We start from the raw sequence: 68,791 nt of genomic DNA, 5'->3' as shown, positions 1-68,791 counted from the left end.
TTAGTGGTTTCTAAACCTCATGATATGCATGAGTTATTGGATTTGAAACCTCTAATCATTATTTTGGAACTACCCTTAAGAGATTTTTCACCACAATAATTTAGTATGTGTAAGATGAGAAACTACATAATACATATACTAATGAGAATATATATAGTCAAGTGCTTAGAAAGTTTTGAATACTTTTGATTTTCAAAATAAATTAATAAAGTGATTGGTAGGCAAACAAAACCTAAATTATTTTTATTTGAGAAGTTGATTCTTGTCTCAAACCCACCACATGCAGTGTATTATATATTGGACAGTTTTTTCAACAAACGATTTAGAGGAGTCTTCTCCTATTAATTATGTGCTGGCTCATGCTCATGAAATTATCTACGTGTATTATTTAAATTAGTTGCTAACTTATGCGATGCACATGAAAACTTTGTATAAATATATAATATATATGCTAAGAAATCGTAAATGTCATTAAATATTTAATAATTCTATTTATATGATAAGCACAATACAATTAAACATTGACAAAATTAAAGAAAAAATTTCAAAAATGATCCATTAAAAAAAATCAACATTAGAATGTTTAATTGATGGAGGAAAATTTTATTTCTCATGAGCATAATGTTCTGATTTAGATACTCTTTATAGTGTAAAAAACAAACACATACACATTCTTCCCCCCCCCCCAAGGATATGGGTAATATATTTCTCTGCTTTTGAGAATTTCAAATGGAATGAGATGACATGGGACTTTAATGAGCATTATATATGAAGCTTATTGTATTTGATATATCCACTCTCCCTCAAATTGAGTGATATATATATATCCCATTTATTTGTAATCAAATTCTCTATTACTAAATTATTTTTAATTTTATTTTTAGTAATTTTTCAAGGTTCCAAATATGAAATATGTATAAATTGATGGGTATTGTTGATCTCTACAATGCCTCCTCTACATGCTTGGTCAAACTCAAATAATGTTGTTAAAATTGGGATCCTACGCAATATTGTTGGAAGATCTAATTGGATTAGATTGTAAGATTGGGTTGTTGATTATCATATTCTCCTTTAAATTTTTTAATTATTTTGTACGCTAATTAATCACTAAAATTATGAATTTATCCATAAATAAAAAAGTTTTACATTAATATATATACACGTAATTTTCAACACATTTTGCTCCAAAACTTTTAGTTAGCAAAATCATTAATAAGGTGAAATTTACTAATAATGATAAATTTTGACCTAATATACATCTCTTAGAACTAAAAAGTTTTTTTTTTTTTTTAAATCTCTTTATCCTAGCAAATTTGTTTGATGAATGTTTAACCTAGATTTACGTAATTTACATAAGTAACAACTTGACTTTTACTATGTGTAAGTGCACAATTGCACCTGGACCCAAAGAAGATTATGGGCTCAGGCCCAATGAGCCTTAAACAACAAAATTTGTAGAGTGTGGGCTTGAAACCTAGGTTAGAAGTGCTGGGAGCTTGATAACAGGCTTTTATAAACGAATACAGGTAAATAACGAACGATAATTGCAAATGGATCTCCTCGGACTCGAGCCGAGGACTACTTCTTTATTATTTTTCTTTCTTTCTTACAGGTTACAATCCTTAATTTCTTTTCTTTTTCTTTAGAGAGAGAGAGTAAGCGAGAGAGAAAAAGATCAAGATCCCCTTTCCTTTTGCATTTCTCCCCCCTTAAATACCCCTTTTTTAGATGCCCTTTGGGACCCTGACTAGAAGTTTCTGCCCTACTGTTCAGGGGTCACTTCCCCATTAATGCGACCAGAGAGGTAGGTGCAGAGTCTTTAATGCGGAGGTGGCAGCCTTTACTCTAGATATTTTCCTTAACACTAGGGTATCGAGAAGGTTCAGGGTTTCCCCCTTTAACCATTAGTCTTTCTAGAGTTGAGTTTTGACCTTCATAATGAAGCTTTGAATTCTCTAGGGCTTGTCCGAGGAGAAGCTCGTCCTCGGCTGCACCTTTGGACCCTCGGCGTATTGGCCAATTCGTAGAGTTCAATTCTGAAACAGGTCGGCCCTTCATGCTACAGTCCAAAGGCCCATATGCCCATTTGGATCCTTTTACTCCCCACACTATGTTTCAGGGGTCTACTAACAAAACCCATTAAATTACCCACTCTACCCCCACTTCCTCATCTTGTTATTTTCGCCGATGAGTGGGTTCCTTCTTACTTCTTTCGAGTTTTAAATAATTTTTTTTTGTCCTCGAGCTTTTCTCTCAAACTTTTAGATCTGCATCTACTCCTCTTTTTTGTTAAAATCTTTCACTTTATGTAGCTAATTCAAGATGAAAGAAAAGCAGAAAACATCGAATTCTTTACCCCTCTCTTCTCTGTACTAATATGTGACCGCCGATGTGTAATTAGACATCAGAGAATGTCATTCTTTGATCTTATCTATCTTTCACTCTCTTGCATAAACATAGTTTTCATTATTTTGGGTTTGATTTTAGGTTTACAAACTCTATGAAATCTGTCAAAATCACAATTTTGGGTTACCTAACAAAAATTACAACAAATAGCAGTGTAGACACTGATTTGCAATTGGGTGGAGGGTCAGTGATGATCGTTTGAGAAAATTGCAAATGGATGTGTTCAAAATTGAGGCTTTGGTTGATTATGGTGAGAGTTAGAGATCTGAGGGTGGGGTTTACAATGAAAACACAAATTGCAAATGGGTTTGTAGCCATGAGAGACTAAAAAACCCAATAGAGAGAGAGAGAGAGAGAGAGAGAGAGAGAGAGAGAGAGAGAGAGAGAGAGAGAGAGAGAGAGAGAGAGAGAGAGATTTGTGCATAAGCAAGGAGAGACAGAGTGGGAAGTTGTGATATTATAAAACATTATAAAATTAAATTGTTGGGTTCTTTTTCTTTTTTAAATTTAAACTTAAATTAAATAAATATATTAGTGATGTGAAAATTTGTGGAGACTGCAAAGCTTATGTGTCACAATCTAAAGAAGTCAATTACTAGTCAAATATCTTCGATTTTATAATATATACATAGATAAGTCACATGACTCATTAATTATGTTATGTGACAACAAGTATATGTGCATAGTTCTATCAATCGCCATGTAGTGGATTCAAGAAATTTGTTTGTAAATTAGTTTGGAAATAAATTCTTTCTTATTCAAATTTCTTTCTTTCTTTCTTTTATTATTATTATTATTATTGTTATTGGGTGGTTGGGCTGAATGAATGAGATTATAAAAGCATAAAAAAAAACCCAAAATGACTAGAAAGACTAGCCCATCTCTCTCAACAGGAAACACCCATGCACATAGGGATGGAGGAGATGGAGTGAGCCTCCAAGCCTAAGGAGAAGCTAGCAGCCCATGCTAAATGGTTATGGGCCAACATATTAGTTCCTCCAGGAATAAAACCTACATCCCATATATAAAACAAAAAATTACAAGAGTATCTTTACCAGGGATCAAAATTTTCGAATTAAAAATAAATAAAAAATTTCTAGATTTTTTATAATTACTGGGAGTACTTTAATACTATACATCCATTTTGGAAAGAGTCGATATATTTTACCATATCATTAATATAAAAAAAATGTTAAATATCATTTTTTTTTTTGTCTCTATTTTGATATATGGCATGGTAAATAGATAGGATTTTAGATATAACACAGTGGATTTACCTAAAAAAATCTTAGCAAATATTCTAATCCCTTGTTGAACCATGCAGTACTGGTATAGCTTATAGGTTCTGAACAAATTATTAGCTAGCTGCAAAATAAGATAACCATGATACATGTGTAGATTAGGCTCATTTTTCACTGTTCTTTTTCAAAATATACTTTCAAATTCCATCTTCACATCTCTAGTCCTTTTTGCTAATATATCTTTAGTCCCGTCTCAGCTGCCTGCATACATCCACTTTCAAGTTCCTTCTTGTTGGGGGTGGGGCTGATATTGAACTATAAAATAATTTCAGCTTCTCCTTGTCTCTCTCTGTATTAATTATTTTTTGGGTATGTGATATTTTCCCTTATTTTTCAGTTTTCCCTGTCTACAGAGGAAAAGATTTTCTTCCGACCAGAAATTGATCATGGAACCTGACTATATGTCCATATACCTGCTGATTTTGTCAATAAATTTTAAATGTCTTAATTTCAAATCCATTAATTTTAGATATTATTTTTAAACCATAGATTTTAAAGGTTTATAATCTTTAGCGGATCTTGACAAATTCAAATCTTTGATTTTTTAAAACTATCCAAACAATGGAAGGATTTTAATCGCCCAAATCCAATCCACATACCCAAATACTGCTATCCAAACACACAACAAATTCATTTTCTCGATCATTATCTTTTCTTCTATTTTAATCAACATGAAAGAAAGGTGGACTTCTTCCTTCACTCCTTCCTAAGTTACTTACCTTTCTTTCTTTCACTCTCCATCCCTCCTACCAAACATATTTTTCAGTTGTTATTAATATAGTAGCATTGGTGTCTATATGAAACAACAAATAATTTTATCAATGTTTTTTTTTTTCTTTCCTTTTTTGGGTTCCATCCCCCTCCTCTTTAATCCATTTTTGGCTTATATGGTTGGCTCAGAATATCTTCAACTGAGGTAATTAAACCACCGACTGTATTTATAAGGAAAAGGGGCCTTGTGATATAGACCGGAAAAACTGGGAAATTAAGAAAATAGGAAATAAAACTGAATAATGCTATTCAAAATTACAAAATAGCCGTTGATCTTTTTCGTGGTGCTGGCATTTGCATCTCATTTGGTAGAAGATGGAGCTGTCTCACTCTCACCTCATTAACCATGTGCCAGAAATCTGCAACGATATACAGTACACAAAGGATGTTAGACTAAATCATTAACACACAATAATTCATCTGTTTTTCTTTGCATGCGACACCTAACCATATTACATAGGTTAGGTGCCATATCCTTTCATGAACTCGGAAAATGGGCAATGCAGCAGTATCTGTTTATTGCGTCCGCTGAAAACGCGTTTCAGTTTTTTTTTTTTTTTTTGATAAGGCCTCTTTTACTATTCATTGTTCATGAACAGTGCGTTTCATGCCTTCCTCTTATTTTTTAGCCATGATTTTTTAATTTTTTGCACATCAGTGAATTCCATGCCAGGACTCACAAATTTCACTTTTCAGCAATTTTTTAAGTTTTTTTCATTAAAAATGAGCCTCGCGTACTATTCACACAATTAAAAATTATTTTACCATAATATTTTTAATTTTTAATTTTTAACTGTATCTAAATGGACCCTTAGTGTCAATGTAGCTGGTAAGTTTTGGAGTGTGCCGCTGCTCAATGATTGTTTGTTGTAAGCTGTAACCTAAAAAGTATAGATATGGACATGACATGAGACGGGACTCTGCAATAAGACAATTTTTTGAAAAATAAGGACACATCATAATAAAGATAGAACAATTGAATTAATTAATATATACTTACATAACTTTTATGCTTATTTTAAGTTTTCAAAATAAATAAAAATTATCAAGATCTTTGAAACCATATCTAAAACTTAAAGAAGAAAACATTTTAAATAATAAAAAAAAAAGTTGTATTTTTTTCCCTCCTAATATGTTGAGAGCACACGTGTAGAAGCATCATATCTCACATATTTGTGTTCAACACAGACACAGGCAGAGGATTTGAGAGTGTTTGTATTTCAAAGGTTGTAATGTGTCCACGCTCAATTCAAGGTATTATCATTTTTTTAGCAATAAAATTAAAAAAAAAAAAAGAGGTTAGGTGCCGTATTCATTAGACACATTTTCCACGCTTAAGAAAATGAAAGAGAAATTTAAAGAATATCGGACCATTTTGTTGTAAAATGAATATCTACTTGAAGACTTTTTAGGTATTGTCATATATATATTTTTTTCCATTCATATCTTCTAGTTTTGGACACACTCACACAAGCAATGTTTGCTTGTAACAATATATGGTTACAATTTGAACTTATTAGTGCACGCCTATAGTCGTAATTCGTAAACTATCATTACTGTAATAGTACTTTCATGAGTATTTCAAGTTTCAATCAGTGACAACTACTTATCAAAAAAAAAAAAGTTTCAATTATTGACAACTACTCATCAAAAGAAAAAAAAAAAGTTTCAATTATTGACAACTGATGTCATGACAACAATATTAAAAAGGTTGTTGTTTTGATTGTCATGACTTTGCCATCCAACTTAATAATTCGTATATAACTTTTAGAATAGAAAGTTGAATTAACATTAGCCACCAGTCTTTCTCTCTAATATTAGATGCTTGCTCTCTTTCTTTTTGGTGACAGTAACATATTGGAAATGCAATTCAATTGTGAAACACTTAGGCCTCAATTAATTGGTGGAATCGCAATGAATTATATATAAAGAAAAAGTGCGAAAGGCAAAACAAAAAAAAAACAAAGTTCGAAAGGGGTCCGGTAATTGAAGGTACGTGCATGCATGCATATGATATGAGTGGTATGTACATTTCACGCTGCTTTGAGGAAATGTGAGTGATATGGTACTAGAAAAACTATCATTAATTATCGGACCCCTTCTTAATCTTCTGGAATTGACGTTTTTAACGTATGCTGTCAGTCTATTATTAGCAGCACTTTAGTCTGATTAACGAGCTTTAATTTGTCTTTTGAAGTGACTATAGTGGATGGGTTGCTACTTTAATTGTTTGCACAAAATTTTTAATCATAATCTAAATACTTTAATACAATTGTCACTTTGTTTATCAATTTTTTTTTTTTTTGATAAGCGTTTATCAAATTTTAAACCAAGCAACTTGTCCCTATAATACAGTAATACTATGATTGATGGCTATGTTGTTAGCCTCGGTGATCAGATAGGGTTCAATATTCGGACCCCATGACAACGTAAAATTCATGCCTGCTTTGCTCACGAACAGCTTGCTCTCATGTTCATGTGCCCTTCTTGGAGATTAAAACTTGGATATTCGCTGCTCTTTTCAAGTTGCATCATAATAATTATTAATTCATTAATTATTATTATTTTCCAATGCCTCTTTATCAATTATTATGTCAATGAATTTATGTTGAGATCTGGGCAAGCCTCCAAATCAAATAATTGTTCTTTTACTCTAATTTCTCTAACCTAGATTATATAATAATAAAAGGTGTTTTTGGTTTATGCATGTCGATATGATTTTGGGTATGTCATATACACCTGTGAATGAGATTATTGAATCATATAAATATAATAATCGCCACTAAATTAAAGCATCTCAGAAGCTCAAGTACTGAGTGGATTATGAGTCATGTAGATCAATGATAGTTTTGTCTACTAACATTTCACAAATTTTGATTTTCATCTTTTTAATCAACAGGAATATTGTGGTCTCTTAATGCAGTAATGATCACTTCTATCTTCTTCTCTCTCTTTTTTTTTTTGGGTTTGATGATGGTGCTCAACTGCAACAATCTGGGTCTATCCTTGCTGTTTTTGTGAATCAAAGAGCTAGGGGTCTCTCGACCAGACTATAAAACGATAAATAAGGTCAAAATCCATACGATATGACTTGACCTGATTTCTGTACTAAGGCCCCAGTAGTATTTGACTGTTTTTAAATATTTGCTTCCAGCTCTGCTTTTAATTAAGTTCAATATTCTATGTTTTTTGTTCTCTTGAATTTATGGTTGCAGTGTACATATGCTGACCAAGAGATGCCCCGTTCGGTAACATTGTTAATATTGTTTGTATTTTTTAAAAATATGGGTAGGTAAAAAAATATGTATAAATATGTGTAATGTTGTTTAAAAATTAAATATATATGTTTAAACACGTGTACTAAATAGATTTTACATTGCCAAAAGCCATTTATAATTTATTTATTTTTAATGGGAGGACTTTTTTTTTTTTGGCTAATTTAAATATTGAGACTAGAAAAGTTGTAATTAAAGTTAGGATTTTGTTAATGTGTGCCCTAAGGGCACACAATAATAAATCACTTTTGAAAATATTTTTTCGAAAATTGAAAAAGTATTGACAACATTTTCTATTCTCGAGAAAATATTTCTAAAAATAGAAAGCTTAATGTGTACCCTTAGAGTTATGCATTCTCATTGATGAAAATGTAGTAAGGTTTATATATTAGTCAAGAGTTTTGTACCTCAATTGATATTTCTTAGATTTTTAATGGTGACATCCATGATTCAATCATTGACTGTTGAATTGTAAAAAATTAAAAAAAGATAAAAACAAAAAAGGTTTACATTTTTATAGATACTCCATTAAAAAATTTTAAATACAGTTGTATAAGTGTTATGCCTTAGTTTCCATAATTAAATTTAATCATGAGGATCATTAGCAAATGCAGCACAACTGTGTCACTTATTGCAATGTATTTTCTTGTGTATAGTTACAATTCTAAGACTACATAGTTAAATTTAATTGAAAAACAGTATAATATCAAAAACAATAATACTTAAATATTATCCATGGTCAATAAAATTCATTCGTTCGTCATAAGTTCAACCTCCATAAAAATTCATTTAGCCAAAGAAAAATTGTCCACCTCTTATAGAAGATACGCATGCTCATTGCTCAGTTGAATGGAAGATACGTATGCCCAGTTCTATGCCTCTAAATTTGCCTTTCCTTAGTTTTTATTTTATTTTATGTATCATTTTTTTTTCATAACAAGTGGGTCTCACCCAATTATATAGTTCACATGTTATGAGCGAATTATGGGCCAAAATGGGCTTTTGCCTTTTCTTTTTTTTTTTAATCTAGCAAAATGCCTCATGTCTAAAACTAATTAGGAAAATACCCATGTTTTAAAACTCGATTTTTCTAAAAATGGAATTTCAAATATATAACTCGATTTTTGGAATATCGAGTTATAGTAAACATGGACTTAGAATTTTTTTTTTTTTTTTTTCCCCCTAGAACTCAAGTTTCATGTAAAGTACTTGAGTTCCACATGATTTTTTTCAAGGAACTCGAGTACTTCACATGGTACTCAAGCTCTAGAATTTTTTTTTTTTATTTTTAAATTTTCAATTCGTTATAACTCGATTATCCAAAAATAGAGTTTCAAAACACGGACATTTTCTTAAATAGTTTTAAATATGGGACATTTTGATGAAAAAATTTGGTAAAAGGGGCAAATGTTCATTTTCTCCGGAAATTATATATATGTTAGATGCACTAGTTAACTATAACAGTGCTGAAACTAAAAGGCTAAGATGATAAAATTGCCGTTCAAATATTTGAAAGTTGAAACCCCAAAAAGTAAATACCTAAGGCCTTTTCTTTCTGTTTTAATTTGCTAAAGCAATCAAGAATATGTTAGTAGATGAAACTCATTATGTAAATACTTTAATATCTGATATTTAAATGAACAGATGATCATTTGTTTTGTAAATTCGTAATCTGGAAAGTATCACAAACTTTTTTTTAGATATTTTTTTATACGACTTTTTTTTTAATTAGATATTGATATTGTGGTAATGGTATATTTTGTGTTAACCCAATGATAATTGATTTTTTTTTGGTAATATTTCATGTTTGTGATTCAAATTAATTTAATCTCTCTTTCTCTCATTATTTACTTATAAAAAAAATGTTGATAATATGAAAAAATTTAATTCACCCATTTAAAAATATAAATGGATAGGATTTGACTAAATTATTTTAGAGAATTTTAATCAATATCTATAAAAGCACCTAATACTATATGCTTAACTCAAAAAGGCATTCTTGGCTTCTTTTTGGTTGGTCTTCTATCTAAATAAATTATTTGATGTGTTAATCCCAATCGATGCACAAACTACCATGCATCTTGAGAGAATCATCCTTAACACATGCAAAAGATGCTATCTAGGGAGGGACTATATGGGAGTGTTTTATTTATTTATTATTATTATAGATAATTGACTATGGCAGTATTAATTTGATCAGTTTTTCATTTTGTTATAGGCTTTAGAGCACCTAATTTTGCATCTTTGTGTACAGCATAAGAGAATCTCCAAAAATAACTTGAATTTTCATCCAAAGTTTATTTAATTAAAGTCTTCTTTCTAATTAAGTAAGCTCCAACAACCTCTTTATTTTCTCTCTTTATTTCATTTAAATAATCTTTTTCTTTAAAAAAAAATCATTTATCCTCTCTCCAAAATATTTTTTTATCCACCAAACTTCCTTCTCCAACCTATCTTATCAACTCAAAACCTAGAGAGAGAGAGAGAGAGAGAGAGAGAGAGAGAGAGAGAGCAAAGATTGCAGAGATCTGGACAAAACTAAGGAAATTGAAATTCAAACCCAACCCCCCACAAACTGTTTGCCTCTTCTTTTTCTTTGTTTCCTTTTTCCTTAACTCTTTGTTGTACTAAATTACTAATAGTACAAATCCTTTATTAATGAATTATAATAGGAAAAGGCAAAATTTAAACTTTAATTTCAAACATGCACGATATTATAGTTATACTTGTATGGTCATAGACAGAAGACACTAGATAGCTATTAGTCAATACGCATGATATAAAATAATCAAAGGTTTAATAGTCATGAAACACGATGGCAATTTTATAATCCCTCATGATGAATATTAATACAGTGTAAAATGGATGGCCATTTGTTTGTATTACATGCAAGGTGTCTATAGACTCTATACCCCAACTGTCCCCTCCAAATTAATTGTGTGCATTTTGTTAACTTTTTTATCTTATAAAATAGGATATCCAATTAGAATGGCCAAATAAAGGAATAAATTACTCCAGAATTTGCTTAAATGCTTCTGCTTACCTTTTTCTCAAAAAAAAAGAGAAAAGAAAAAAGAAAAATTGTATTGATTTCATACTGTATATGGTACATACAACTCATGAATATGCTTGGCCAAGATGTCGGTCCTTTGTTATCATTTGCTTAACTCGTGTATCTTCATTATGATGAGCTTAATTTTATTTCAGAAAAGAATATAAAACATTTTAAAATATCTTCTTCTTTTTATACAATAAACAAAATAAAATAAGCTTATAGCTCGGGTTAAACTTAAATGGATTTTACGAACATGTGCCTTAAAGGCGCACAATAGTATACCATTTATAAAAAAAGTTTTATTGGGAATTGAAAAAGTTTTAAAATTTTTTCAATTCCCTATAAAATGTTTCCAAAATTAGATGGCTTAATGTGTATCCTTAAGGCACACGTTAACCAAACCCAACATAAATTTCCAAGTTTAGGTAGCTCAATTTTGTCCTAGAATTTGATTAGCTTGGTAAATAAATGACTTGTTAAGTCACTATCTTGCTTCCATCAACCAAAAAAAAAAAAAAAAGTCACTATCTTGCTTTTTATTTGTGGATTGAGATTTGGTGCACCATGTAATAATTCTTTGAAGAGTTTGGATTTAAAGAACCTCTTAATCATCGGATTTTTTTTTAATTTTTTTTTTTTTACATTTAATTTGTTAACCTTCCTCTCCCACTTTTTTTTTTTTTTTTTTTGGTTAACGAGAATACAAACAGAACTACCTCACTTTATCAGTGAGCACAGAATTAGAGGTCCTACTATACAACATATCAGCAACATCCATATTAACAAAATACAAAATATCAGGGCTAGGGGGCATATCAAACACAACAAAATCCTCAACCATGGTGCTACCCCATCTTGCCAACGCATCAGCGCACCCATTCCCTTCCCTGAACACATGCACCACTCGGGTCTGGAGGAATCTGCTCAGCAAGTATCTGCAATCATTTAGAAGAGGGAGATAAGGTTTGTTAGAACCACCTCTAGATGTGACTAGGCTAGTCACCACTTTAGCATCCAACTCCACAACCAGCCTCTAGACTCCAATGCTTAAAGCCATCTTTAATCCGTCCCTTATGGCCTGTTTGGAAGTTTAGAGAGGGAGGAGAGTAGATGAGAGGAGAGTAGTGGGGAGGAGAGTAGAGTGAAATGATTACCCTCCATCTTGTTTGGATGTTTTTAAAATTAGTAAGGGGGAAGGGAGTAATTAACCCTTCCCCTTGTTTGGATGTTTTTAGAATTGGGATGGAGAGGAGAGGAAATGATTAAATAGACAAATTTACCCATGTCTGAAAATAAATTGCAACATTGGTCTATGATTAATTGGTTTGTAATTTTGTTAATTTAAAAAGGGTAAATTGGAGAATTCATTTGGTCAATAATTTATCTACTCTACTCTCCCTCCAAATCTCTCCAATTTGGGGGAATTAAAAATGAGGGGTTAAAAGTAGTTGAAACCCCCCCAAATTCCTCCAAATCGCTCCCCCTCCTTCCTTAAAAAACTTCCAAACAACGGATTTAAATTACTCTCCCTCCCTCTACTCTACTCTCCCTCTTTTTTTAAACATCCAAACAGGCCATTAAAGCCCAAAATTCCGCAATAAAGCTGGAAGCATGCCCAATGGATCTCGAAAATCCTTTGATCCATCTCCCATTACAATCTCTTATTAGACCACCACCCCCTGCCTTACCTGGATTCCCACTTGAAGCTCCATCTGAGTTTAATTTAAACCACTCGTCAGGCGGCTTGTTCCATTTCACAAGTATAGAAGTTACCTGTTTCTTCCTCCTAGATTTTGCAATACAATAAAAATACTCCCTTGCTTCATCAAGACAGAATCTGTGGAGATTCAGGTTTAGATGAACATTGTCAAACACAACTTTGTTGCAGTGTTTCCAAATACTCCAAACAGCTAGTGGAAAGATAATATTCCACGGGATAAAGCTGTGATAAATTGTCTTGCTTTGGCAATTAACTTGCAACCAATTACTCACATTTTGAAGAGGCAAAGAGGAATATGAGGGGCACGAGTTTCAGTCCAGAATTGTTGCGCAAAAATGCATTCCCTGAGCATATGCTCTATTGACTCATCTTGATTCCTACAAATAGGGCATAATTTGCTGCAATTAATGCCTCTAGCAGCCAAAACCTCCCTGACTGGGATATTGTTATGCATACATAACCATAAAAAGCTAACAATTTTTTGGGAAAGTGTCCATCTTCCAAATCCAATTGCCCCTGAAAGTATTACCATCCCCAACACCACCAATGGTTTGGAGATAAGCCAAATTGACAGTAAATTCCCCATCCTTTGTGTGCTTCCACATTATAACATCCTTCTCATCACCAAATTCTTGGCATGGAATAGCTCTAATTTTTTTTCTTTATTATAGGCGGCAAGACAAAGGATAAGCTCTCCCAATTCCACTCATGATTAACCCTGATATCAGCTATAGCTAAGTTCATATCGTTCCTTATTAATGGCCCCTCAATTAGTTCCCTTAAGGATTGCCCTTTAATCCAATTGTCTATCCACACATTTTTCCTTGAGCCATTTCCAACCCCTCAATAGATACCCTTAGCAAAGGTGGAAAAACCAAGTTTAATGGCAGTTCAATTAAGAGATGAGGGAAAAGCATCTGGATTGGCAGCTCTACTTCTAGAATTAGAGCAATACTTATTCAGCAGAATCCTTGTCCAAACAACTTCCTTTTCTTGGTACATTCTCTGTAAAGTTTTTAGACCCCTTAAAACACAATTGGATTAACCTAGTTATTTAGTCAAGTTATTAACTTAGGTAAATTATACAGATCTAGGTTAACACATATAAATCATATCATGCAAAGCAGTGGAAAATAAAGAACACAATGATATGATGACCCAGGAAAATTAAACCGGTAAAAAACTTGGGGAGGATTTAACCTAGTTATCTTCAAGGTAAAACTGAATCCACTATGAAAGAATCGAAGTTTGTACAATAACAACTTAGACCACTAACATCCTATCGCTACCCACCAGTAGAAAACCTATTGACACGACCACGTGCAAGCTCCGGGACCACGGACTCCTTCTTTCTTGGATTCTCCAACAAGTACAAGCACTCCTGCTTGTATATCTTTAAGCTCTTAATGCAGCAACTGAATGATCATCAAGTTCTTGACATAATCTTGATTCTTAATAACCCTAAGTATATGTGAAGATAAACACCTCTAGATCTCACAAGAGATTCACATACATAGCAACAACAACAACAAAGACTCTAGAGAGCTTTTGGGTACAAACCCTAAATACAAAAAGAGGCACACTCTTCTCTCTCTTAGAAGCCTTTAAAAACGTGCTTAGGGTTTCCTTTATATAGTGGGAGAAGTAAATCTGAAACCCTAATCTTTAATGGGCTTGAACTGAGTTAGAAAATTCTGCAGAAAAACAATCTGCACGACTTTCGATTGGTCGAGTCTAATTCTCGATCGATCAAGCTAGGTAGAATTGCACAGTAAATTTTGCAGCAACTCGATTCCAACTTTACATATAAGACACATACTTTGAGCAGTCTAAACAAGACTAAAAACGTTTTGATCATGGTTTGCCAACATTACAAATTAGAGTTCTAATACATTTAAACCTAAAGGTCTTAGAACCTAACATTCTCCAGTTCAGCTTTGCCAATAGCACAATGTTCTTAGCTTTGGCCGATTGGATCCCCAGGCCACCTTCCTCTTTGGGCCTGATAATTTATTCCCATCCTTCTAAATGCATTCTCCGCTTCTCATTAGATAATCCCCAAAGGAAATATCTATTAATTTTATCCAACTTATCACATAAGTGGACTAGGAGGGCAGTCCCTTGTATGACATAATTAGGAATAGCTGACATCACAGACTTCACCAACACTGCCCTACCTGCAAAAGATAAGAATTTAGCCTTCCATCCAGCTAACTTACCCATCAATCGATCAGCCACAAAGTTGAACTGCCTCCTAGAAGCCCCTTTATGTCTAAGGGGAAACCCCAAATATTTCCCAAAGTTGTTAGTTTCAAGCATCCCCAAGCTCTCACATACTTTTTCTTTTAACTCAGTATCAACATTAGAGGAAAAATAGATTCTTGACTTGTCTAAACTAACCTTCTGTCCAGACTCCAAGCAGAAAGTACGTAAAACATCTAGAATGGCCTCACAAATTCCTTTATTAACTTTGGCAAACAATATAAGATCATCTGCGAAAAAGAGGCGGGAAATCTTTATATTCCCATGAGAGGCCTTAAGGGGGGGTCCAAGTTCCTTTAGAGCACTTCTCTTCAATAAGATATCCCAAATATTTCATGCACAAGATAAACAAACATGGAGACAAAGGGTCGCCTTGTCTTATGCCTCTAAATAGAGAAAAAGCTTCAAGGGCACTCCCATTAACCAAAACGGAGATAGTTGATAAGGAAACACAGCTCATGATCACCTTAATTATACTATAGGGAAAATGGAAAGCTTGGAAGACTCTATGAATGAAACTCCACTCCAATTTGTCATATGCCTTTTCAAGATCCACCTTCACAGCCATATACCCCTCTCTACCTTTCAAATTGTCCATGGTATAGATAAGCTCTTGAGCAATAATCACATTATCCACCATTTTCCTTCCTAGCACAAAAGCAATTTGGATTGGGGAGATAAGATTGTTAAGCAACAATCTAATCCTAGCCACTAAAATATTTGAGATGATTTTGCACGCCGAATTACACAGACTAATAGGTCTGTAGTTGGCTAGAGACTCTGGATATTGGCACTTGGGAATCAAAGTGATCAAGGTTATATTCAAATAATTCGGAATGACACCAAGGGCAAATGCTTTCTTACTTTCATTGCATATATAATCTTTAACATCATGCCAAAAATGCTGGAAAATCTAGCATGTAACCCTTCGGGTCTAGGTGCCTTGAAAGGTTTGAGGGCCCACAAGGCTTCCCTGATTTCCTCATCATCCACCATTCTGTCCAAACAACACCTATCTTCCTCGGAAAGCCAACATCATGAAAATCCAGTAACAGGGGACTTAAGATGGACCATACACAATTTAGAAGAATACAGTTTCTTGAAACTAGATTGGATAAGGTCTTTAATTCCTTCCGAATCTTGAATGCACTCCTTGACCCCATTAACAAGACATCTAATTTTATTTCTCTACCTTCGCACCACAGTTGTGATGTGAAAGAAAGAAGTATTGCGATCTCCAAAAGTAGCAGCATTCGGCCTTGATTTCAGTGCCCAATATTCCTCTTGCAACATAATCAAAGCATGCTCTTCAATCAAATGTTTCTCCAGCCTGAGAAGGGATTTACTTGCATTATTGGCAATAGCTTTTTGAACTCCGCTTAATCCAGCCAAAACTCTTCTTTTTCTTGCAAATAAGTTGTCAAAAACTTCACTATTCCACTCCTGAGATTTGTTGGAAAAATCAATTATAGCAGAAGAGAGGGCCCTTCCCTCAAACCAAGCATCCTCCACCACCTTAGGAAACTGTGGGTGGAGTAGCCACATGGTGTGAAATCGAAATGGTTTATTGGTGCAATTGGGCCTCATTCCCATAAGCTCAATTAAAACAGGACAATGGTCTGAAAAGGATTTGGGAAGATAGGTTACCAATGCTTCAAGGTATAGAAACCTCCAACTCGGGCTGGCAAAACATCTATCCAATCTTTCAAGAATGAGACTAGTGACAAGCTTTTTATTGGTCCAAGTAAACTTTGGGCCAGCAAATCCCAAATCTAGAAAACTACAGTTGTCTAAGCAAGCCTTAAATTCCAAAGCCCTACTTAAATTAATCTGATTCCTTCCAAATTTATCCTCACTACTCAAAACCTAATTAAAATCACCAAGCATCAACTAGGGGTGGTTATGGAGTTTAGTAATTTCTGACAAATTGGCCTAGACAAATCTTCTCTCATCCAATTGTGGACTAGTATAAATAGATGAAATGAACCGGGAAAGGCCAGAAGAGCGTACCTTAACAGTGGCACGGATTTCTTGTTTTGTGGCAGCAAGCAAGTTAACATCAACTTCATCCATCTTCCAAAGCACCCAAAATCCCCCAGCGTAACCAATTGTCTCAATTGTAATGAAACCTTCAAAAGGAAGATTGGCAATAATCCTCTCAGCCCTATCTCCACCCACTCTAGTTTCCGTAATCACCATGATCACTGGATTATGATTCACAACCATCTCAAAAATCATTCTCTTAAAATCAGGGTTTAATGCACCCCTGCAATTCAACATTAGGATATTCATTTTAGCAAATTGACCCAAAGGATATTCAATCGGATTAGGATTCATCAATGCCGCATCCACCATACTCCAACCTAGCCTCCTCAGAAGATCCTTGGATGTTATCCAGTCTGGTTTCCATATCATCATATACTTGAGAATCCCCATTGTGTCATCTCTACAATAAAGCAACAGATCACATCTCTTGATTGAAACTAGGATCTGGATCAGCTTCAACATTGGATGGTTCCCCATGTGTGCTGAGGCCAACCCTTTGAAATCCACAATCCTCCTCTCTTGAATAATCCACCCTGATTCGTCGAAGTGAGGCATAACTGATGGCCTCCTTTGCCTACTCAAAGTCTCTACTTTCTCCCAAGACAGCAAAGGGGTATCGGTGATGAACCTCCACCATGGATTGGGCGTTTGAGCCCAAGTCGGGTGATCCAGGGTAAGGTACCCTGTTCTGATGCTGATAAGAGTAATACGGAATAGGTTGTTCCATGCGTTACTCAAGCCTGGTTCGAACCAACCCGAAGTGTCTGTCGGTGTTGCTCTTATCTGAGCAATCATCTCGTCGGAGATTACCACTACGCTGTTTCTGTACCTGATCGCCCATCCTGATCGAGGGAGAGGCATCAATCCTAGGAAGCTTATTTCCATTGGATTCAGTGTGAAGCTTATTTGAAGGTGAAGAAGCTAGAGTAGTCAAGACCTTGCTCCCAAATGAAACTGCCTGGCCTTTTAAAGCTTTGGAACTTTTGATCCCCAGACTTTTAGCTGTTCGAAATTTGGAGCTTTGGGTCTGCTTCTTGATGGACACCTCTTCTTTCCTTGCTTGTGGATCTGCTAGCAAATCCTCTCGACACTCGTTGTTGGTCAGCAAATCGTACTCCACATTATCCATGCCCTCACCTTGTACCCAATGCGTCGCTTCCTCACGTGCCGAGCCAGGCAACGTTGTTTCTTGGGTCTCAAAAGAAGATTTAGACATCGCATCATCATCCACCAACTGATACTTGATTTTACCTTTATGCCCTTCGGTTCCTGAATTATCTTTAGCTAGGGTGGGTCCTCGTCCATTTCGGACCAAATTACGCTTTCTCGTGACCAACATCCAAGGCCTATAGTTGGGGTTTGGTTGAGATTCCTGGCCCACATCCTGGACTTTAGAGACATCACCAGGCTGACCAACATCCTGAGCTTCAAAAGCTTCTCCAACCTCTCCACCCTTTTCACATGGTTTGATACTATAGCAACATTTGCCTTGAGTATGAACCAGATGACCACAACTGAAACATAAAGCAGAGATGCCTTCATACAGCGCTGCCTGTCTGCACTTGCCAATTCTTACCACATTAATAAGGGGCTTCTCTAAGTCAACTTGAACACACAACCTTGCATAACTCTCCTTAGTCCCTGATGCAGTGTATGAGTCTATACGCAACACAGGCTTGGCACTATCACCCTTAATAGGGTCATGCAAATCTCTTTGAGAACCGACCTGTCATACAACTCTATAGGGAGTTCTGGAAATCTGACCCAAACTGCCACAAAGGACAGTTTAGCTTCAGAAGCTTTAAAATAAGGCTCCCATGGTCTAATGGCTAGAAAATGTTCTCCAACAAACCAAGGACCCCCCTTTTAAAAGCTTGTCATAATCATCAGCACAATTAAATCTAATTAAGAAGAAAACCCTACCCAGGTGAACACAGTCCAATTTTGCCGCAGGTTTCCATAAAGAATTGATTTTAAGAGTGAGGTAGTTGTAGCCAACAATTCTACCAAACACTTTTACTATCAAAGCCTTAGACCATGGTTCCTTAATGTGCAACAGAGTCTCTTTGGACAACTTTACTTCAACCATACCTTCAATAAGAGGTTCTAGATCAGAATTCGAGTCCTCAACATCATCTCTGATTATGTCAAACTCTTGAATGCTTGCTTATAAGCATCAGGAATATCTCCCACTAAAGTATCCTTATAACTGACAAGTACATGAGGCAGAAAGGATTGCCTGGCACTCGTGCGGCCGTGCTCTCCTTAAACTTCTTTACACTTCGTCAAAGTACATCTTCTTCTTCAATCGAGCGAAGAGGATCCAAGGAAAACTCAGCGTTCATTTTCGTTCTCGTGGTTATGTTGTCTTGTCTTTAAGAGTCATCAACCTTAATAACTCACAACCAAATATAAATGCTAGATCTTCCTCTCCCACATTAAAAGTGGTGCGTATTGGTTCTCGTCTATATTTTGCCCATAAATTAAAATTTCCTAGAGATGCACACTGTCAAGTCACTCATCCACTCTGATTCCATGAAAGGTATGGATGAGCAGTACAACTACTACTATTGATGCATTCATGTCCTTGAGAGTGTTGGGGAAAAATCCTAATCCCCTCTATGTCTATGTGTAAATTAAAATATATAACTACCAAGCAATAGCAATATTATGGAAACAAAAAATATTTCAGCACGCACCACATAAACACAACCACACAAGAACACCAAATCTTACGTGGAAAACCCTTCGGTGTAGAGGGAAAAACTACAAGGTAGCTCCGAAAAATATCCACTATGAAATAGAGATTACAACTATCAAGTTTATGCTAAACTTAAGTCCACAATAAATTGGATATACAACAAATAAATCTTAAGGAGTAAATACAATCTCACCACAAAACTAGTAGCAAAATCTTCCTCTGAATACTCTAACTCTCCATGGTTGTAGCACTCAAAAACTCTATGGGAACTCCACCAATTTATCTTCCTTGTGTGTAACTTGAGCAAAGAAAAATATCTTCTTTTTCTATGTCACTCTCTTACACTCTCTATCTCTTCATTCAGACTGCACCACTCAAGCTGAAGCACTCTCTTTCTCTGTGTCTTGTTCTCTCTAAAACTCACACACAAAATGGCCGAATACGGCTCTCTTGCTTAAGCTCTTCTCACTAGGCCGAATGGCCTCAGTTTTCTTTCTTTTCTCCTTTTTCAGTTTCAGCGTGTCTCGTACGCCTATGTCACTGCCCAAGGAATAGCATGCTAACTTTGGAAGCTTGAGGAAGCAAGCTCATTAATCGAGCTTTGATAAGGCATGTGGGCTGGAATCCAAGGGTGTCACATGCACCCAACAATCTCCCCCTCTAACACACTACGGAGGAGATCTTCAACCCAAGTCTTCAGTTAGAATACATGCCGGCTAACCCGACACAAAGCTTTAGCTTCTCTCTAGACACAACCTTGGTTAACATGTCAGCTGGATTTTTATTTGCGTGAATCTTCTCTAATTCAAATGATCATTGTTCAACAACTAGTCTCAACCAATTGTATCTCACTTCAATGTGCTTCGAGCGTGAATGGTACATAGAATTCTTGCTCAAGTCTATAGCACTCTGGCTATCACAATTAATTACATACCCATCTTACTTCAAACCCAATTTTTGGAGAAACCGTTTCAACCAAAGCATCTCTTTACCTGCTTCATTAGCTGCAATATACTCAGCCTCAGTTGTAGATAAGGCAACACACTTCTGCAATCCTGACTGCCATGATACAGCTCCCCCTGCAAAAGTAAATAAATACCTGGACGTAGATTTCCTACCATCAGGGTCACCTGCCCAATCTGTATCTACATAACCCTCCAAAACTGGTTTAGAATTACCAAAAGTCAAGAACAATTTAGAGCTACCCCTCAAATACCTAAAAATTCACTTCATTGCTTCCTAGTGATCTTTACCAGGATTAACTGTGAACCTACTGACAACGCCAACTGTGTGAGCAATATCTGGTCGTGTACAAACCATAACATACATCAAACTCCCAAATGCTGAGGAATAAATAGTTGATGCTATGTCTCCCTTCTCTTTCTTTGATGAAGAACAAGATCTCTTTCTTAGCTTGAAATGAGCACCAAGAGCTGTACTGACTGGCTTGGCATGCTTCATATTGAATCTTTCAAGAATCCACTCAATATATTTTTCTTGTGATAACCATAGCTTCTTAGCTTTCCTGTCACGAAGAATCTGCATACCCAAAATTTGTCTTGTAGGACCCAAGTCTTTCATATCAAATGACTTGAACAAGTCCTTCTTCAAATTTCCAATCACACCTGCATCTTGTCCTACTATCAACATATCATCTACATATAGCATAAAGAATAACAAATTTACCATTGAGAAATTTTCTAACGTACACACAATGATCTACATTTGTCCTTGTGTACTCATGACCCACCATGAATGAGTCAAACTTCTTGTACCACTGTCTTGGAGCTTGCTTCAAGCCATACAAACTCTTCTTTAACTTGCAAACCATGTGTTCTTTCCCTTTCACTTTGAATCCCTCTAGCTAATCCATGCAGATTTCTTCTTGCAAATCACCATGAAGAAAAGTTGTCTTCACATCAAGTTGCTCAAGCTCAAGATCCAAGCTAGCTACTAATCCTAGAACTACATGAATGGAACTCATCTTAACTACTAGAGAAAATATCTCATTAAAGTCAATCCCTTGTTTCTGACTAAAACCCTTAACCACCAATTGAGCTTTATACTTTACTAACTTGTCACCATCTTTCTTTAGTTTGAACACCTATTTGTTTTTCAATGCCTTCTTGCCTTTAGGAAGTTCCACTAAGTCATAAGTCTTATTCTTGTGCAAAGAATTCATCTCTTCATGCATAGCCTTCAGCTAGCTCTGCTTATCCTTATGAGACTGTACTTCCTGAAAACTTTCTAGCTCCCCCTCTTTAGTAATCATAGTACACTCAGAAATGGGATATCTAGTCGATGGACGACGCTCTCTAGTAGACATTCTCACCTAAGGTTCTACAATCTCTAGTGGAAGAGGCTGCTCCCCCTGCTCAACACCATCTGTATCTATCACATCATCACCATCAACACCTACTAGCTCCTCAGCATCAAATTCAGTTGGTTCATCACCATAATTCTCATCTTGTACATCTTCCCTATTTGTGGCATTATCTAAGAAAGAAGAGGTAGGTGTAAGATCAGGAACACCTTCAACTATAGCTTTAGGCTTCTCAATTTTCTCAAAGTCTGCCAAGTTTTCATTCTTATGAAAAACTATATCTCAACTTATGATCATTTTCTTTTCCTTAGGATCCCATAACTTATAGCCAAATTATGCATCTCCATATCCAACAAATATAAAAGGATGGATTTGCTATCAAGTTTCGATCTTTGTTCCTTAGGCACATGTACAAATGCCTTGCACCCAAATACCTTCAAGTGAGAGTAAGAAACATCTTTTCTTGTCCATACTCTTTTTGGAATATCAAAATCCAAAGGAACTGATGGAGATCTATTAATTAGTTAGCATGCAGTCACAACAACTTCACTCTAGAATGACTTAGGCAGATCAGTCATTCTTAACATACATTTGATCTTCTCAACAATAGTGCGGTTCATCCTTTCTGCCACACCATTTTGCTGTGGGGTACCAGAAACTGTCTTTTCATGTCTAATGCCTTTCTCAGAGTAGTAACTCTTGAATTCATTAGATGTGTATTCACCTCCATTATCACTACGGAGACACTTCAAAGGCTTCCCTTTCTCTCTTTCCACCATGACATGGAATTTCTTGAAGTGCTCAAATACCTAGTCTTTTTTTTTTAAAACATAAACCCACACCTTTCATGAAGCATCATCAATAAATGTAACAAAATATTTATTGCCACCTAAGGTCTCAACATCAATGACCACATACATTAGAATAAACAAGATCTAATATATTAGATTTTCTAGTAGATGGTATATTAAATGAAACTCTATATTGTTTACCAAATAAACAAAAGTCACAAGGATTTAATGACGTATCTTTGGAAAAGGGAATGAGAGACTTCTTTGCCAAAATTTGCAACCCTTTTTCTCTCATGTGAGCCAGCCGCCTATGCCACAAGTTATGCAAAGAATCCTCTTGAGCTGCACTAACAACATCCTTGCACAACTTTACTTGTGTCTTGTAAAGTGTACAGCAAATTCCCTCTAGCAAACACCAATGATCCTTTGCTAAGCCTCCATTTTCCATCATGGAAATAATTGCCATAACCTTCTTTACCAAGAACATGAGTGGAAATCAAATTTAGGCGAATATCCGAAACATGTCTCATATCCTTCAAAATCAGGGTGTATCTAGTGTTAGCCCTAACACATACATCACCAATTCCCACAATGTCTGCATAACTATCGTTGCCCATCTTCACTCTCCCAAAGTTTCCCGCTTTGTAAGAAGTGAATAACTCCTTTCTTGGAGTGACATGGCAGGAAGCAACTGAATCAATCACCCATTTAACATAAGGATCTGAAACTGTACAACAATCATCTTGTCCTATGGCTAGGACCTCATCTTCCAACACTATAATAGCTGCAGTGTTCTCATCATCCACCCTTTCCTGATTTTTATCCTCTTTCTGTTTGTTCTTCCAAGCCTTGCAATTCCTTTTTATGTGACCTTTCTTATCATAGTAAAAGCACTTGAATTTTCCTTTTGATTTTGACTGACTTTTGGATTTACCTCGCCCTTTAGAACTTCTACTCTTACTTCTCCCTCTGTTCCTTGTGACAAGAGTATGTGCAATATCCTTGCCCATATCCTTTCTTCTAGTTTCTTCATTAAGCAAACTAACTCTAACCATGGCAAGTTGTAACACACCATTCGAAGCAGAATTACTAAGTGACACTACCAAAGTCTCCCAATTGTCAAGTAAGAAACTCAGAAGCAATAAAACTTGCAACTTATCATCTATTACTAGCTTCATTGTAACCATCTGATTAACCAAGTCTTGAAACTCACTAAGGTGCTCGGCAATGGACTTACCCTCCTTAAGCTTCAAATTCTAGCTTTATTTCAAGTTGTTTTTCTTTCATACAGACTCCTTAATTTTTCCCAAAGAGCCTATGCATTTGTTTCTTGAGACACATGGTGAAAGATACTAATGTCGATGCATTGTCTAATACACCCGATAGATTTTCCATTTAATTTCTCCCAGTCTCTATTTGACATATCACTAGGCTTGGCACTATCACCCTCAATAGGGTCATGCAAATTCTTGCAATAAAAGACATCCTCCATCATTGGCCTCCATATCGAATAATTCGATGCCGAGAGTTTAATCATAGTGTTCATAGCCATATTCTCCATTTAATCCAGCATAAGACAATCAAACCCAAGCAACCAAAAGCACTGATACCACTTGTTAGAGAAAAATCATAATCCCCTCTATGTCTATGTGTGAATTAAAATATATAACTACCAAGCAATAGCAATATTATGGAAACAAAAAATATTTCAGCAAGTACTACATAAACACAACCACACAAGAACACCAAATCTTACGTAGAAAACCCTCCGATGTAAAGGGAAAAGCCACGGGTAGCTCTGAAAAATATCCACTATGAAATAGAGATTACAACTATCAAGTTTGTGCTAAACTTAAGTCCACAATAAATTAGATATACAACAAATAAATCTTAAGGAGTAAATACAATCTCACCACAAAACTAGTACAGCAAAATCTTCATTTGAATACTTCAACTCTCCATAGTTGTAGTACTCAAAAACTCCATAAGAACTCTACCAATTTATCTTCTTTGTGTGTAACTTGAGCAAAAAAAAATGTCACCTTTTTTTTTTTTTTCACTCTCTCACACTCCCACTCTCTATCTCTTCATTCGGACTGCACCACTCAAGCTGAAGCACTCTCTTTCTCTGTATCTTGTTCTCTCTGAAACTCACACACAAAATGGCCGAATATGACTCTCTTGCTTCAGCTCTTCTCACTAGGCCGAATGGCCTCAGTTTTCTTTCTTTTCTCCTTTTTCAGTTTCAACATGTCTCAGCATGCTGACTTTGGAAGCTTGAGGAAGCAAGTTCATTAATTGAGCTTTGTCAAGGCATGTGGGCTAGAATCCAAGGGTGTCACGTGCACCCAACCGAGAGAGCCTCTTAAAAACAAACACTAGACAGTAGACACAATACAAAATCCAAAATCTTGTTGTTTCGCTTTTATTTTACTCTTTTATCTCTCCAATCTGGCACATTTTTCTTTCTTACTTTCTTTTTGTTCAGGTATCACGGGTGGGATGGGATAAGATTCGGGCTGTAATAATATTGACACAAAATAAAACACACAAACACATGCACGTGCGCGTGTGTATATATATATATATATATATAAATATAAAATTTATATTTTATATAAATACACACGCATATGAATACTCTTGATTCATTTTCTTTTGAATTTTCTTATCATGATAAGTTCTTATTACATATCATCATTTCATGTAAGATTATATAAATTTTAATAAAAAAATATTTGTACTTTCTAAATAATAATAATAATAATAATAATTATTATTATTATTATTATTATTATTATCTATACTACTCTTTCGAAAATAGAACTAGTTTTATCATTTTTTAAATATTCAAAATACACTCACACTTAAAACATAATAACCTTAAAAAAAAACTTTAAATTTTAGGGTTAAATATTTCAAATATCTAAGTTTAATTGAGTTACATTTAATTAAAAACTTGAAACACAATACAAATCTTTTGTCTTTTTTTGCTTTTCTTATTTTCTTGGGGGCCGGGATGTGTATTCGAAGAATATCCTCATTAACTAGATAGCCATCAAGAATAAATTATAACTAAAATAAGAAGTTAAAATGTGGAGATAACAAGTTTTCCAGTTTTTGCACTTTATTTTCTTAAAATAACTTATGTCTAAGGTTTAGAGTTTTGACATCTTATGATTTTTATACTTTTATATAAATTATTATCTACAGAATCTAGACATTTCAAGGGTTTAATTTTGTATGACTTAAAAAATGTTTTATATTTTTTAATTAAAAAAATGGTAAAATGTTGTTGTTATTCATATTATAAATTTATAAATGATTAATTTATCAAAATTTTGGGGAACAACCTTTCCAGCTAGATTTGCCTTAGGGGGAGAGAGGGGGTTGGTGTTGGTGGTTTGCTTTATGTATATATACACACATGGTAGAGTGTTCAATATATATATCTACCACAAAACCCTCACCCTTAATTCTCATATCAGTTCTCTGATCACTACCATGCATACACAACAACCATCTATTCCTCCTCCTCTTCCCAAATACTTGAAAGAAGATGAAGTGACCCAAGAATGCAGAAACTTCATATCCTCCTTACCCACAGAGAAAGGCTGGGTTGTAAATGACCTCCATCAGTACCAAGGTTGTTGGATCAGTACTAGGCACATGCAAGGTGTTCTATCATTCCAAAAACACTTCCAAGCTCATGACACAGATATCATCCTTGTTACGACTCCCAAAGCCGGCACCACTTGGTTGAAAGCCCTCTTATTTTCCTTGGTGAACCGTGTGCACTATCCCAAGCCTCAAAAACACCACCCTCTCCTCACGAATAATCCTCATGTTCTTGTACCCTTCTTGGATATCAATCTCTACACTGAAAACCAAGTCCCAGACCTCACTTCCTTTGCCTCTCCAAGGCTCTTTTCAACTCATTTACCTTATGTGTCACTACCAATGTCAACAAAGGACTCGGCTTGCAAGATTGTGTATTTGAGTAGGAACCCTAAGGACACTTTGGTGTCACTTTGGCACTTCACAAACGGCTTGAGATCACCAGCAAGTAAAGGCCCCAATTCACTTCAAGAGGTTTTTGATAAGTTCTGTAGGGGAGTGAGTTTGTATGGGCCTTATTGGGACCATGTTTTGGGCTATTGGAAGGAAAGCTTAGAAAACCCTCAAAGGGTACTTTTTTTGAAGTTTGAGGAAATGAAAGAGCAGCCCACTGCCCATTTGAGGAAACTAGCTGAGTTCTTGGGCTGTCCTTTTTCCTCAAAAGAAGAGGCAAAAGGTGTAGGGGATGAGATCCTAAGGTTGTGTAGTTTTGACAATTTGAGCAGCTTGGAGGTAAATAAAAGTGGAAAATTGTCATCTGGGGAGGACAACAGCAAATTTTTTCGGCAAGGTGAGGTTGGAGACTGGGTGAACCATTTGACAGATGAGATGATTGAAAAACTAGATTGTATCACCCAAGAGATGTTTCATGGTACTGAACTGAAATTCTAGATCTTCAAGTTTCATATAATCATTTATCGTTTATTGTCAACTTGTATGTTGACAGTTGGTTGCATTTTTTTCTTTTTCTTTTGTCCCTAAGTTTAGCTTCTTGCACTTCCATATTTCTTTTGGTGGCTAAGTGAATAAAAATTAAAATGTTTGTTCTATTCTCTAATTTGTCGATCTTTCATTTGTTGATAATAATAAATTAAATAGTGTTTGAGTACCTTTAAGAGAGTCCAATTTGCATAAATTTCTCGCTTCTTAAAGATATTACAAAGTGTTTGGTAAACCTCAAAAGGATTAGCTTAATGGTTTCTAAAGTCTAATGATGAAACCTCCAATCAGCATCTTAAAGCCACCCAGGATTATTCCTAATAACAACCTAGTATGCGTTGGACAAGAGACTAAATAGTACATATGCTAAAGAGAATAGTTAGGTACTCAAAAAAACTTTAATACTCTTGTTTTTCTAAATAAAAAAATAAAGTAATTGTAGGCAACTATACCCCCAAATTATTTTTAATTGAGAAGTTGATTATGATGTCAAACCCGCCGTATATTATTTATTTGACACAAATTTTTGACAAACCGATCTAAAGGAATCTTCTCTTACTTGTTATATACTAGCTCATAAAACTATTTAGGTGTATTATTTAAATAAGTCACATAACTTATTAAATAGATAATGTGACTAAAAGTATATGTGTATAGTTGTATTGATTGCCACGTAGATTGGAGATTTTTTTTTTTTTTTCTAATCTAGTTTTGAAGTTAACCATTTCCATAAAGTAATACTATAGACAGACACAAACTATTTTATAACATTCTAACAAACAGTTGATATGAAAAATTCTTATTAGTTTATATCTGGACCTACCACTAACGTCACTTTTTAATTTACCAATAATCACTCATCGAATCAATAGTTTTTTTGAAATGTAAAATAATTAATAAATTTAGCATTTTTCTTTTCATTATTCAAATTTCCTTCTTCCTTTTATTATTATTATTATTGTTGTGGTTGTTGTTGGGCTGAATGAATGAGATAATAAAAGCATTAAAAAAAACCAAAATGACTAGGAGGACTAGCCCATCTCTCTCAACAAAGAAACACCCACATAGGGATGGAGGAGATGAAGTGAGCCTCCAAACCTAAGGAGAAGCTAGCAGCCCGTGCTTAATGGTAATGGGCCATCATATAGGCTCCTCTACGAATAAAACCTATATCGCATATATGAAACAAAATGACAGGAGTAGCTTTATCATGGATCATAATTTTCCAAATTTTTTTATAATTAGTCTATAGGGTTATTAAATCCTTTACATCCGTTTTGAAAACAGTAAATTTATTTTACCATATTCTTATTATATTAAAAAAAACGTTAATTATCTTCTTTTTTTTGTGTGTGTTTATTTTAAATTATTGATGTCATGGTAAAATAAATAGATCATATGATTTTAGATATTACATGATGGATCATATGGATTTACCTTAAAAACCTTAGAGAATATTCTAAACCCTTGTTGAACCATGTTCCGATCAAACAAATTATTAGGTAGCTGCAAATTAAGCTAACCATGGTACATGAGCAGATCAGGCTCACTTTTTTTACACTTCTTTTTCAAAATATACTTTCAAATTGCATCTTCACATCTTTAGGCCCGTCCCAGCTGAATGCATACATCCACCTTTAATGATATATGAGTCGTGTGGTTATGGACTAGTGCTAGAAATATAAATTGATTTGGACTAGACATTAAAAAGTTAATTAATGGGAAATTTGAGAATCAAGAGTGTCGGAAAGAAACATATTGAAAAAGAGAGAAAGATGATGATCAAAGGATATAATATCATTGGGAATACTAAAAAAAAAAAAAGTGAATTGTATTCTAATGACTGGATTCATGAATTCTACTGAGGCTGTGATTCTAAAATTTGCTAGTAATTAATCTTTGTCCACTCTTACAGAAATTTAGGGGTTTCGAACTTTTATCAGAGTTCATGGAGTGGTGAAAGGTTATAGGTAACTGTTTGGTGCATTGTCTAGAGAAAAAATGAAGAAAAAAATTTCCTGGCAAAGGAAATAAACTTGATATATTTGAAAAAAAAAAAAAAAAAAGTATATCACGAGACTACGAATAATAGAGCGTTTTTCTCATAAAATAGTGAAATGAAGCTTTTTTTTTCCATATATTGTGAGAGGGGCATTTCATAAAAAAGTCTTACAATTAAGATAATTTTGCCTGTGTATTGCATTGCAAATTGTGTTGGGAATCTCATAAAAGGGTGTTGGGAGCTTAAGCCATTTTTGAGCCCATTTGGCAAATTTGTAAAAGAGCTACAAGGGGCTTTTATTGCCCGCTTGTTTGCACTTTCCTATGGCAAAAAGCGTTTTTTGAAGGCGCAAAGTGTTTTTTGAAACCAAAAAAATAATATATGGATTCTCGAATATATATATATATATATATATATATATATATATATATATATGTGTGTGTGTGTGTGTGCGCGCGCGCGCGCGCGCGTTTAGTAAGGTTTTAAAAGTTATTTTTTCTAAAAAATTGCGTCTTGAAATGTGAAGGAAGTCCACTTTAAAACAAGACAACTCTTCAGAGCCTTTTGCAAAAGCCAATGCACGTTTCATAAATATTACCGTTAAAGGTTGTCTTCAATTACCAAATTGCCCAAATATTTTATTGAAAACCCAATTTTACCCTTTGATAAATCAAAGGATAACACCTCTCTAGAGCTCACCTCACGCCGGATTCCTCTCATCTCTCTACTCTGCTACAGAACAAGCCTCTTCGTGCTGCTACTATCCTCTCCGTGCTGTTGTAGGTAAAAGTCTCTCTTGCCTCATCTGTCGGCAATCTTCTTCCTCGTCTTCGTCTTTCTGCTTCTTCTTCTTCTCCTTTGTATATATTTTTTTAAAATTTTATTTATGTCTATATCTGATTTGAGAAAAACATTTTGAAGGTGGAGTTTTTGATCAACAAAACACCAAGCAACACTGATCTGCTACCAAAAACCACCAAGTACCACCAAAGATTCTGAAATATTTGTTGAAATTTTTTCAAATCTATGCATGCTTTATCTGCTCATGCTAATGACCTATTTGTTCTCTTTTGGGTACTGAAAAAATTTGTGGGCACATGCTTTGTATTTTTTTTTTTTTTTCTTTTGTGGATATATGCTTTGTCTTTACATGCTCTATATATTTCCATGTTTAAGACACCTTTTAATTTATGACAAAAAATCGTCCAACCCCCCTTTCTCTGTTCAAGTCACTTTGGATTGAGATCTGATTTTTTAAGTTTAAGCATGATTTGGGTCTTCTTTGGAATTGGGTATTTTAGTTTTTGTTTCAGGTTTGACTTTTTAAAGCAATTTTGTTGTCTTGTATGTGTTTGATTCATTGTCATGGTTTGTAAAATGCTTGTCCTCTAGTTGTGTAGAAACACTAAAAAAAGACATAGCAATAGCAATAGCATGAAAAAAGAGAGAAAGAGAGAGTTTTGTGAAGAGAAATAGTTCCTATGTTTTCTAAATTCCAAGTTCATACTCATTATCATATATATATATATATATATATATATATATATATATATATATATATATTTCCATTCATAATTGTAAGGAAACCTGGTAAGATTATTTAGTTTGACATACTGCCTTAGAGTGGGAGAAGTTGGAGGTAAATTAGAATGTTGATGCACGATTGCTTATGATGAAGAGAAACGAATTATTAGAGCCGTGGTACCTCATAATGTTGTAATGTTTTCTCTGAGTTCTTGAAATTGTTTTTTTTTTTTTTTACAAGATAGAATTTTTACTTTAGCCTAATCTAAGTGTATATGTGTGTGAAATTTCCTTTTGGAGACTTGAACCCCGGCTTTTTAGATTGGTCTAGCTGGAACCAAGTTCAACTAGAACTAGCTTTATGTTTCTACTTGGCTTGTTTACATGCCTTAAATATTGCCTCTAGTTTGATTTGTTTGTGCATGTTAGTTACCATTTGTGGCCCCATTCCTTCCTGCAAAAAAGAAATTGGGAACTATTTATGTGAATGATTGTAAGGGGCATACTATATTTTCTAGGAATGCTCATTTTTGTTGTGCCTTATACCTTTTTTCTTTATTATTTTTGTCTTGGGTGGCTAGGTTCCCCAATAAGAGCTCTTAGGGCATACTTTTGATCATTGTTGATTATTGTTTCCATTGGAGTGTACTTAAGTGAATGGTTGGATTCTGATCACTTGAGTTTATTAATGTCTGTAATATTATCACCTGGTTTTATGAGGACTCTTAGATAATCGGCTCTTTGCAAAGACTAAAATTGTGTTTTACATTCCCAATGCTATAGCAAAGCAAAAAAATTTCATCAAACTATAGTAAAGCAAAATTCTTTCATCAAAAATTGCAATTGACCTTTTTGGTCTAGTGGGTGTCATCATTGAAACGGACCTTTGTCTCTTCAAAAGAAATTGACCTTTCTATTTTAATGCTTTAGCCTTAAACCAATTGTTTCACACCAAATCATTATTATTATTATTTTTTTTTTTTTTTGGGAATCAATCTCATGCTATGGTGGGTTGGTGCTTCTAGAGTAATTGTGTTAATTATTCAATGTTTGATTCGTTGTCATGATTTGTAAAATGTTTGTCCTCTGTGGCAAAAGAGTTTATAATTATGAATTCTATTTTTTTTGCATTTTTTATGGTTGCTTAACTCTATAGATGGGTAAAAACACCACTTCCAACTCCGAAGCAAAAAAAGCAAGAGCATTATGGGGAAATCCAAGTTGGACATTTACTTTTTGTAACCTTTGTATGGAAGAGATTGAAGCTGGGAATAGAACAATCTTTGCTGCCTTAAGTCCCAAAGGATGGAGCAATTTGGTGATCAAATTAAGTGATGAGACTGGTCTAAACTATGATAAGGACCAATTAAAAAGTAGGTGGGATGTATTAAAAGCAGATTGGAGAGCGTGGGAAAAATTGAAGGGTCTTGACACAAGTTTAGGTTGGGATGCAGTGAAAGGAACGATTGATGCTAGTGATGATTGGTGGGACATGAAGTTGAAGTTGAAGGTGAGCTGAGTATTTTATTAATATGTAGTTAGTTGGAGACAGTTATGTATATTATTGTAATATGAGTGAAATAACAATTACATTTTGTAGGAAGTACCCAAAGCTTCAAAATTTCGACATAAATGTCTACAGAAATTACAACAACTTGATAGAATGTTTAGGGATGCTGCAGCAACTAGAGCTGAACTCATGATCTTTAACAGACCCTAAGATGGTGGTTTTTCGTGATTCCACTGCTAATTCCATTTGGGGATAACAATTAGTAGTTGTCTTTTTCTTTTTTTATAATATCTTATACTACATTTTTTTACATTTTTATGTAGTACAATTTAAACTTGGATTATTGGTATGTATGTTATCATCTTTTTAAATTTTCATTTTGTGCTTCATGATGAAAATTATTTAGATTTAATTAATATTGATAAGAAGTCATTAATGGTAATCACAAATAATTGTGACACTAAAAAGAACTAAACACAAACATTATTAAAATAATACCAATATTATTATTATTATTATTATTATTATTATTATTGTTGTTGTTATTATTATTATTATTATTGTTAGTTTTTTTTTTTTTAATTAAGTATATGAAGTAGTTGATTTAAGTATGAAATAAACTCTCTTAAATATACATTGTCATTTACATTTTTATATAGTACAATTTAAACTTTGATTATTGGTATGTATTTTATCATCTTTTTACATTTTTGTGTAATACAATTTAAACTTGGATTATTGGTATGTATGTTATCATCTTTTTACATTTTCATTTTGTGCTTCATGATGACAAAAATTATTTAGATTTAATTAATATTGATAAGAAGTCATTAATGGTAATCACAAATAATTATGACACTAAAAAGAACTAAACACAAACATTATTAAAATAATACCAATATTATTATTGTGAGGTGCCGAAGATTTGAAGACCCGAGGATCCAAAGAGCCGAAGACCCAGAGACATACTGAAAGGTCTAATGAGCAGAGGAGAATAAAGAAATATGCCCGAGGATGAAGTGGAATGGGCGGGTAAAGGAAGAAAAAGAGATTGATGATGTAGGGGACATATTGCAAATATCTGGGTGTGACTGGATAACTATACGCGTCGCATTAAATGTCCTGTACCAACCATTCTGGCCGCATTAAATAGGGAATACTGACTTTATCCGTTGCATTAATATAGATATGACCTGAACAGTACATAACACAAAGTTAGAGCGTTTCTCCATTACCGATGGACAGGTGTCAGAGGAGGGAATTGAGTAGATGGAAAGGTGTAGGGCTGAGATGATAAGGGCAAAGGATATAAATAAGAGAGGAAAAACACATAAAAAGGGACTTTGTTGTTGTTACCATCTCTACAAAAATTCATTGTATTCAGATCTCTAATCAAAGAACGAATTGTGGTAGTCTGTTTGTTATATGATTTTTTGGTCCTTATAATTATTATTATTGTTGTTATTATTATTATTATTATTATTATTATTATTATTATTATTATTATTATTATTAATTAAGTATATGAAATAGTTGATTTAAGTATGAAATAAACTCTCTTAAATATACATTGTCATTTTAGGTAATTTACCCCTCAAACTGACATTTTTATAAGTACTAGCTATACACTCAACTTTTTCAAAAAATACATTTTAACAGTTTTTACCAAACATTTGTCTTTTTTCAAAAAACCCTGTTTCAAACCGCACTTTTTGAAAACCCAACTTTTTCAAAAAGCTCAGTTTCAAAAAACTTAACCAACCTCACCCTTAATTACTACCTTAAGCATTTTTATTCACCAATTTTTTAAAGGTCCTCAAGCTTTTTAAAACACACACACGTTTGCCTAACTGAGCCAAACAGGTAAAACGACTTTACTTCGACTCTTTCATTTAAAAAAAAAAAAAAAAACTTTACTTCATCCAAGAATCTAAAATTCTAGGTGCACGAACAAAGGGGGCATTAATTTCCTTCACTTGTGGGGAACGTGATGACTAGCTAGCTACTTAATCATTCTTTTTCCCTTTACCATTTAGTTTAGGTTAAAGTAAATTGAGCTAAACAACAATAATTATTCATAGCAACCATCATCCCAACTCCACTATTTCCATTCACCTCTACCTTTTGTATTTGTGCATGCAAATAATTAAGCTTCTCCAACATTTCCCATGATCTTAGGATATTCAGATTCAAATGGTACATATGTTACCAGCTTGTCATGCAAATATAAACGCATCAAATGCTATATATGTAGGCCGTTGTAGTTTTTAGAGATCTGCTCCAATTTGGTGAAGGGCATACGAATGAGAGATTTAAGGTTCAAACTCTACGTATAAAAAAAAAATTGATATATTGAGAGAGTTTCAACTTATGACGTCCGCTCCTAATGATAGTCTTTTATCAGCTGACCAAGACACCAATAGGTTTTTTGTGTAAGCGAGGATTGAATCCTAAATTTCTTATTCAATTATCAGAGATTTTACCAGTTGAACTAACTAGAACTTACAAAAAACTGGTATATTTGCTCTATAATAAAATACAATCATTATAAATTACCATTAATTTTGACAACTTTTAGCTAGCACCTTTGAATTATTTACGAATCTAGAAGATGTACTTGGTGATATACCAAAGGTTCTGGTTAACCCAGAAGAACTAACTCAGAATATTGATGAATAAGGTGTATTTAATCTATTAAAATATATTTCTCATATAATTCATAATATGAAAGAAAAAAAATTATGTCTATTTAAACGTGTGCTCAAAGTATCTCTAATATATTTATAAACTTTTAAGCTATTATTTTATTATTAATTTCATTAACATACAAATTTAAATCTTATCCCGGATTTTAACATAAATAAATAAACTTTCAATCTATTCTTTTTTATATAACAATCAAATACATTAATGAAATCAAATTTCAAAGAGTGTGCACTAATTACAGTTCAAATTAAAAGTATTAATTCCTTAATAGGCCCATAAAAAAAGTATTTCTTAGGCATTGATTATGCTTTTTCACACTACTAACATGCGTTAATTTATATTTGAGAAACCTAAGGAACTAACTAAGAAGAAGAAGAAGAAGAAGAAGAAGAAGAAGAAGAAAAAAAGGCAAAAAAGTTAGTTAATCTTGGAGAATTATGCAACTATATATGATAGTTGTTTCGTGTAGCAGCATGCATAATGCGTAGGGTAGGAGCACAAAATAATAGAATTTAGCACTCACTAGGGTAGGAGCACAAAATAATAGAATTTAGCACTCAATAATAATGACAAAGGCAAAGTAGAATTAGAAAACTCATGCAACGCAACGTGTAAATCATGTCCAACTTTCAATATAGCTTGGTGCTCTGAGGTCCACGTCAACCCACCCCACTCATCTTTTTATGGACCCAATATAAATTAGATTTTATTTAAAGGCAGAGCTATATATGATCCAGTCTGGGCCCAATCTAATTTTGCTTGAGATAAATGTGTGTGTATATATATATATAGAAATCTTTAAGATTAATCAACAACAATTAATTGGCACACAACACATGATGAAAATTGAGCATGAAATTAAGAAACTTACACAAAAGTACATGTTGTTGCTGAGGCCACAGTACACACATACAGATACTAATTAAATTTGGTTCAAAGTACTAAAAAGATAAATCTTATCATACCCAACTCGATCTCAACTAACAAATCTTTACTACCTAACTTCAACCAGATTATTTGTCTCTCAAATCAATAAACTTCAATGAGGATTTTTATTTCTGTGTTAAATACAGGATTTCATTACGTAGCACCAATTAATTTATTTGGTTTCTTGTTAGGGGTAATTGTTGAGTACTCTCAGAATACCATATATACGTACTTTCTCTTTTTACATAATTGTGAGTCACTAATTAAATTTATGGTAGAACCTACAATTTATATAATAAAAAGGAATACGTATTTATAATACTCTCAAAATATTCAATAATTTTCCTCCTGCAAGTACCAAGCGAACTTTTAAGAGAAAAACAGAAAGTTAATTTTATAACATGTGTTTTTTTTTGTTAGTTGGTAAGTCTATTATTAGTCAGGTAACACCAAATTTTCGGGACAGTACTATCATGGGTCCTTACTTCTTAGGCCTGACGTGCCCTACACGTCATGTCTAAGAGATCACAACTAAGCTATAGGTACCATTTGTTGGGCTTAGAGATGAAAGAGAAACAAGCTCTGTCTTTTTCTTTTAAACAAAGAATGATTGAATTGAAATTAGGATTTTGATAAAGAGTAATGTTTATTGCATATCTTAATGGATACGTGTTATATGCAACCAAGAAAAGCAATTGAAATACTGCTTTTAATTGATTAAAATTTAAAATTATGATTTTAAGTCGTAATTTTAGTTGTGTGTAAGAGTATATGCATTAAGGTGTATGCACGCAAAAATATTTATCCTTTGATTTTGGTTTATTATTGAAACAATGACTATGATTGACATTGACCATTGTGGGACTCCAATTCTTTCTGCAAGTATTTATATATGGCGTAAAAGAAGAAAATTCCTTATATGAAACAGAATCTAGTTCATTCACACTGCCACAAACTTAAAAGAGGTATCTTTGGTCCTTATTCCATATAGACATTGTTTAAGGGAGCATCCTAACTTGCCCCAAATTCAAAGCAATTATTTGTGTTCAAAAGTTGGGCTACACAGCATATATAAGTTCTCAATAATATTCTTCTCTATAATATACGAATGAATCCAAACCATTCATATATGTAAAATTGTAAATACACGTGTTGCATATGAAAATTGAGTGTGATCTCACCATTGAATAGTTTAAATCTTTGAATTGCATAATTATAGAAGTTCATGTTATGGCTAGGTAAAAAAAAACGGTATTATAATTAAAGTAGCCAATTTTTCATTGATACCAATTGATATGTATTGTATCGGCCCTTAAAGCGGTACCCTATAAAATGTACTGGATAAAATACCGATCAATACTAGTTTGTATTAAGGTTTTTTCAAATGTTTGAATTGGTACAAGAAAAATAATTAATTATTCTTATAAAAAAATGTATAAAACATGCTATTTAAGTTAATACATTATCTTCATGTACTTAGGCTAATATATGGTTGAATCGGTTCTCGAGTGTTAATTGATATCAAAATATTTCGTTCTCTTGAACCAAACCAAATTCGCTTAACTAACTTACTAGTAATACTTAGTACGAAAGTTTACATGAAAACAAAACAAATAAATCTTAAATAAGAAGTTTATGAACATCAATTTTATGTCACAACTTTTGTTATAATCTTGAAATAATAAGCTATGAAGAGTGGAATAAAGAAAAGGAGTGAGTCAATATAAGAATGATGTCATAAAAGTTGTAGGAGTAGAGTTTAAGTGAAGGGTCTGATTAGTGTATGCTCTTAGAGGATACGTTAATCATCTATTTTGAGAAAATTTTTATAAAAAATTGAAAAAACTATCAAAACAGTTAATCATTTTTTCATTAAAAAATTTATAAAATAATTTATTAATATATATTCTAATTACATTCGTTAGTTAGTAAAACTTGAGGGAATCCAAATTTAGCTAGAGTCCCAAAAGTGTAGGAACATTCTGCTTGGGAAAGGATGAATACGTATAGTATGAATATGCATAGAGTTCCAAAAAAAAACAATGCACAACGAATTACGTCTAATCATTTTGAGATTTGTGTTAAACAGCAAATGCAGCATGCATGGTGATGTATTTGGTAGAAGGTATTAAAGTTCCAATGAAATCTTTGTTCCAACTAAAATGGGGATTTGAGAGATCAAATCAATGAAAGTATATATGAGAAAATCTTTGTTCCAATGAATCTCTCATACGTTGTGTCGGCGAAAATAATAATAATAACGTACATAGCAATGACAGGAATCAATGAGCTTTCAGATTCAAAGACAGCAAAACCGACATAGACTCTCTCGTTCTCACTCTTAAAATCGCCGTCGATCTAAAAAGAGTAATTTTTTCAAGATTTTTACTTACACATACTTATGTACTTTTTTTTTTTTAATTGAATATCATTTTATTTTAAAGATCTGGTTAATGTGTGCTTTAAGTCATTTATTTTTGAAAATATTTTTTTAAAAATTAAAAAAATCTGTTAATAATTTTTCAATTTTCAAAAAAATGTTTTTAAAAATAATTAATTATTGTGTACCCTTAGGACACACATTAACAAAATCCTTATTTTAAATATGTAATGTGAGAGTTTCAATTTTCACATTTTATTTATCTAATACATGATAAAATAATTTTTTAATAAAATAAAATAAGATTTCAGATAAAAATATATTAAAAGTAAGCTAAATTTTATATTAATAAATCAATTTTTAAAAAATTTTATGAGAAAATAAAAAGTCTATTCGTACTATTTAAATAACAGCTTTTATTATTTAAACAACATTATCATATAAATCTAAAAAAATTGTGAAACATTTTAAGAATTTTTCCAATTCTTGATAAAAATTTCCTTAAAATAATGGATAATATAAGCTGGACACTTATTTTGAAAATGTGAAATTGGCGCCCCACCCAACCCATGCACAAACAAAAGGAGATAGCTGTCAAGTTCTTCCCCACACCACGAGTACCAGTGACCGGTGCAATAGTACCGTACCAAAATTGTACAATATTATGTACAGCTGGATCCATCCATCTTCCACTGAGTCTGTCTACCATTTTCTGTCTTCTTCATCATTTCTGATTCTTTAATTTTGAGCTTTTTGGTTTTACCTTTGGATATTATCCATGCGTGGATAACAATGGATAAATCATAGTACATATGGATAACAATGGGATCAAAATTATATACCCTTTTCTTTTTATGAGATGATATACCAATTTTTATCTTTAGATATATATATATAATTGGTAGGAATTAATAGGATTGTTGGAAATTTGAGAAGATTGAAAAATAAATATATAGACTTAAATAACTTTTATTGATTTATGAATATAGACCCTCATCAAATTTAAAGCAAATATTTTTTAAAAATTTTTTTTTATAATAAATATATTATAATAATATGGATGGTGTTGTTTGAAGCAATAATTTTTTTTTTACCGAAATAAGGGAGGCAAAAGTTTCAAAAAGGTGATCCAAATTCATTACGAGATAAATTTTCTAAAAATATTTATTAAATAGATATTCTTAGAATATTCGTTAACTTTTCTATTCTAAATTCAAAACACATAGTCTAATCATTCTCACCATTCTAGCTAATTAAGGTCCTTCAAAGTTCAAACAAAGCAATGCTTCGAAAACCAAGTGAATTTGTGCATGAACTCAAGAACATTTGCAAAATTTCATAAACGAGCACAACTAACATAGATGAGCTACTCCTTGAAAGGAAATAGAAAGACTTAAACATTCTGCAACAACTAAAAGCTGAGAATCTTGTCCAAAATTAAGGTAATTCTATCTAGGATAAATACTATTTTGGTCCTTAAATTTTATTAAAAGTTTGTTTTTCATTCTTAAATTTAAAAAAAAAAATTCTTTTTTCATCTCTAAACTTTGTAAAAAGTTTTTAAAATAATATAGAGACAAAAATAAGGATTAAAAAAGAACAATTTCAATAGTTTAGGGATGAAAAATAAACTTTAAGTAAAGTTTAAGAACATAAATAAAACATTTTCAATAATTTAAGGACGAAATATGAACATTTCAATAGTTTATGGACAAAAAATGAACATTTCAATAGTTTAAAGATGAAAAACAAACGTCTAATAACATTTAAAGACCAAAATAGTATTTTACCCTTCCATCTATCTCACCCATGATTCAACACCCATTTGAATGAAGGTAATGCCAATATTTTTTTTTGTTTTGGTTGAGATAAGAGACAGAAAAGGTAATAATGCCTATAATTAAAGAGCAAAATACATCACCAACAAGTCTATAAATTCATAACTTCTTAACTAGAGTGAGTTATGGGCAACCTATAGGCTAAAAAGAGAATTTTTATCTTGTATGATTACTAACTTATGTTTAGAGCTTTATGTTGATTATAGGTCTATCTCACAAACTAATTTTCTTTCCTTTAATCCTACCATATACATGTAAGATAAGAACCATTTCTTGTTCACTTAAATCCATAAAAACTTGGGCTAACTCTTCCTCTCAATCTTTAAACAACATCTCTTTCCAACCAAACACTCTAGGTACTACTTCTTTGAGGGGGACCAATATCTGAGAGTTGAGAGTGAGATCGTGTGGGGGCTATAATTAGGTAACCAAAAAAAAAAAAAAAGTAGTGAAAGGAGGAAGGTGACCCAGTACTTTTGATTTAAAATAAGTACATGTACGTGGGGACGAGCATGGTTCGAAACGTGGAGAGACACACACAACTCAGTCACGCTCGCTCGATCGACTCTACTCTATATACATATATATAGTACTGAGTACTGACTGACTCTACTGATATGCCACAAAATATTGACAAATGACGGGACGAAGCTGCATGCACGGGGACCACTTTCACTATCTCTTCAACCTTCACTTTCATCGTCATCTTCTCATTCTCATTCTCATTCTCATTCTCGCCCCCAAAGTTCCAATCCAAACTATAAAATTATCTATGTATTATTCATTTGGCTAATTAATATGGCTTTACTACTCTAGAACAAGCTGCTACTGTGTATTTTCATTTCCCAAATGCCAATGGAAAATATATATATATATATATATAAGTTAATACAACTAATTTTGTACAAAGAAGCAGCAAAAGCGTGCATGCACTGAACCAGTATTGTCTCTGCATCTCTGTCGTCTCTCATTAATTTTGTCATTTTTCTCTAAACCCTTCTTCAATAAAAATAAAATAAAACTACTACGTACTGGTCTGCTTCTTCACTACCTCATACCTTATATCTACATCCACTAGCCTCTTGTTTTTAATTTTTTTGACCAAAGCATGAGACAAAGTACGTAGGTGGCGCTCGATATAAAATTCTCCCAAGCATTAAAAAAAAAAACCATTATCAAATAGGACATTTATTATTGGTTTACATTTACTATTCATATAAATTGTATACAAGTGTATATATTCACATAAACAAATTAAGTACAATATTTGTATATTGTTTACGCAAATATTGTATATATTTGTTTAGTTTACAATGTAAATTATTAATAATTTTTCTATCAAATATATAAATTCTTCATCATCATGCCTTTTAACTGTTTGGAATTTTTTTTTAAAAAAAAAATATCTTTATAGCAAGATTGATACAAAACTTTCACTATTCGTGTTTAATTGACCCTTTTCCCCCTTTTAGAATCATTTGGTTTTCAAGGGTAGATTTTTAACTTTAAAATGAGAGAGCAAAGTGAGGACCATAAACTTACAAAACTGAAATCATAGTCCTTATGAGTTGATGCTATTTAGAGAATAAATAAAAATTCGCATAGTTGAATTTTTTTTTTTCAATGGGGCCGAATCATATAGATCGAGTACATGAAATTTAACATTAAAATATTTGAAATGGATCTCCAAAGAGTTTTGATTGATCCATAATATTGAACTCAGCGTTGTATAACCTCCACCCACTAGGAGGGGCAATGATTTTAATTAGGTGATTCCCTCGTTGCTAAAATTATATCTTTACCATGATTTAATGTCTTCTTCTGTCAGTACTTGAAATTTAGAAATGATGATAATGGTCCATGTAGGTGGGTGATTTGAGAGAGACGAAACTGCAATAAGGACGTTTGATTAGACCAAACATAGACAACTTTGGCCAAAGTCCAACTATCTGTTAAGGAAGAAAAAACCTAAACCTTTAGCACAACCAAGGCCAACTAGTTAGGTTGATTGAGCCGTTGGGAGGTGCACGGCACCTTGAAGTCTAGTCCGTATAGGACTTGAATTTGAGCATTGAATGAATCCTATTTCAATTAGAAATAGGTGTATGTATTGCACAAGAAGTCCAAGACTTCTATTCAATTAACTTGAGTGTTGTAATCTTTATTTTATTATAGTGAATTGATCGGATTTGTCCCATGATTTTTTCTCTACACTAGAGGGTTTTTTATATAATTTCTTGATATTCTTGTTGGTTGATTGTTTTTATCGCTTCTGTAGATCTCTATTTTCTTTATTGCTTGGGTTATATCTAATTTGATTTACACAAAGACGGGAATTTATCCCAACACAAGCATACTCCAAGGATAGAGTCAACACAAGGGGTTAGAGTGAAAAAGAGCAGCACAAGGTAATAGTAGATAAAAGATGGCATACTTTGGTCAGTGGGAGATGTGGTATTTATAGAGCAATGCAAGAATTATACCCCATCAAACTTTCTGACTTGTTAGTTGATTAATTGTTTCCTTTAATCGGTTGAGACGAGTGCTAAGACGATGCATCCAAAAATTGTCGGCATGGGGAGACAAGTTCAATATTACAATAAATACAATTGATGGCTAGTGGAGGAAAATAAATGATAATATGATCGAGGGAGAGTTAGTGAAATTTAGTGGGCTCTTCCTATAAAAGACTCTGCAAAAAATTGAAAGACTTTGAATTTGATAAGAATTTACCATTATAGAAGGGATTTAGGGTTTACAAAATTTACAATTATAGTTCTTATTATAGTGTGAGATAGGATAAGAACAAAAATTCTAAATTTATTTCCGCACCTTGCCCTGGAGTGTGGGAGAAAAATTTTGCCCTATTCTTGTCCCACAACTTTTATAGGACAAAGAATTCTCATGCGAGGAGGGGTGGATCAAAACAAAGTAGGGTAAAATTGACATTCCTATCTAAGAAGAAGGTGGGTTTAATCGTGGACCCAAAGATATTTTGGAAGGGACTTGTGTCCTAACCTAGGCCTAAAGCATAATCCCCTCCAATCTTTAACTCAAATGGGATATATTTTTTTTGCTAAACAACTCAAATGGGATATATTTCCATTATAGTGAGAGGAATAATAACATGTCCTACACCAAATCAAATTAGACATAATTAAAAAAAATTAATTACATAAAAAATATGATTTGATAGGGTACTTGTTGTCTCAATTAAAATCAAAATAAGAAAATTTTCATAATCAGGCCAAATCAAATCAACTGAATTTTACAATAGGGCATCAAATTTTAATCTAAAGAGCACACCGAATTTGATGTTTGACAGAACTAATCGTGCAGTTTCTGGTTGTTCCCTGTCCTTTATTAAAAAGCACAGTCAAAGTAAATATATGTGAGGAAGTTCCAGCTAGAGTGATGCAAATTTATAGATCTCATGGTTTATTGGAAATGAATATTGATGCTCATTTTGTGTTGATCTTGTTCAGGATTGCACATGCATGTTTCTTTACGGGACTCTTATTTAAAATTATTGCATCACAGCTTTCATTATTACTTTCTTTGCCGACAGAAAACCAAGCAACTGGCAAGTGAGGTGACAATCCACCTAGACCCAGCCGAGGAGGCTATTAAGAGAGGAGACAATTATGTTAAAGCTTAATAAACTCATTACTGTCTTCATTTCACTTTACTATTTTTTAGATTTGGACTTTTAGACAAACTCAAGTTATAAGAGTAGTTTGAAGTAATGAACAAAACGATAGTTTTGAGTTTAACCTTAAGAGAGAGAGAGAGAGAGAGAGAGAGAGATTTAAAAGCAAAAAATGGAAGGAATACGAGTTTTACTATCCTCGAAGGAAATTTTGAAAAAAGGGTTTAGAAACTGGAAAATTCTTAAGTAGTCCCGGAGTATAGTGAAATGGTGCTCCCTCCTCTCACATTTATGGTGGACCCTATCATGAATTTAATGAGCAGACTCCACTATGAATGTGAGATGAATGAGCACTATTCTCTGTGCTCCAGGAGTAACTAATTAAGAATTACTCTTAGAAAGTCATGCCTTCTATAAAATGAACATGCATTAGTTTTCTTTTATTTTCTTCTTTTTCTCAAAGAAGTTGTTGCAACAACCAATAAAAAATTCTGCCTTTCTTATTGTACAAACATGTTTACATTCTCATACACGGAGAAAACGCGGGGCGGATATATATACACCATTGTTATTGATTCCGTTCCATTCCGGCCGCAACGGCGGGAATTTTTCGTTCCGGTATGCAAACCGGTACCAGGATACCCAACGTTCCATCTCGGGCCAGATTTCGGGCCATTCCGGTCCGTTCCGGCCATTTCGGTCCATTCCGGCCAATTCCGGCCGGTACATGATTTGGCCTATGGAAAAAAAATTTTAAAAAAAAAAAAAAAAAATTTGATGGCTAATATTATGTTATAAATTTTGTTGGCTTATTAGTTATTAATTATTATGGGCTTATGTAATGAGTAATGACTTGTTATAAATCTTCTTATTGTTTGATGTTGTATTGAGGTTTAAGACATAAAAGTTAAGACTAAATATTTTGTACTATTTGATGTTTAGTTATTGTCTTGTAAATTTTCTTATTGTGTGATGTTAAATAGATGTTATATTGATGTTTAAGACTTAAGAGTTAAGACTAAATGATTTGTATTATTTGAAATTTAGTTATTTATTTATTAGAATTGACAATTTTATGTTTTACAAGAATATATATAATTTAATTTTTAGGAACCCGAAACACCTTAAAACGGTATGCTGAAATCGGCCGGTACCGAAATATTCCATTCCACTGGACAAACCGAAACGGGGTCCGAAACGGTATTAATAACAATGATATACACAAATAAAGTTAAAGTGTCTACTTTAGGATAAAGATTTTTTTAGTGTTCTATGATAATATAGAGTTTTTAATATATTAAATATTTATTTTGTTTTTTTTTTAAACTATTTCTTATAAATGAAAAAAATTAACTTGAGGTCCCCAATAATTCATTACATTAAGCACACATTTTTTTAAAGGGATCATACTAACGAGTACCCTTAAAGTATTGGTTAAAAATTTATTTTAGGAAAATTTTAACACCACTTTTATAGGAAATAAAAAAAACTATCAAAACATTAAGGTTATGTTTGGTAACAGTTTTTGTTTTCTATTTTTAAAAATTTATTTTTGAGAATATAAAGAAAAAACAATTTTATTGTATTTTTCTAATAAAAAACATGTTTAGTTAGTTGAAATTAAAAAGATAATTTTTTGAAGAAAAAAGTAGAAAATACTAAATTATCTTGTTATTGAGATTTAAACTTTAATGATAACTAATGAAGAGTTAGATTCATCAAATTAAATGCGTATTTTTAGTAACTTTTGAAAATTAGAAACTGAAAACAGTCTTTTACATGTTTTCAGTTTTCTTCTCAAATTGAGTTTTAAGAATAGTTTTTGTTTTCTGTTCGTTTTGTGTTGCCAAACAAGTTTCTTAGTTTAAAAAATAGAAAATTGTTTTTGTAAACAAAAAATAAAGGAAAAAACAGTTACTAAACATACTCTATTTTTTTTTTCCATAATTTTTTTTTAAAAATAGATTGTTAAGTAATGCCCTAAGGGCATTTGTTAGCATTTCTAAAAAAAAATCAAAAAGAAATATAAAATATTGAGTTATGTTGGATCGAGCTACTTGAGTTTAAAGTTTTGTCAACTTGAATTTAACCCCATTAATTGCAAGCTTTTAAAAAAAATTACAATTCACTAATAAGCGATTTTTTTTTTAAAGATGTCCAGTTATGTTGGATGAGGTGAGTTCATCAAGGTTGTGGGTTGAATGCATAATGCACACCTCTATGAATCAAATTGTATTGTCTCTCTTTTTATTTGAAATCTCCTCAAAATCAATGACTGACACACTAATATTGAGTTATAATTATATAATTTTACACCAATTTAACATTGAATTTAAGATCCAAAACCTTCTAATGCATAATTAAAATCAAAATTACTCCTGTTTAAAGAATACCTACTCAAAAGGAAAAGGAAAAAGAATATGATTATCTGAAAAAGAAAAAAAAAAAAAAAAAAAAAGAAGAAGAAGAAGAGAGAGAACAGAATATTAGACTAAAATTTTATTGATAGTAAATTTCTTTTGTAGTACAACTTCTGGACTACCTTAAGAGTCCATAAAACTTATTTTTCAAACAAAAATATTTATTACAGATTATAATTAAGGACTTAAATTTATTAGAAAATCCTTAAAAAAAAAAAAAACTAAGATCCAATTCTTAAAATTTTCAACAACAAAAAAAGTTTGACTAGTCCTACAGCAAATTAAAGCCCTCTTTTTTATTTATAATTTTATTAAAGAACCCTTCAAAATCCTTTTAAATTTCATAAGATAGATTAATTGTTAATGAGAGATTATAAAACTCAAATATTTTGAAAAATTAATATATGTGTAAGTGCACAATTGCACCTGGTCCCAAGAACAATTACGGGCTCAGGCCCAATGAGCCTTAAACAATATGAATTTGTAGAGTGTGAGCTTGAAACCCAGGTTAGAAGTGTCTGAGGATTAAATGACAAGCCAAAGCTTGCAAACACTTGAAAACAACAAGGAATATTGTAAATCAACCTGCTTGGACGTAAGCCGAGAGCTGTTCTTATATTATCTCTTTCTCTTTTTTCTTTTTCCTTTAGATTACCAAAAAAAAAAAGATCATCATTCCTGTTCTAGGTTGCTCCTTAAATACTCTTCTTTTTGATACTTTGTACACGTGTTGCCCCAACTCCCCCTTAGCCTAGATATTTCTTTTCTCAGTGCCTTTGAATAGTAACCAGAAGTTTCCCTTCCACTGTCGTGTCACTTCCCCATTAATGCGGCCAGGGGTGGTAGGTGCAGGGGTCTTTAATGTGGAGGTGGCGGCCTTTACCTTTGGTATTTCTCTAACATCGGACTTTCTAGGACATTCAAGGGTTCACCCCTTTAACCATTGGTCTTAACCGTGTCATTCCCTAACCTTTACCATGAAGTTCGGGTTCTCCGTGTCCGTCCGAAGGAAATTCACTCTCGGGGATCTCGGATCCACTCGGCGTATGACCCGTAACAGTTCTAAACCCAATAGTAGGTCGGCCTTCCTTAGCATGGCCCAAAGGTCCACATCCCCATCAGGGCCTTTTTACTCCCCACAATAGGGTACAATTAATCTGAAACATTTGTATTAAACAATAGATGGATAGGATTATAATGAATCCATAGAATATTCTTGAGACCTCAATCCTCACCAAAGACGATTTGTCTTGTCCCACGACATCAACTGCGTAGGAACTCATTATTTTTGCAAAACTTTTCATCTATCAGCTAAGTGACAGATTTGACAAAAAGCTTGGCTCTTAATATTATTTGTCTCCGTTCAAAAAATATATATAATAATATATTTGTCTCAGAACAGAAAAGAAACAAGAATTCTGTCTACCTCTCCTGGCAAGGACCCCGTTCCTTAAAATGGGAGTCCATTAATTAACCTTACCCACTTTTCATTATTGAAGCAAACCCCATATATAAAAAGAGTAAAAATATATAATAAAAAAGCACTCCAACCTCTTCATTGGGGTTTGCCGACACGCAGGTTGGCAACGTTTCACAATATTCGTGCCTCCCAAAGTCATTAGTTAAAAATAATATATTTTTTTAAGCAGAAATTTTTAAAACCCCCAAAGTTTGTTATTGCGAAAACTAAATACTGATTATTTAAATGTAGGTAGGCATGTGGGTTTAAAATATAAAAAAATTTGGTTAAAATTTGTGCTAGCTTTTACAGTATTTGAATCCAATAAGATTAGATTTATTTTTATTACAAAATTATAGGGCTATTTGATTGAACAGAATAAAATAGCATATGAGTTTTTCCCCCATTCTCTATTTTTCCTACAAAATGTGGAATATATACTTGGCATTTCACTTTTGTATTTGTAATTTTTTTTTCTATTCTATGAATAAGGTATTAAATGAAAATATAATTATTTATAAGAAGCTAGAATGCAAGTGTGTATATATATATATATATATATAAAGAAAAAATTATTAAAATAAAAGAACAAAAAGAGATAATAAGTGTTGATGATGAAGAAGAGAATGTCAATGAAGAAATAGTTCTATAAAATGATAAACATGGTGACAGTATTGACTTGCAGTTAATTAGGTAAGATAATGAAAAGAAAGTATTATTTTGGCTCATATGTTATATATTATCACTTTTGAGTTTAACCAATTTAAATGTGCATATTATAAATGTGAGGATACTTCCCCAATTAATCGGATTTATCCGCTTTGGGGAGCCAGTCCCTCACGGTTTATCGGCTCGTCCCCGAGTGCAGGCAGGATTTTCACCTGGAGCAAGGGCTAGACCTTGGACTCTACAGGCTTGACACCAAGTCCCACATCGGTTAGAGTTCCCTCCCACATATGGTTTATAAGCTTCTGGAGCGACCATATGTGTACCATTACTTGTGTTAGTAATGGTACACATATGGTCGCTCCAGAAGCTTATAAACCATATGTGAGAGGGAACTCTAACCGATGTGGGACTTGGTGTCAAGCCTGTAGAGTCCAAGGTCTAGCCCTTGCTCCAGGTGAAAATCCTGCCTGCACTCGGGGACGAGCCGATAAACCGTGAGGGACTGGCTCCCCAAAGCGGATAAATCCGATTAATTGGGGAAGTATCCTCACAATAAACATGTGTTAGTTTGAGTTATTTAGTTAGATCCGTTAAATTTTATTACATAAATGATGATTAAATTAGTTATAATTTGAATATATTTTGAATTTATAATGAATATACTCTTTATATATGCATATCTATGTGATTGTGTATCTTACAATACACAATACAATATGATATATGATCAAAATAATTTTTAAAAAAAATTAATTCATGATATAATTCATGTTTTAACAACTATGAGCATGACTATTTAAATATTGTGCCTATTTCTAAATTATATATGTGTGTGTGTATTGAATCACTAATGCAAAACTTGTTTTTTGGTATCAATTACCTCAATTTGCCCCACTTGAATATTTTTTTCACTAATCAAGTGATTTGTAACTTAGTTGCAATGCTTCATATCCTCTTATTACTATTGTTGTAACTATCAAATTACTAAAAAAAAATAATTATCAGTTATTCTTATTTATCTTTTAATTTTTACTGCTTTTATTATCAATATATACATATATTTAAAGTTTTTTTTTCCTTTTTGCTAGTGTTGTCACTTGTCATGTCTCTCTATTGTATTATTCTCTCTCTCCCTTTCTTGGAGTTTCTCTCTTTAAAGAGAAGAAAAATGCCACCTCTCATGGCAAAGTGACGTTATTTTTTGTGTGCCAATCAAAATTTTACTCTCACCAAATAAATTGTTTCATTTGTGGATTTTAAAATATATATAAAAAAGGCTGATCTATTGTCTTATTTTTATAAGAGGAAGACTTAGTTACAGTATTTAAGTAATATTTTTTAAATTCTCATTTTAAAATTCTGTCATGTATATTTTTTTTTATAAGATGAAAGTGTATTTTTTAATTAAGTAATTACATGGCTGAATCTTAAAAGAAAAATCTAAAGAACAATATCTAAGATACAGTAACTAAATTTTGTCATTTTTTATTTTTATAGAGCCTATCATTTAATGTGGTGAAAAAAAATTATTAGTTTTTTTTAATTTTCTTTTGGAATTTTCCCAACTGAAAATTATGAGCCTTATGGTCCATGCACATAAGTGAACTGGCTCACGGGTCTGCAGCACGTCACGTGCTCCTGTGCAAGTCTCAAAAAGTTTTAATTAAATAAATAAAGAGTATTTTTAATATAAAGTGGACGGTGCCCTATGTAGGTCATTTGACCATTGACTGAGTTAATTAACTATGATTAGTAGTTACTTTAGCTCTTAATAATCAATTATTGTTAAAGTTTGTTTAGAGGACACCTAGGTGACAGTTAGAATGGTAGTTAATGGTTAGAACTTAACACACTTAAACAGTGATTTTATTTTTTGTTTTTCTTTTTGGTCAAAGTTTCATTCATTAAAAGTATGAATTATAGCACATGGATAACTATGCCCTAATGATAGAGTCTAGAGCTAATTGATTTGACATGCAATTATTCACAAGGACTTAGATTTGATTCAAATATGAGCATGGTTGTATAATTTCCTTAGGATTAGTAGTTAATGATTGTGATCATCCGAATGGTGCACATCTAATAATATAAGATTGTTTTTTGATAAACTAATAATATAAGATATTGTAGTGGAACCTTGCCAGGATATTGTAGTGTATGTGTTAAGGATCAGAATATAGAATATATGAATAGGGTAATCCATAGCCTATGATATATGATAGGGGCAACTAATTAAATTAAGTAGGGTAGGGACAATGGGATAAGCTTTGCTACCATAAAAAGAGAGGAAAAATAATATCTTCGAAGTTCACGATTGTTATATAATATCTGTGATTTTATTAATTATTGTTCCTTGGGGATCTTTTTTCACTTTTTTTTTTGTTACTGTAGAATGTAGTTTAACCCATTTTCAAATATTTAGGGTCTATTTGGAGTCTTTTGGGTAAATATTGGTAAAAATTAAGTTTTTTGGGATTATAGTCACTGTTCAAAGTTATTTGGGGAAATGAGAAGAGAGAGTGAATTTCGGCAACAGTGTTGCCGAAATTCGAAGAAAAGTATGAGAGAGAAAATGCAATTTGAGGAGAGAGAAATTTTGAGAATTTCGGCAACAGTGTTGCCGAAATTCCTTCTGCCCAGCCTGCCTGCGTGAGTGCTCAAAAGGAAAAAATAAAAACGGTTTGCGGCAATCCCATTGCCGAAAATGGAGGGAAAAGAAAAAAAAAATGAATTATGGCAATGGTAGTGCCGAAATAGTGGGGGAGAAAAAAAAAAAAAAAGAGAAATGTGGCAATGGTAGTGCCGAAATAGGGGGGAGAAAAAAAAAAGAAAAAAAAAAAAAGAAATGTGGCAATGGTAGTGCCGAAATAGGGGGGGGGGAAAAAAAAAAAAAAAAAAGAGAAATGTGGCAATGGTAGTGCCAAAATAGTGGGGGAGAAAAAAAAAAAAAAGAATGAGAGGAAGAGGTGAATATTTTCACAACAAATTATAAGTGTCAGGTTATTACTAGTTGTTATTGTTAGGGCAAAAAAATATCTTAGCGTTAGGTTCAAATTTGAACCAACAACAACTAACCACCTATAATTTATTGCAAAAATAAAAATGTTGTTTACGTTTTTTTTTTCATTTTATTTCGGCAATGTCATTACAAAGAATCTCTACAAAAATCTCAGTTTTTATTTTATTTTTTATTTATGGTACACATCAATCATTTTTTCTCTTCTATAACTTTCTTTCATGTACGTTTTAGAATTTAAGTACTTTGAATAATAATCAAACGGTACTTGAATTTGTTTCAAACAGACGGACAAGACAAGAATCAAACACTCAGCGTACTTGAGTTTGTCGTTTTCCCCTCCGGCAATTCCTTTTTTTTTTTTTTTTCTCTCCTACTATTTCGGCACTACCATTGCCACATTTTTTTTTTCTCTCCCACTATTTCGGCACTACCATTGCCACATTTCTTTCTTTTTTTTTTCTTTTTTTTTTTTCTCCCCCACTATTTCGGCACTACCATTGCCACATTTTTTTTTTCTTTTTCTCCCCACTATTTCGGCACTACCATTGCCACATTTTTTTTTTTTTTTTTTTTTTTTTTTTTTTTTTCTCCCCCACTATTTCGGCACTACCATTGCCATAATTCAAATTTTTTTTTTCTTTTCCCTCCATTTTCGGCAATGGGATTGCCGCAAACCGTTTTTATTTTTTCCTTTTGAGCACTCACGCGGGCAGGCTGGGCAGAAGGAATTTCGGCAACACTGTTGCCGAAATTCTCAAATTTTCTCTCTCCTCAGATTGCATTTTCTCTCTCATACTTTTCTTCGAATTTCGGCAACACTGTTGCCGAAATTCACTCTCTCTCCTCATTTCCCCAAATAACTTTGAACAGTGACTATAATCCCAAAAAACTTGATTTTTACCAATATTTACCCAAAAGACTCAATGGATCTATGTGTTTAAAAATTGAAAATTGTTATTTGAAAACATTTGTGAAAATACATGTGGGTGAAAAAGTGTGTGAAAATACATGTAATATTGTTTAAAAAATAAAAATTGAAAATTGTTATTTAAAAATATAAACCAAACACTCCCTTAGCAATAACTTTCTTTTATTTTTTGGGCTAAGCTTAAGCTTAATGTGCTAAACCCGTTTCGATGGTAACACATATTTACTTTTGATTACATGTCACGATTTTGATGAAATAAATTAAATATACTAGAGTATTGGACTTAAGCCAAATTCATTTTTGCTTGAATTAGATATTCTGCTTTTAGTCCCCAAAACTGTTGGCTCCATTAGATGCCAATTTGAGGGCCAAAGTTTTAGCCGTTGATGGTACTAGATATTCCTAATGGCTAATGAATCCCTATAAAGTTAGGCAATGCCACTAGGATCGCCTCTTTCCTTTTTGCAAATGTTCTTTGATTAACTATATATAGGATTATTCTAAAAAAAAAAATATATATATATAGGACAAAAAATGGGATTTTTTTTTTTATATAAATGGGAATTATTCTTTTTTATTGATATAAACTTTACATGTTTTTTGCGTGGATATTGTATAAAGCTAGCTACAATTCTACAAAGCCAATAGAGTTGTAACATAGGCGTCTCCAATTGATAGTAAATTATAACTATGATCGAGGTAGATATCAACAGTTTTATTCTTGAGTTTTTAGGATAACAAAATCGGTACCAAAAAAAACAAAAAACAACCTTAAAAGTTAAAACATGTATGATGAAGAGCAAATCATGTCTCTTATCCAGAAATATGATTTTGTTTTTGCCGAACAGGGCACCTTTTACTTTTAGTGATAGTAATAATTAATAAGCTCAATATTGATTGTATTTAGGTGGAAGATGATCAATATTGACGTCAACCATCCTAGTGGGATTTTCCACGAATACTATTTAGAATGTTTTACTTCAAGCTGATAAGCTTTGATCAAAGTCTTCAGCTAATCTCGTTTGAATTTTTTATTAATTGTTAAACCTGATTTTACAGTGAATGATTTATTACATGGCTCACCAAATTAAATCATTTTACCTCTTATTGATAGAATTCGTACATCCAATTATTAGGGGGGGAAAAAAAACTATGATAAGAGGGTGTTTCATCAAAATTGATATAGGTCACGTCTTTTTCTTTTCTTAATGTAATTATGGTGACCATTTGATGCAATTTAGAACTTTGCATGGGTTAAGCATATTTTATAGTTAATTGAATAAAAATTATTAATTCAATGACTACTTTTATCGGAACAAGAAGTTTTTATTTTTATTTTTATTTTTACTTCATATTTATGCAATACTCTATCTACTATACTGTACAAAAATAATCAAACATATATATATATATATACACACACATACGTGTATGAATCATCATTATGCATAAAAATATAAAGATTAATCCCGTCAACTTTGATAAGGTGCTGCCCTATCACAGTTTCTCTCTTTAGCTATATGCTCCAATTACCGCCCAAAAGACGACAAACAAACAAAAAAAAGGCACCATTTCAGTGGCAAAGTGTGCCAAGTTGGTGCAGAAAATCTTGCAGAGTGTTAAAACACTATATGAATGGATTTCTATATAGGAGACAGTGACACACACAGCAAAAGACTCAAAAGTATATATAGTAAAAATAAATATACATAATTGGGAAATAATAAGAAAAGTTTGAATAAGACTAGACTAATAGAATTTTAGGGCACCTGGTTGGTTTGCATTATTGGAAGGTCAAGTCATTTCCAAAAGATTGGTGGCCTTCTTTAACCTAGGTAATGCATGACATACATAGACACCACTTGGATGGGTTTCATTTCATGGTTGGTCTCCCATAAATATGGGAATTGGGATTTGAGATTTAATGTCGAGACAGATTCGTAGGCTAGAGCTTTGCTTGGCCCTCATTTGGTTACTCCTTATGGATGTGCTGCCAAAACACCACACAGTAGCTCCCTCATCTATTTGGATCATCACCCTCTGCGTGCACTACTCTGCTCTGTGACTTTGCTTACAAGAGCAAGCTTGGAGTGGCCATTGCATAGATGTAGCACCATGACCCCAACTTAACCACTTGCTGCCCACTCCTTTAGGTGGAAGACACAAACTTCACACCCAATATTGCTATACATTCTCATTTGTCAGTGGAAATATATCAAAAAAGAAAAGCATAAATATTTATGCTTAGAAGATTTAATAAGTAATCAATTTTCCAAGTAAGGTTTTATTTCCTAAACTTGTAAAGTGTCACTTTTTTAGAATTTTATATGACGCATACTACACTTCTTTTAAATTTGTAAAGATTAATCTAAACCATGAAAATAAATCTAGAATATATAATTTGTATTGACTTATAAGCATTAATATATATATATATATATATATATATATATATATATATATATATATATATATATATATATTTTGTATTGGATAGCTCAAGGCCTATGTTTTGATGGCTCACAAACAAAACAAAAAAGGGTGAGTGGGTAAGTGAATTGGCATTTTCATAGTTTGATCCAAAATTACAAAAGGACAAAATGGTTCATAAATGTATATAGATTGTTACATGACGCGGCAAAGGGTATTGTTCCCCATTAATATTAGGGCAACGGAAAAGGTGGAAACAGATTTAAAGGAAATTCAATTATGCAAATAAATGCTATATATATATATATATATAAGAAGAAGAAAAAAGTGAAAGAAGCAAATGGGAGCACGTGAGAGGGAGGGACACTATCCCAGCATTGAACCGCAAGACATGCGTGTGTGGGCGCACCATAATATTGACCTACAAAGAGAGAGAAAGCATGCAACTATGCTTCCCATACCATGTGGGCACTATTATCCACTATTTATTTATATTATTATTAACCTATACACTTACTAATACATATTATATCTAATTTTGGCGGCTCTTTTTTTATTTCTTTTTTCATTACTACTGATTACTCATTAGTTGGGGTTTGAGCTCATAAGCATGGACATATTATTATTATTATTATTATTATTATTATTATTATTATTATTATATTCAATTAAAAACAAGTAATGTTTGTTAGGAGTTAGGACCATCCACACAATTATTGACCTAATTTGTTGTGAATGGTGTAGCATTACCTCCATTTATGTTTATAATTAACGTTGATTTTATTATGCATCAATCATAATAAGTAATCTCAAATTATTGTAAAAAAATATGTTGTAACTTTAGATTTATTGATTAGAAATTAAGTTTATTTTGTTATTTATGTGTCATTGAGCTCATGAGCTTGGAGATTCATCATTCAATCCATATGTCTACTGAAAGTTTTTGACATATGTCTACTGAGTTTGTTTGTTGATAAATTTCTTTGTTTCAAACGAGTTATAATTTTCCTCCCATGATTTTAGAGAGCAATTATTTTTTCTTTTTATATCTATGCCTTGAGGATTTGATGGAGGATTGGAAGTAGCCCTAGAGCTAAAGTTGGCTAGAGAATCCCAATTAGGTCAACGATATGTTTTTATAATATTTTTCTCTTTGGAAAAAAGTCTGCTACATAATTGGATAATTTTAAAAAAATTAAGTATTTTCCATAAGTTGATAGTATTAATGTTTAACCCCATTTAGAATAAAATTTCAAAATGAATATTCCACAAATACATGGAAAATCCGAAAATTATTGAAACAATATATTATATTGAATCAACCTTACCCAAGCACAGTGAAATTAGCTTAATGAATGGAGGATATAGATTTGATTTACAAATTTTCTTAAAATGCCGTTTTAATATATATATATATATATATATATATATATATATATATATATATATATATATATATTCTTCAAAGGTAAAATACATGAAGAAGGAAAATAATAAGAATAATAGTGGTGATTGGTGGATGACATCATGAGTTTAATGTGTTGCACATAAAAATTGAAATAATATAGCATTTTGCCCTAAATTGTTTGTATCTTGACTATTGTGTTCATGGCCTTTTGGGTCCAATATTTTTCTTCGATCAGTGAGATCACGAATTCAAATTGCATCGAATCTTATAGAATTTCCATATTATAAAACAATTAGTGATATTCTCTCATCTATACATAGACTAGACTTGACTTATATCATTCACTCCCTCAGATATTTGTTTTAACTAAGATTTATTTTTGTGTATATGTCTCATTGTTGTTGTTGACCAAGAAGTAAAGAAAAAGTATAGCCGTAATAATTTTATATTACACATTTTTCCAAGCATGGATGTAATAAATTTGAGATGGTTCAAGCCAATTCCAAATACCGTGACGTCTCGGAAAGAGTACCAAGAGGCAAGCGACTCTTAGTATTATCATTATTATTATTATTTTAAAGAGCCAATGGACTCTAGCCATAGAGCATACCCAATGGGTAAACCCAAGGTTGAAGCTTTGTTTTTTTTCCTTTAAAAGAAAACATTATGGCATGAACATGCTATATATATATATATATATTTTTTTTTTTTTTTTTTTTTTTTGAGCTGAACATGAACATGCTATTTAGTGGGACATCATCAAGATAAGATTCAGATTCTAAAATAAATAAAAAAAAAATCTCTGCAAGATAATTACACCACCCAATTTACCATTTATTTTTACGTTTTATAAACTATCCTCTTTAAAGTATATCAAATTTAATGAGCTCTTTAATACAATAGTTTTTAGTTTTTAGTTTTTTATAATTTTTTACAAGATAGAATTTCTAAGCCTAATCTAAATGTATATGTGTGTAAAACTTCCTCCTAGAGACTTGAACTCCGGCTTTTACCCCTCACACTTCACAAGCACTTGTACTTATGGAGTGATCATCGCACTAACATGTTCGTGATTACCACACTTGGTATAACATGTTCACATTATTTTTTTTTTTATTTTTTATTTTTGGTATACATGCTTAAAGGAAGGGGAAAAAAACACCTCCATTTGTGATATACTTTTTTTTTTATGAGAAATACTAATGGATGCCCTTACAACAATGATTAATAATCTATTTAAAGACACTTTTTATGGGAAAAGAAAAAAAATATTTTGATAGTTTTTTCCATTTCCTTAAGGGCACTCGTTAGCATGACCCTATTTTATTGATTATTTGATAGTTAAGGTGGAGGATTTGAACCATAGAAATTTTCTTTGTTAGAAACACTAGGAAGTATTAATAATTGAGCTATAATAAATTGCATGTAATATACTACTATTGATGTGGTAGAAATAGAATGAGATTGAGAACTTGAAATATTTTTAGGGCATGTCTACTTTTGAGTTATATCTCAATATGTACCTAGTCTAGTCAAAATTGATGTTCTTATAGTTGTTTACAAAACCCATATACCCAATGTATACCCAATAGGACACTCAACACACACTCATCTAATTAAATATAAATCTAGGGATCACATTTGGGTTGAAAAGAGTTCCAAGATGGTTAAAACTCTTTTAGCTAAAATTGACAAACATTTGATAAGCTAATATGGAGTTTTTAGGAAAATGCTCCATAGTACATTATTTTTTAGATAATTCAATAATTAGTAGTGTGGTCATTTAAACTCTGAATTTTTTCATTGGAAACATTAGAAGGTTTCAACTAGTTGAGTTACAAGACCTTTACTCATAGTTCATTATTATTGTATTATAAAAAATAATAAATAAATAAAAAAACACTTGTTTTTTTAATTTGTCAAAAACTCAAAGCGCTAAATAACTTTTCAATTAAAACTTTATATACCTTTTTTTTTTTTTTGGTCAGAAGTAAAGTTTTAACTAAATAGGTTTTGCAATATAAAGCTTTAACTGACATTCTATTTTTCATTTTTTTGTTAAAAATTTGATCATGGGGGAAATAAAATTTGAACCAAGAGTTGTCAAATCAATTGAGCTACTTGGCTCTTAATTGGCACATCCTACTTTTCATTTTAAGAATTTCTTAAAAAACTTTTTAAGTGGGTTACAAGAGACCCTATTTTTTATACCCCAAATTTTGGCTTCAAGTGCTTTTCATTTCCACACAAAAACCAGTTTATGATATTGCTAAATGAAAAAGTTTATCCTTTAAACCCATTATTTGGCCATGAGTAGACCATTAACTTATAATTTTAATTACATCACTTTTTTAATTAAGACTTATAGATAATTTTGTAAATCACTACGTAATAAGTTAAAAGAGACAGCTTCAAACTAGTTTAAAGTGAAAAATTTATAGGAATTTTTCGCAGTATGGATAAATGGACTCTACCATAAATTTGATGAGTTTATCCATTATAAATGTGAGAGGAAATAGCCTAAGTATTACTTGTTCACAGCTAATATTTGTCCTTTCCTAGACACTAGACTATTATCATAAGTCTACAACTTTTCTTCCTACAACAATCCCAAACAGTGGCTTAACCGGCAAATTTATTTTTAACCGTTATTGACATTTTGGCGTTTTGTCTTTTAGAGGAGAAAAGTAATTAATTAATATTTGGTAATTAATTTTCGAATTTTGACTGATGGTAAATATGGGGGAAGTCCTATGGGGTGACAAAACAACCGTTACAGAAAGAGAGCAGTAATTGGACCGCGGGTCCAATTCCAATAGTTTCATTCCACAAACGTTGGAGCCATTATTATTACTCTCTTTTTTTACCTTTCCCTTTTTAGTTTTTACCCTACTCTCTGCTCCTGCTTTATTATTTTATTCACAAACACGTGGGTTAGTTTTTCGTTTTTAAGTTTTTTTAACACCCCACAAAATAATACGAGTACTAATAAAGAAAATTCAAGCCCACCAGCGCACTCTATCACACACCCCTACACTTTTTCTAAACTACGCCTTGTTGTGTGTTTTTCCTTTGCTCTGTTTTTTTGTGCACTTTCTTTTTAAGCCATCAGAAAATTCTACTACTACTCTGCTTTTAGAGAAAAACAGAGAGAGAGAGTTTAGAGAGAGAAAGAGAAAGAGAGAAGAGAGTGATGTGGTTGGTACTTTTTTGGTATTACAGCGTTTTGGAGCATCGTGTCGGGGAGAGGGGTCTGATTCTTTGAGATTATATATTTATATTTTTAGAAAAAAATATATAAATATAAAAGCAGAGAATTATATATATAAAAAAAAATACTTTGTTTCCTTAGTGAGAGAGAGAGAGAGAGGTGTTACACAGGATCTCTGGTTTGCTATATAAATACATATATACTGTGGCCTTTGTTTATGCACAAAACAAATACAATACCTCACAAAGAGAGTTTTGTGTTTCACCTCAGAACCAAGAAAACTTTGCTGTAGCAGATCACAAATCCTCAACAACTATAATGGGTACGTTCTGTTTTTTTTAGTTACCTTTTTGGTTTCTCGTGCTATGTTCTTGGATTTCTGTCTCTCCTTCTGGGTATTCCTTTCATTCTATGTAGTACTGGTAAGTAGTAATTAGTCCTTGTTTGCTTTTGGGGTTTTGTACCTACTGGGAAATATGCATAGGTTTATGGTTTTTGTTCTTTTCATATATATATATATATATGTGTGTGTGTGTGTGTGTGTGTGTGTATTTTTTATGTTTAGGCTTTTGGGTGTTTCATTAAAGCTAATTTCTTTGCTTTGTTTTGCTTCTCTGCTTTAGTTTTGGCTTCTCGGATTTTGTTTTTTTTGGGCGGTTGGAAACTTTGAATTCTGTTAGTTATGGGCTCTCTGCAATCTTAATTAAAATTCTGGCTGGTGGAATCTGTGTTTGATTCTCTCTCTTTTAGCTTTTGTGTTTCAATGGCGTGGTGGTTTTTTTTTTTTTTTTTTTTTACATCTTTGTTTTTTTACCAAATTTTCAACCATTAAAGCCTACCAGGCACCAGCACATACATACACGCCCCCACCAACTTTTTAGGTGGAACTGGACTGGCTTAATTGCCTTTCTCGGTATCTGGGCAATCCTAGAATTTTTCTAGCTCTTCATTATTGCTTTGTTTTCTCTCTCTCTCTCTCTCTCTCTCTCTCTATTGAACTCCTTGAAAGCATTTGGTTTTTGGGGGTTTTTGTTTAAAAAAGAAAAAGGACAAATTTTTTTGAATACAACTATACAAGTATCTATTTTTGATTGGTTGTGGTGGTTCTCTTAAAAAATGTCCTCTCTTATCTGATTGGTTGAAATTCTTATTCTCACAGCTTATATTTCGGAGGTCAACATGAGCTTTTCAGATGACATGGATGATGAGTATGGGAAACTCTTCAGGAGAGTGAACCCACCTAGGTATGTAAATTTTCTACATTTCTTGTATGTCACTGAAACCAGCCTTTAAATCTGACCCCATTCCATGTAAATTTACACGTTTGTGCTTTTGTCCAATTTTTTTCAGGGCTGTAATTGATAATGAGTCCTGCAAGAATGCAACAGTGATAAGGGTATAGCTTTCAATTTGTTTCTCTTTGTTGTACTTTATTGACCTTTTTATTTTTTCTTATTTTTAGAATCTTTTGGTACTTATTCCATTGTATGATGCAGGTTGACAGTGCAAACAAACATGGAATACTTCTCGAAGTTGTACAAGTCCTTACTGACCTTAACCTTATCATAACTAAAGCTTACATATCCTCTGATGGTGGATGGTTCATGGATGGTAAGATTCTTTCTTTTTAGAATCTTTAAAATTGCTTCTATGACTAGGAATACATGTCCTTTTTTTTTTCCCCTTTCTTTTGTGCTTTTTATGTACCTGGAAATCAAAATTGATTTTGTGAACTCTCTATTATATCAGTTTTCAATGTCACTGATCAAGAGGGAAATAAGGTCACAGACGAAGGGATTTTGGATTATATTCTAAAGGTGAGTTGTTGTACTAATCTTGAGTTGAGTTTTTCTATGGTTTTAAATATTGTACATAGCCAGCTGATTACTTGTGCTCATCTTCAGTCTTTAGGGCCAGAATCGTGCTTTACATCTTCTATGAGATCTGTTGGGGTTAAGCCCTCCATGGATCACACTGCAATTGAGCTAACTGGATGTGACCGACCAGGGCTACTTTCTGAAGTGTCTGCTGTGCTCGCACATCTTAAATGCAATGTAGTGAATGCAGAGGTCTGGACTCACAACACCCGAGCTGCATCTGTGATGCATGTGACTGATGAGGAGACTGGGGGTGCAATTACTGACCCCGAGAGGCTATCTAGGATTAAGAAACTTCTTTGTAATGTACTTAAGGGCAGCAGCAAATCCAGTCAAGCTAAGACTGTGGTGTCTCATGGGATCACACACACTGCGAGGCGGCTTCACCAGATGATGTTTGATGATAGGGATTATGAACGAGCGGACGATGATGCCTTGGTTGAGAACAAAAGACCTAATGTGAATGTTGTCAACTGGCATGACAAAGACTACTCTGTGGTTACTATCCAGAGTAAAGATAGGCCAAAGCTTCTCTTTGATACTGTTTGCACATTGACAGATATGCAATATGTGGTTTTTCATGCTAATATTAATGCTGAGGGTCCAGAAGCTTATCAGGTATGCCATTTATTGCTGGTGGTGCAGATTGGGGTTAGCTTCTTATTGGCTGGCTTTGTTTTTTGTACTAGCATTTTTGCTAACTTTCTATGGATGAATTTGCAGGAATATTACATCAGACACATAGATGGGTCCCCTGTAAAATCAGATGCAGAGAGAGAAAGAGTGATACAATGTCTTGAAGCAGCTATCGAGAGAAGAGTATCTGAGGTGAGTGCTCTATAATATGGTGGGAATTTGTAACTTTCATCTTGAGTTATGTTGTGAAATGTTCCAGTGGCTCACCAATAATTTATGCAAATTTACATACTGATAGTTATAACTTCAGAATAATTATGCTGTGAACATATTGCTAGTTTTTAACCTTGGGCTGGGGCCAGGATTTTTACTTAATTTTGTAGCTCCTACATGCAATTCAGTTTGTTTTAATTTAGAGGTCATGGTAATGGTTATGATGTCAGTCAGTATTAATTTATCAAAAATGTTGGTCTGTATTACAATCATATAGAACAAGGTCCCCATTGCTACTTAAATTACCATGTGCGACTTGTAAATGAGTGATTGTTTAAATTTTTAAGGGGGATTAACTGAAAGGAACTTGTAGTCTTACAATTATGATTTAAATTTTGTTAATTATTAAAAGCATGACATGTAGACCTTTCTTAAGAACTGTTGCTGCCTGTTTGTTAGTATGATTATGCTTTATTGTGTATAGTGCTTGTCTATCATTACCTTTATTGTACAAAGCATAGTTTTCAAGTACAGTTCCTGTGAAAAACACTTGTATGCAGTATAACAACTTGTTAAAAACAGCTGAAAACAAATTCAATCTGGACATCGTTTGTTTTTGTAATGTTCCTTTTGAGAGACTGCTTTCATTTTGTAGGCCCTTATTTTTTTTTTCTTCCTCATTCAGGGTCTAAAGCTGGAACTCTGCACTACTGACAGAGTTGGGCTGCTATCTGATGTCACTCGTATCTTCCGAGAAAATAGCCTCACTGTTACTAGAGCAGAAGTTACAACCAAAGCAGGCAAAGCTATTAATACATTCTATGTTCGCGATGCATCAGGGTACCCTGTCGATTCTAAGACCATAGATTCTATCCGGCAAGCGATTGGACAGACTATACTGAAAGTAAAGGGCAGCCCTGAAGAGTTAAAAAATGGTCCTCAAGAGTCTCCAACCAGGTTCCTCTTTGGTGGTCTATTCAAGTCTCGATCCTTTGTTAACTTCGGCTTGGTTAGGTCCTATTCTTGAGAAACAACTGACCTCACTTGTACATTGAAACCCCTCAACTTCAATACTCCAATACAAATGCCAACCATTTTATATCTCAAAGGAGGAAAGGAAAGTCAAATCCTTGTAAATACCACTTGTCCTGCCTTGACCTTTATTTGTTACTAAAACTCCAACCTCTTGTTGGATTCTTGAAATCAAAGAAGGAAAGTGTAAAATCTAATTTGTGAACATAATTGTTTACTGCCCTAATCTAATCTTGTGTGCTATTATTCTATACCTTCTTGTCTTTTGATATTTTATTTTATAGATAGGTTAAAATAACTTTTTGACTCTAATTTTGGATTGTCCCCAAAATTGAAGCTTCATTGTGTGAAAGTGTTATGATACTATTGAAAAGCTCGTTGAAAGATATTCTCAATGAAAAAGATGCCACTAAGAAATTTTTTTTTTTGTGGACTAAAGCTTCCGAACCTTGACCATTCTATTGCCCTATGTCTCCCATTGGATGGGCTATTTGAGTGGCGGCTTAGCTTTCCTTAGTCTTGGGGTTTAAAATTCAATTTTCTACCTAGAATTTGGATATGGGATCTCTAATATCACTCTCTGACAAAGACAGGCACTTTAGAGTTGGGTCTGGTTTGGGAAGAAATCATTTGGTTTGTTGTTGAAGGGCGGGGCCAATGTTGAATTATTTTATGTTCAACACTTTGAAAGTCCACTTTTTTTTTTCTTATAATAGAATCAGGTTGGAATTTTTTTGGCTCTAATCCTCGTTAGCGGCGAAATGATTTGGTAATATGTATGTTTCTTCTATGAACGATAAAAGTTCCTCCTGCTTTCCAAAACCCATCTCGATAGTAATGGTTTACCAATAATTCTTTTCTAAATTGAAATAGTCCCAAATCCTTCAAGTCCAATCCAAAGCCATCGTGAACATTCTTTTTGACCGACTGGTAAGAGGAAGGTGATGTAGTTTGAATGCTCAAAAGGCATAAAAAAGGCCCAACAAAAAATCTGGATAGAAGAAAAAGGCAAGGGAAAATTTGTCGTCTTTTTTGAATTTGTGTCCACACCTTACCATTCTTTATTCTCATCACCACCTACATGATTGGTTGATTGGTGTGTTATGTGGGGGTGCCTCCACATGGCTTTTTTAACTAGATCCAGGAGCTGCCACCTCAATAGGAAATAAAGATAGATGGATCACCAAGTTGGTAAGAAATTGGAACTTTGTTGATAATCAATATGTGGCTATCTTTATCAATCCAAAGATGTTTAAGATCAAATGTTTTGAATTCAGTAGAGAAAATACTTTTCTGAAGTAACCACAAATGATTATTCGGCAAAAAGAAAAAATAACTTGCTTTTGTGTAGATAAAGATGAACATTATGAATCGTACTTTTTATTTTGGCGACTCTTGTTGATTAGATGAGCCACCAAGAAAAATGGTTAATATAGGAAAAACAATCCTATCTTCTGGTCAAAGAGTAAAAGAAGGAAAATATAAAACATTAATGAAGGAAAATAATAATCTGCATCCCTAATGATTCTATTTATTTAGAAGTAAACCATAGTTTAAAAAATTATGCTTTTTAATTAACATGATAGTGATTAGATATAAGAAGGATCATTGGGTAAATCTAACCAAAATTAGCACTAAGTTTCTTTTTAAAAGAGTTAAACAGTGTATGATATTTGTTGTATTGGTACAAAGAATTGACCTCATTTGCAATTTCTTTTTTCTGCCACGATTTCGAGTTGCACTTGAAATATCTTTTTTTTTGAGAAGCGAAATATCTAATTTAAACACACAGCACATGTACTGTTCTATAGTGTTACATGCAGATATTAATGTTTTGTGCTGTGTGTGTCGGTCCTGTAAGAATCTATAAGTTTTGCTCAGTAGCTTTTAGCAGCTGTAAGCGGCTACTGATGGCACTTGGTTTCACTGCAAAATCACAGTTGTCTTCTAATAAATTTCAGAACTACCCCAACTACACTGCCAACAAGTCCAAAGAGACTAACTGCTCTTACAATTTTTTTTTAACCACGGTTGAGTTGACAAGTTATCTAGATTTGAGAACAAATAAAATGATGTGAATGGTATGTCCATGTAGGAATTAATAACAATTTATTGACTCAATTGTTGTGAAAAATGTTGCGGCAACTGTAGTATTACTCATTACATTAACCAATAAGTGTCCCTGAGAAAATCAGCCAGTGGGCTTAAACATATTTATATTAAATTTTTATACAAGCGTCTTGCAAGGCAAAAGAGAGAACAAATAGACAGACGTGCACAGAACTGATACATCACTAGTGTTTTGTGTTCTGCATGGACTAGTCAGCAGCCAATGCTCCGAACGTGTCTAGCATTGGGTTTGTGATTTATAAATAATAATATATATATATGTAGTAACATAAAGTTTACTGGGATCATCTTGGTTGGCATGATAATCATAGCCAAATCATGACCATAATTTTAAGATATAATGTAATAAACTTTAGTAGCACATGGTACTATATCATAAAACAATGGCCATGATTCTGTCAAATCTTAAAATAAAGAAATCAAGTCATGTTACCCACTTTTCTAAAAGTTATTTTGGGGATGGGAAGGCAGTGAATCACTAATTAAAGTGTCATGTGCTTCTTGCTGTCATTCAAATTGGGGATTTTAATGTGTGCCTTGATTCTTCTTTCACATGGAAATGGATAGGCAATTGCAAATTTCTTAAGGACACAGCAAACTGAGCTACCTTCCCTCACATGAATGGTTTCACAATAGTTAGGCCTGTATATTTTATTCAGGCTCTTTTGTTAATATAAGATGATTCGTTATATCCACATATATATATGAAATGCCATTCTCGTGCTGGCCAATTATGGCCCCATAAGAGTGCAATTATCAGTTAAAGTCCACAAAGTAAATTTCAGGGTAGAATTCTTAATGAATGCAGCTAGTAAAATCCATTTAAACTAAGCCTCATTAATTTACATCCTTGAGATCTAACTCTCACAGTCTCACTCCCTGTAGCCTACTATTAAGTGAATACATAAGGAGGTTCAAGAACATTAAAAAATGGCAACTCAAAACACAATGGAGGACTCCAGTGCTGAGTTTCCTGGCTTCCAAACTTGTGTTCATAAGGATGACTTTGTATTTGGAAGATCTTTAAGCCGCCGTTTACAAAGGCAAGCTCCCTGCCCTCTCCAGCTAAAGCCAAGAGTCCCTACAGCATGCAATGGTGCGCAAAATCCATTTGTGAGTGGTTCTAATCCCTCTTCATCGTCATCTTCTTCATTGAATTCATTCTATCACAGTAAAGAACCCATACCTCTACTTTCTCCTCTTGTGTTGCCTTCTTTTCTTGAATCTGCATGTATTCAAGAAGGAAATACTACGAAATCCCATTGAATATCACAAGGTCAATAGACGTATAATCTGAGATATGTGTTGGATCTTATCTCCTGTAAAATGTATCCAATGATTATGTATATTTAGTAGATTTTCTGCAATGTCTTATGATAAGTTTACAGATACATGGTTGATGTTCTTCCAAAAAGGTTACTCTTACTTTGTGTTATCTTTTGCCTTTTCCACTTGCTTTAGTGAGATAATAACTTTGAACTGAATCATTACCACTATCCTATATGGCCTGCAATTAGCTCTTAAACAAGTTACTTTCACGGGCATCTATTAAGTTGCTTATCATAACTGGGGGGCCTCTTCAACAGTTTTACTATTCATGTAGATGTGGTTAAAGTAGAATGAAGCTAGATTTCCTTTTAAAGCTGCGTATTGCTTAGTTACTGGCATTAGAGATGATCTGGAAAAATATCACATTGGCTTTCTTAAGTTTAGATTTGAATGAAAAGTCCAGCACTGGGGCAGGTCGCCTCAATTGGTAATTGCCCATGAGACTTTCCACCAAGGTGTTTGGGGATAAAAGTCACAAGCAACTCTGATTAATCCAAGCTTATGCGAATGAGCCTACTTCTTTGGAAATGGGTCCAGACTCCAGATTGGCATATTGTTGCAAATATCACATGTACATAGCCTAATCTTTCTGCTAGTGCTTGTCAACTTCAGTAAATTTCACGAGTCTAGCCAAAGTCGGATAGAGCTTGTTTTTAGGACCAGCATACAGGAAGCAAATTCAAGTTCTCAAACAAGTCATTGCTGCTACTCTCTCCGAACTTGATTACATAATAGCTAGTTGTTACAAACAGCCCATGAGTATGTAGTGTTACCATTAGAAGCCTTGTTAACAAGTTAAAAAGTAACAGAATCAGTAATTATCTAAGTGCAATTATTAGGGTAATTGATAAAGATAAAACAGACATTGTATGATACTAGAACCTGCAGTAACAGACCACAAGCACTAACAAATTTACAAAGCAAGCAATAAGACTCATACCTGCAATTTTCACATGCGCCTTAACCTTTGTGCTCCTTGCTTAGTTGGGGATTAAAATCGACCATGAAAAAAGTGTTTAAAAAATACTACTTGGATTATAAGCATAATAATCAATCTGCTGGCAACCTTTACCTAATAGAAACTTAAAGATGGAGTGCCGACAATGCTGGCTTTGAAAGAAAACCACAAAGATGTGCAGATTGCGATAAAATGTAGCCCCTTCAAGCCATGTTCATTTACAGCCTTAGCATATATAGCTTCTATTGCCATGTTTGGAAATTATCAACATAACAATAATGTGTGCGGAGTTTTTGAGCTAAACAAAAGTTATTTTATTTTTAAGTTCATTGAAGGCTTATTGGGACAATAGACTACATAATGGGAGTCTCTCATTATGCAATAATAGTAGACTTTACCAACTGAATTCATTGACATCTACAAAGTAATTTCAGCATGAATTCCATCAAGTCTCTTTTCTTTTTTTTTTTCTTTCTTGGTAACGGTTCTAAGTATGGAAACTGTAATACATACTTTGAGGGTTTACTTGAGTAGATAATCATCCATCAAAAAAAGAAAAAAAAAAACGTGAGTACATAATCAGACAATTGATCTTTCCACAAACTAGTTGGTATTTCAATGTGTTTGCAAACACTCAATAGATTTCCTGAATGAATTTTGAAGCTGGTTTGTGATTAATTCAGACTCTTGATATATGCTTCTTGTTGTTCCATGTGTTACTCTTTGTCGCATCTCTAGTTGGGGCTGTGATGCAGTTTGTATAGTCTTGGTTTTTCTTTAATGAACAGCTAGTGTTTTGCTTCTGGCTCTTGGTTACAGTAGAAACCAACCAAACATCCATAAATGGAACACAAATTGAGCACGTGTCCCTTCCTAGCCTCCTCCACATAGCATGCAACATTGTCACACCACACATGTGAACCCTATACTCCACATGCACTAAGATACAACGAAGGAAATCAGCAATTTATATACATACATACATACATACATATATATATATATATATATATATATATATATATATATATATAAATTGAAGCATAATATTTATTGTTACTATATTTCTGTTTAGCCACATCAGTGGTCGTGTAATCATTTTCTTTCCATTCTATTAAAAACAAATGTGTATAAATATTAATATATGCAATAATGCATTATGCCTTAATCTTTCTCAAAACTAATTATAACTTATCAATCATAATATGATTATCACTTTTCACTACTACCATAACTTAACACATGCATTATAAATGTAACTTATAATTGAAAATATATGTAATAGAAATGCATTGGGCGTAGACACCATTTATTTATTTTCTGTTTAT

General features: G+C 32.9%; 4 protein-coding genes across 5 annotated transcripts; all 4 read left to right on the top strand.

Moving 5' to 3' along the window:
• Positions 1–26,002: 26,002 nt before the first annotated feature.
• LOC142627593 (cytosolic sulfotransferase 5-like) lies at positions 26,003–27,305 on the top strand. Its single transcript, XM_075801470.1, has one exon. It carries the CDS (start codon positions 26,063–26,065, stop codon positions 27,158–27,160), a length of 1,098 nt encoding a protein of 365 aa, XP_075657585.1. The 5' UTR covers positions 26,003–26,062; the 3' UTR covers positions 27,161–27,305.
• A 4,585-nt stretch (positions 27,306–31,890) lies between these two features.
• LOC142629264 (L10-interacting MYB domain-containing protein-like) lies at positions 31,891–32,454 on the top strand. Its single transcript, XM_075803216.1, has 2 exons — positions 31,891–32,244; positions 32,335–32,454. The coding sequence occupies exons 1-2, from the start codon at positions 31,891–31,893 to the stop codon at positions 32,452–32,454; spliced, it is 474 nt and encodes a 157-aa protein (XP_075659331.1).
• A 26,749-nt stretch (positions 32,455–59,203) lies between these two features.
• Positions 59,204–63,270, top strand: LOC142629416 (ACT domain-containing protein ACR4). Of its 2 annotated transcripts, XM_075803404.1 has the most exons (8): positions 59,204–59,610; positions 60,448–60,532; positions 60,639–60,684; positions 60,785–60,899; positions 61,038–61,105; positions 61,193–61,783; positions 61,889–61,993; positions 62,700–63,270. In XM_075803404.1, the coding sequence occupies exons 1-8, from the start codon at positions 59,607–59,609 to the stop codon at positions 63,039–63,041; spliced, it is 1,356 nt and encodes a 451-aa protein (XP_075659519.1). In that variant the 5' UTR covers positions 59,204–59,606; the 3' UTR covers positions 63,042–63,270. The 2 variants fall into 2 exon arrangements, with proteins under 2 accessions (XP_075659519.1, XP_075659518.1); XM_075803403.1 differs by having other exon boundaries at positions 59,477–59,610; positions 61,038–61,783.
• Positions 63,271–66,047: 2,777 nt separating this feature from the next.
• Positions 66,048–66,546, top strand: LOC142626907 (uncharacterized). The gene has a single exon (XM_075800628.1). It carries the CDS (start codon positions 66,107–66,109, stop codon positions 66,440–66,442), a length of 336 nt encoding a protein of 111 aa, XP_075656743.1. The 5' UTR covers positions 66,048–66,106; the 3' UTR covers positions 66,443–66,546.
• Positions 66,547–68,791: the final 2,245 nt, after the last annotated feature.

This window comes from Castanea sativa, chromosome 3, assembly GCF_040712315.1.
Source record: "Castanea sativa cultivar Marrone di Chiusa Pesio chromosome 3, ASM4071231v1".
NCBI classification, from domain to species: domain Eukaryota; kingdom Viridiplantae; phylum Streptophyta; class Magnoliopsida; order Fagales; family Fagaceae; genus Castanea; species Castanea sativa.
Note: the sequence above shows the minus strand (reverse complement) of the source record. Positions and strands in the feature narration are given on the sequence as shown.

Bases quoted from the DNA above. Each gene is read 5' to 3' on its own strand.
- LOC142627593 (XM_075801470.1), top strand. From the start codon at position 26,063: ATGTATATATACACACATGGTAGAGTGTTCAATATATATATCTACCAC.
- LOC142629264 (XM_075803216.1), top strand. From the start codon at position 31,891: ATGGGTAAAAACACCACTTCCAACTCCGAAGCAAAAAAAGCAAGAGCA. The intron at 32,245-32,334 runs GTGAGCTGAGTA...TACATTTTGTAG, and splicing joins ACATGAAGTTGAAGTTGAAG to GAAGTACCCAAAGCTTCAAA.
- LOC142629416 (XM_075803403.1), top strand. The intron at 60,533-60,638 runs GTATGTAAATTT...AATTTTTTTCAG, and splicing joins AGGAGAGTGAACCCACCTAG to GGCTGTAATTGATAATGAGT. The intron at 61,784-61,888 runs GTATGCCATTTA...ATGAATTTGCAG, and splicing joins AGGGTCCAGAAGCTTATCAG to GAATATTACATCAGACACAT.
- LOC142626907 (XM_075800628.1), top strand. From the start codon at position 66,107: ATGGCAACTCAAAACACAATGGAGGACTCCAGTGCTGAGTTTCCTGGC.